The 72089-nt window shown below is 31.4% G+C and overlaps 2 protein-coding genes and 3 long non-coding RNA genes across 9 annotated transcripts in view; 1 reads left to right on the top strand and 4 right to left on the bottom strand.

The window, feature by feature from the left end:
* Positions 1-1276, bottom strand: part of LOC134681269 (uncharacterized) — a 2793-nt gene extending 1517 nt beyond the window's left edge. The window contains exons 1-2 of the long non-coding RNA XR_010100593.1: positions 1121-1276; positions 351-418 (exon numbers count right to left, since the gene is read on the bottom strand). This is a non-coding gene — a long non-coding RNA (uncharacterized LOC134681269). The remainder of the gene's footprint in view (positions 1-350; positions 419-1120) is intronic.
* Positions 1277-1334: 58 nt separating this feature from the next.
* On the bottom strand, positions 1335-3809 carry LOC134681270 (uncharacterized). The gene is made up of 3 exons (XR_010100594.1): positions 3737-3809; positions 3369-3430; positions 1335-2469 (listed from the first exon to the last, which is right to left on the bottom strand). It is a non-coding gene; the product is annotated as an uncharacterized LOC134681270 (long non-coding RNA).
* Positions 3810-17592: 13783 nt separating this feature from the next.
* On the bottom strand, positions 17593-24814 carry LOC134681268 (uncharacterized). 5 transcript variants are annotated; one of them, XR_010100588.1, is made up of 5 exons: positions 24592-24814; positions 22480-22770; positions 22137-22252; positions 18812-19249; positions 17593-18329 (listed from the first exon to the last, which is right to left on the bottom strand). It is a non-coding gene; the product is annotated as an uncharacterized LOC134681268 (long non-coding RNA). The 5 variants fall into 5 exon arrangements; XR_010100591.1 differs by having other exon boundaries at positions 17593-17923; XR_010100590.1 differs by having other exon boundaries at positions 17593-17923; positions 18812-18832; positions 24592-24793.
* A 7459-nt stretch (positions 24815-32273) lies between these two features.
* LOC134681276 (E3 ubiquitin-protein ligase RNF10-like) lies at positions 32274-51067 on the bottom strand. Its single transcript, XM_063540827.1, has 18 exons — positions 50662-51067; positions 46049-46209; positions 44803-45005; positions 43873-43963; positions 43329-43386; positions 42678-42804; positions 41470-41609; positions 40804-40919; positions 40117-40161; positions 39572-39694; positions 38681-39026; positions 38194-38327; positions 37686-37803; positions 36879-36992; positions 36226-36363; positions 35750-35811; positions 35021-35222; positions 32274-34310 (listed from the first exon to the last, which is right to left on the bottom strand). The coding sequence occupies exons 1-18, from the start codon at positions 50756-50758 to the stop codon at positions 34204-34206; spliced, it is 2382 nt and encodes a 793-aa protein (XP_063396897.1). The 5' UTR covers positions 50759-51067; the 3' UTR covers positions 32274-34203.
* On the top strand, positions 51066-68487 carry LOC134681277 (uncharacterized). Its single transcript, XM_063540829.1, has 8 exons — positions 51066-51187; positions 59119-59290; positions 62164-62268; positions 62834-62957; positions 64244-64467; positions 65198-65244; positions 66526-66636; positions 67108-68487. Exons 2-8 carry the CDS (start codon positions 59159-59161, stop codon positions 67298-67300), a joined length of 936 nt encoding a protein of 311 aa, XP_063396899.1. The 5' UTR covers positions 51066-51187; positions 59119-59158; the 3' UTR covers positions 67301-68487.
* The last annotated feature ends 3602 nt before the right edge of the window (positions 68488-72089 follow it).

Genomic DNA, 72089 nt, shown 5'->3' with positions numbered 1-72089 from the left:
AAATTATAGCATTTTGATAATATCTCCCAATATAGCTAATTATGGAGACTACAATGTATTATAAAGAAGCGATTTATTTTAAGTCACATTAAGTTTCTTGAAATATATCCATTTAAGATCCAAATTGGGGCCCCTTTGATATTCTATGATAAAAGTTGAAATTTAAAATCTATTATAAGGCCATACTTTGCCAAGAGACCATTGTCATATGCTACTGATAAAATAAAGAGTATATACTGTTGACCAAACTCTTATAAACCTTTAACCCTAAAAAAGTCAGTATTCATTTTAAAATAATCTTATTTATAGATTATTTTTTTTTAAACAGGATTAACAATACTGGTACCTACCTACATATTAGCTGTATTTGACCACCAAGTCTTATTCCCACACCATGAAAACATGCCACAGAAAGTACCTAAAAAGAAATTAACACATTTATTAATTTTACAAACCAATTTCTATGTCAACCTAAAGATTGATTTACACATTTTTCTGATTTCTTACTTCAAGTACCAATAGTATAAAATCCACATATTTTGTAAAGATTGAAAAACAAACAAAAGTAGTCAAGGTTTATGATTTGAATTCTGCACTCAACTAATTTGAATAATGAAAATGAGTTGTCTCCCATTGAATGAACAAATCTTGCTGTTAATTGTGCTAGTCTCCCCTTGAAAGTTAATTCCTATCTTAGAATTTACTCCTTCAATTGTAATAGAAATTCTTGTTAATGTACAATCAAGGGGTACAATCAAAATTACGTGATGGATATACACACACCGGAAGTTACAGTCGAACTCGCCGCTTGAAAGGTTAGTAGTTGCATTTTCTTGTTTATATCAATTAAATTTTGATTAATAAATTGGCACACCGAATGTCGGATAGTATGTAGTTTTAAAATACACAATTGTTTTTGCTAGAAAGCGTGCAGTTATTGAAAACACTTCGACACAGTTCCAAATTTTCAACGAATTTTTGTATCGAAGTGTTAGCATTAACTGCACGATTTCCAGCAATGATAATTGGTGTATTTCAAAACTAGATAGTATCCGACATTCCGTGCACTACCTTATTTATTAAATTTCATTGATATAAACAAGTAAATACGACTACTTACCTTTCAAGCGGTCTGCTCGACTGTTACTTCCGGTGTGTGTATATCCATCACGTGATTTTGATTGTACCCCTTGACAATGGTATCCTAAAATATTAAACTGGTAAATAAATTATTGAAAGATGTTTTTCATGCAGAAAATAAGGATGAATATGTACATTTAACAAATATTTCTAGAAAATGTATAGAAATTGTTTGACTTCAATAAACTTGCCTTCTCAATTTCATGGTAAAGCCTCAGACTTGGTTGAAAATTTTATTGACCATCTTCCTTAGAGCTGCTCTCCTGGCTGCCAGAGTGGCTGTCATCATTATCTTAATTGCAATCTTTTCGTTTTTGGTCCATTATTTATAGAAATAAATAAAAAAAATATCAGATGCACTCTCAATTAATCACGTATCTTGAAAATTTCACCAAATCAATTCTACCGATAGTGTCCCATAATTTCTCCCACCCTTAAATCTATTATCTGGAGCTCTGTTTACATTTTTTTTTATTTACAGAACTCTGAATAATAGTCATTGTTAGCTAGTATACATCTGATATTAAACAAAAAACTTATACATATGAATATTTAAGTAAAATAATCAATTTAAAAGAATGAAGAGTTAAACAGGGGAATAATTTATTACCTCCCTTTGCCAAAAATTTCACCTGTTTAGACTCCACATCATTGCTATATCTAACAAAAATACAAGATGGTATAGCTATAATAAATAATAAATAATTTGATATAAATTATTTAAATAATTAACAAAAATATTTAGTACATCATTGTTCACCTAGGTGGTTCACTTCCATTACTCCGATTTTCTCAACCAATTGAAAAAATGGACACCAAGATATATAACAAATCTTGCTTATTGTGGCATTTAACACTAAAAATCTGAATTAATCTTTTCTCACCAAGATGTGTTTTTTTCTATGCTTCTTGTGAAATAATCTTTTTTATAGCTAAAAACACTGCAAAAAATAACAAACTAATGAAGAAAAAAAGAGATACATCCAACAAATCAGAAAACCAAAATGTACATTTTAACAAAATAACATTATTTTTCTTTTTTTTTTAGATTCTCCATTTTTAACCTTCTGGAAATGTTTGATAACACATTGACCATAATTAAGATATCAAGAGTAGGTCTAAAAGTAAAATCGGAAAATTATGAAGTATCAATTTAGCCAACAACTTCCAGCTTTGTTGAAAATGGAGAATCTTTACAATTTTTAAATTTTTTTTTTGGTAAAAAAATATGAACATTTTTTAAAACATACACAAAAATAGTCTGAATTACATTCTTTTTGGTTTCAGTTGTATTGCACAATAATTTCCTGCAGCCACAGTTGAAGTCACCTGAAAAAGAAATATACATTCTAATATCTTTCAGAACAATATTCAATGCAAAGGAATAAGTAACTAGTTAATAAATGCACTTATGATGCATAGAACAATAGAACATTGCTTTTACTTTGCTTTGAAGTGATTCTGTAGACTGAATTTACAAACAACCAGTCTTCAGTAGCAAACAAGGGATGACAAGTAGTTGGTTGTTGTTCGACGTATTTATAGATTATCGTTGAGATGACCAATGATAATCTGTTTATCGCTATTTTACCTATGACGACCTTGTCAATTTCAATGTCAATTTTGTTAGCAACGCCACGTGGTCTCCTTAGTTTCTAGCGATAATTTTTCCATCTCAAGCGAGAAGCATGATATGAAAATTATCACAAAAAAGATCAAAGGAAAAATGCACAAAATAGCGATAATTGTTATTATTTCATGGTTTCATTATAAATCAAGCTGTTGGTTTTCTTGTTTGAATTGTTTCACATTTTGCCATGTTTCTATCTTTTAAAGTTAACTGTAAGGTATATGTTTGGCTCATTGTTGAAGGCCATAGTGACCATTTGTTGCTTACATATCATTTGGTCTCTGGGAGATAGTTGTTTCAGTGGCAATCATACCACATGATGGTCCACATCCCATTCATTATACAATGTATATACGGGAACAATTTTAGAAAACTTACAGATAGTAAGATTTTCTAAGTAACTGAATAATTTTTTTATTTCCTTTATTTATCTTGATACCTCCCTTTAGATTATATCACAGTTATAGTTCAAGAAAAATTAAAGTTTACTACGTCTCAAGATCTGCATAATTAAAATATAATACTTCTTTGCATAACATTCTAGGGTATTTACATGTTCTTGGCTAAATGACTCATTAATTTATGTATTGGTTCTTACCATATTAGTCAGCTCCAATGGCCATTCTCAGCCTCAATCCTTACAGACAAGCTGATGCTAATCTGAAATATAAAGTGTTAAGTCTTACCAGAATGGTTTCAAAAGATCACTGTTACCATATGAAATTATAAAGAAATAGGTTATATATGTGTAATAGAGGCTGAGAACATATATTAACTAGATAGCAATCCAACAAACTAAATAATTAGGTTCGATATTCAAAATTACGTTATGTTTGTACCGATAAAAAAAAAAATGCGTAAACTAGAAACCAAACTCTTACAAACTTTCAAGCCTGAACCACATAAAATTTAAAAAGAATATTTATAAAACATTTATTTTATTCGAAACTGTATACTGGCACCTACCTATATACTAGCTGTATTAGACCTCCAAGTCTTATTCCCACACCATGAAAAAATCTCACAAAAAAAACCTGAAATATATGAAAATTTACAATTTATATACTTTATATTTCAATTTCCCTGACATTTTCCAAACATTATTCCAATTTCTTACTATAACATAAATAACTGTAAAATCAATATAAAAGATTAAAATCAAAAACAGTAAGTCTTAAGTTTATTGATTGAATTTTCAACTCCACAAAAATAATAATTTAAATATATTCCATTGTTTATAAAGGTAAATTATGAGTTATCTCCCATTGAATGGCAAAAATAACATTTTACATTAGCAACATCAACTCTATCGTATGCCCTTAATATACAATTTTTATCAAATTACTGATTGTATAGAAAATGTTTGGCTTAATTAAACTTGCCTTCTTATTTTCTTGGTGAAGCCTCAGACTCGGTTGAAGATTTATGTAACCATCTTCCTTGGAGCTGCTGCCATGGCTACTTTTCATGCTTTTCAACATAATTCTTTGTGATAACCAGTTCACTGAATCCATTTTAATATTCCAATGTCCTTTCCGTTGTATATAATCCAATATACAATTGTCCAAAGAATGTTCCAAAGCATCTCACAATATTTTCTTTTTACATTCATGGCAGCATGGAAGTAATTCTCAATATAAAAAATAATTGTTTGAACTCATTCATAAAACAGTAAAAATATCAGATGTGCTTTTATACATGTAACTTGAATTTTGAAAATTGACCAAATGTTTTTTTTTAAATACCCACAATTTCTCTTTCCATTTTTATTTAGAACTATGTTTACATTTTTTTTATTTACATAGCTCAAATTATTGCTCTTATATTAGTTAGCAGACATCTGATATGTAAATACCTAAAAAAAGAGGTTATAAAAAAAGAACAGAATATTTATTGGCTAACACCTATAAATCACAAACATTTTTTTAATATTTTGGAGCATAGTTTAATAAAATTTCCCTTGTTTTAAGTTTCTCTTTACACACATCATAAGTATGAAAATAATTCTACAAAAATTGATCATAGCCTGAAGTAGCTCAGTTGTGCAAGTTCATATTTTCCATCAACAAAGGAGAATGGTCTTTACTGAAATTTAAATATATGGAAATATAAAAGGTCAAACATTTGTGATGACGATTAACCTTAATCAATTTGCATGCTCATCATGTGAGTTCTAAACAAAAATTGTTACATTCTTACAAAGGTTTAAATAAAAATCTCCTAATTCAAGAATAGAAAAAATTATAACTGCAGGAGTTGATTACACAAACGAGTACTGTCTGTAAATTTTAATAAAATTTCACAAATTTCGGGAAATGGGGGAAAATTTCTCAACCAGTTTCATACTAGGAATAACACAACTTCAACGCGAGTGCAATCTTCCTTTGAAGTTTCAATGGTAAAAGAAACGCTGATAATATAAAATACAAATATAATACAAAATAGTGGTATGTTGTAAGAAATCTTTACATTTAGGATAAAATTTAGGATGAAATATTGTAAACTCAAAAAATCCTGTTTCTTTAAATTAAAAAATAATTGTCCAAATTCAAATTCCATGTAATAAAATCATTAAACTAGAATAGTTGAAGGAAATAGTTTCAAAATTTACAATTCAAAAGTAACATTTTTGTTCCCAAATTAAGTTTGATACATGAACCATATTAATCGGTGATGTCAAAATTTGTTTTTCATAAGAATGCTTCCAAAAAACTTAAGAGAAGAGAAATCACTGATATCTTGACATTAATAGAGATGGACTGACACAAGGTAAACTTTGGGAATGACTGGTTCCTTAAATGGAGGATAACAGTCAGAACTAGCTCCTGTCAATACACAAGACAGGAAACACCTCTTTTCTGCCATTTGGAAACAAATCCCATGTAATAACGTAAATAGTTTTTTCCATCTTCAAATGATAAAAAACCAATTATTCTCCCCCAGGGGTGGTTCCAGCCATTTTTAAAGAGATGGGGCTCCCACCCAGGATAAAAGGCAGGGTTCAAACTAGGTTCTGTTCTCATTTAATTGCAACCAAAAAATTTGTACAGGTTCTGCAGATCCCAGTGTCTCGCTTACTTTTGCTGTTAATCCCAGGCTCAACAAAAATGAGAGGGGGGGGGGGGGGGGGATATCAATAGAAATATTCCTCTCAGACTATCATTTGATTGTAAGAAGCTTCTGTCCAAGTTTGGTAAAAATCCAGAATAGTTTATGAATCTAATAATTGTTTTAAAAACTTTAACTTCAGAATATAAGGTTAACTAAGTCCATTAATAAGCAAAATACGGAAAAACAGGAAACAAGTTTTAACTATTTTTTGTCTAGATACTAGCTTTTGATCATAAACAAGCTTCTGTCTAAGTTTGTTACAAATCCAGAATATTTGAAGAAAGTTATTAAAATTTTAAAAACTTTAGTGAATGTATTGTATCCTGGCATTTATAAGTAGAATATGGAAAAATTAATTTGTTTCATTTACAAAATTTACTTCTGGGTACTATCTTATGATCATATACAAGCTTCGGTGGAAGTTTTAGAAATCCAGAATAGTTTTAGAAAGTTATAAAAATTTCAAAAAACTTAAACTAAAGAGTGAGTTTTTGTGATCGCCAATGATGACGCTGCTGACCGAATGAAGGATGGCTAAGTCTCATGTTTTTTTCAATTAAAGTTGAAGGCTCGACAAAAAGTATTAATGGTTTAAAAAGAATGTTAAATAAAATTTGTTGAATAGTGTTTAATCAAATTTTGCAGAGGTACATGCTTCCAATTGGCTTCCCTCAGAGTTACATGCCTCTAATTGGGACCGCGCTGCCAGGGGTACTGCTTCTAATTAGCTTTAGCAGACAGAGGTATATATGTACTGCTTCAAATCAGCTTCGCAACAAGACAGAGGGTATGTGCTCCCAATTAGCTTCACTAAGAGGTACATGCTTCCAATTGGCTTCGCTCAGACAAACGTACTGTTTCCAGTGTCGAAATGGTACGGTATGCAAGTCTGTACTATATCCAGCCTAGTAAATGGTACATAATTGCAAGTCAAATGTCGTCCAAATATACAAAAACATATTTTATTTAACATTCTTGATCTAGTTTATTTTCACATCTACCTTCACTCTCCTATTTATAATTTATCCTGATGGTGACATTGTGAAATGCAAATTATCATTACAGGATTCTGCAGTTCCCTATAGTTTCAATCCTGATGAAGGTGCCATAGGATCCAAAATATGGCTATCTTATCAAATTCACTTTAGCAAACCCTTAATTTTTTTTATTATCTTTTGATTAAAAGAAGCATGTCCTAGTTCTGTCAAAGTTTGGTAAAAATCCAGAATAGTTTATGAATTTTATAAATATTTTAAAAACTTTAACAGCAGACTGAATGTTATGTTAACTTGAAGAAAAACTAAGTCAGTTATAAAGTGAAAAATACAGAAAAATGGAATTTTATTTTTACAAAATTTACTTCTGGGTACATGTACTATCTTATCATCATAAACAAGCTTTGGTCCAAGCTTGGTACAAATCCAGGAGAGTTTAAGAAAGTTATCAAAGTTTTTAAAACTTTAACCACAGAGTGAATGTAATATTTCCCAGGAGAAAAACTAAGTCCAGTTACAAGTAAAATACGAAGAAATGGAGTTTTATTTTTACAATATTTACTTCTGAATACTATCTTATGATCATTTACAAACTTCTGTCCAAGTTTGGTATAAATCCAGAATAGTTTAAGAAAGCTATTAAAATTTTAAAAACGTTAACCACAGAGTGAATACTTGTGGACGATGCCAATGACAGAATGTAGGATCGCTATGTGTCACTTTTTCAACTTAAGTCAAAGGCTCGACAAAAGGAGGATCCAACTTCTCCAGAACTCCCACCCTCTGAATCTACCACTGCCCCTAAAGTATGGAACATGATCTAAACCTGCTTAGTTATAAAAAAGAAGATGAGGTATGATTGCCAATGAGACAACTATCCACTATCCACTAAAGACCAAAATGACACAAACATTAACAATTATAATATGTTTAAAGTGAATATTGTATGCAATTTTTAAAAAAAATATAAGGGGAATTTCGAAAAGAAATGTCAAAATCTTGTCATGATGAGTAATTATAAATGTGACGAAAAAGTTAAAATTAAAAATAGTTGTTAATTATGTATTGATAATTATAAACCATATAGTTATACCAAACATTTTTAAGAATTACACTGATTTTAGAAAAATATGATGCCGAATGGACAAATGTCATTTTTAGAAATTTCATAATTAAATTAAATTTGAAACAAGTTATCTCCCTTGCTTAAAAGTAAAAGTTTTCAGCTGTGTAAAGACAAAGCAAAGAAACAAACAACTATTTCGCTTAAATACAACATTCGAGGCTAATTGATGAAACTTGATTACAAATATTTTTCAAGCAAAATGTGAATACTGTGGATTCCTTATTATTGACAGTTTTTTTTATTATTATTATTCATGTGAATGACAAATTTTAGGTTTTCAAAAAATTATTTTTTGGGGGATTTGTATGGAGAATTTGTAAAATGTCTGAATGAAAGCATATTATTGGGGGTTAGAGTTAAAAATGAACCCAAGAATGATATATTTGAAGCAAAATAATTAGATACTTCTGTTTAATACTAGGGATTTTTATCTAAATAACTCGGGGAAATGATGATAGTTTCAGATAAATAAGAATGAAGGTTTAAAGGGGGTATTTGAAATGATTTAAATACTTGTTCTTCCCACTTGGTCAAAGCATTAAGTGAATTTAATTTAAAAGGTAGATTATAATTTTGAAATGTTACTTTTACTTCACCATTATCTTGTAAGCAATCAGTGCTTTTAAGAAACAGATAGTGAAATAATTTTGATGACGCTTAAGTATATAACATTTTGGGTAATTTTTCACAATAAGGTATTTGAATTCAATCTAAGATACAAATATATTTTTAATATTTTGGTTTCCAATACATCATAATATGTCAAATATAATTTAGAATTTGATTAAAGACCTTTGTTTTTGACATTGTTTCGAAAATTATAAAACTTTTTTACAGATTTAAGCTCAAAATTATAATTATTTTAATACTTTTAGATATAGGAAGATGTGGTATGAGTGCCAATGAGACAACTCTCTATCCAAACAACAATTTATAAAAGTAAACCATTATAGGTCAAGGTACGGCCTTCAACACAGAGCCTTGACTCACAACAGCAAGCCATTAAGGGCCCACAAAATTAATAATTTAGAACCATTCAAACAGGAAAACCAACGGTCTAATCTATATAAAAACAAGAAACTAGAAACATGTCTTTTATCATGTTATAAAAAAACCTGTTAAATATTACAATGTTGCAAAATATTTATTTTTAAAAACCAAATAGGGTTTGTTCCTTAAATCACTCAATGTATTTTAATAAAGATTACCTGCATCAGAGGTCAGTGGCAAACAGTACATTTATCACATCCTTTACGATCATTTCAAAGAAATTAATTTTAGTGAAATTATTTTTCTCTAGGTGATAGTACCATGTTCAAAATTCTTTCTGAATGTGCTGCAACAGTGAGAAAATCCTTGGAAGGTCTTGACTATTACATTGCTGAAGGCGTTAGGGCTTTTCAGGACATACAGAAATTTTTAGAGGAACTGAGACGAACAGGGGATTTATCAGTAGAAGTATTCAAGCGTCATATGGATGTGCTTCTAGAGTGCAAGAGATACCTGAAAACTGATTACAAGGTAATTTCAGTGTTTTGATTAAAAAATCAAGATATGATAATTGAACACTTCTACTTTGAATGTTCTATAGGGTTCAATTTCTTTTCTAATTTAAGTATTTTATTCATATAAATATCAAACTGATTTTAAATTCAAGCCTTTTATAGAAATTAGAAATAACTTGATTTATGTAAGCCTATTTATATTTTCTGTCCAATTTAAATTTACTGCAAATTCATTATGATTTGTTGGATACCAATTTTCTTTGGCATGTGGGAAAAGGCAAACCACCACTTGTATAAAAAGAAATGTAAAGTACTTGTTAAGGGTATATATAGTTTGTTGTAACTTGAAACTAAAGTTTATTATACATGTTATGATGATTGCATGTTTTAGTATTTGATATTCAATTGTATTACTTAATTAGCATTATAGTAAAACAAGGGATATTTTATCCATCCATGATACAAAATCAGTACATGCACAGCAAAAAAGAACATACAAACAAGGGAACATGCTCACATTGTTTTTCTTTATCTCAGTCACATAGACACTGAGCAAAACAAATCTAGCCTCACTGCAAGTTTGAGCACATCTCATTTTCATTGAGATATTTAGCCATACCTTCAGTCATATATATAGTTTATTGACTTTTAATCTTAGCATAAATTACAAGTATTGCTATTAAAATAAATTCATCTTTTGCATATACTTATCTCTGTGTTTTTTTAGTTAAAAAGTGTTCTTTGATATTACAGGTTCATATATCTAGTCAGTCTACAGTACCAGATCACTGCAAAGTTTTTGCATTGTCAGATAATAAAGACCAGAGTTTCAAATCAAAATGTTTGCATGAACATGACAGTGTTTGCCAAAACTGTGAACAAGTCACTGAGTTTCTTAGTTCTGTCACACATTTGGTTGAAGAGGAAACTATAGAAGATCAAGATATATATAGATACAAAGTAAATCAGGCAGTTGCTAGCATCAACAGCTGGAAGCAGCACATTGTAAGATCTAGGAATCAAGATGGTGCTAAATCTAAACTACTAGAAAATATGTTAACTTCAGAGGTATTCCTAGTATTTGATTGGGCAATGAAATATCTACCCAGAAGGTACCGTGAGGATCAAAGCAACTGGTTTGCTAAGAGGGGTATTAATTGGCACATTAGTATAGTGTTTCACAAAACAGAAAATGATTTAGAAAGTCTTGGATTTGTCCACATATTTCAAAATCAAATATCACAGGATTCCCGTACTACCAGTGCTGTCATCTTAGACACAATCAGAAGTGTTAAAGAAAAATATCCACAGATGGATGGATTGCATTTATGGTCTGACAATGCAGGATGTTATAAAAGCACTGAAACAATCAGTGCACTGTTCCATAGCGGAGAAATTACATCATATAACTTTTGTGAAGCACAGGATGGTAAAGGTGCTTGTGATCGCACTGCTGCTACACTAAAGTCTGGAATAAGACGGTACCTTAATCAGGGTCATGATGTTGTGACTGCATCACAAATGAAGAAAGTAGGTTATATGCTTTATATGAAATTATTATAAGAAAATGTTGTATGATTGCCAATGGGAAAAATCTACACTAGAGATCCAAAGACAAATAAGTTAACAATTATAAAAAGGTCAGTCATAATATGATAAATTTTGAATCAGTCTAATAAGAAAATAAAAGGCCTGAATTATGTCCAAAAAAAAAGACCATTATATCACAGGCTCCTGACTAAATAACATTCTAATTTGTCAAACCACTGGAAAAAAATATATGTTTATTCAGTTAAAGAGGGGTGTATTTGTCAAATCTTTTTTGGTGATTAGCAACAAAGCAGCAAATAAAAATGAACTCTAGAAAACAAACATAAAAATGAAGTTGTGGACAGTATGATTGCCAATGAGGCAACTCTGCACAATAGACCAAATGACACAGCAAATTACAACTATGGGTTACTTTACAGCTCTCAACAATGAGTAAAGCCCATAACCACATAGTCAGCTATACAAGACTCTGCGAAAACTAACAGCCTTATTTATCATTATGTACAAGAAATTAACCAAAAAGAAATATGTAATGTTAATAAATTAACAACATCCACTGAATTACAGGCTTGTGACTTGGGACAGGCACATGAGAAACAATACTAACAATGTATTGATAAAAGTTGGTAAGGATTTGTCACTTATTTGGATGACTCATAAACATTTTCTAACTTGTTGTATAAATTGGTATTTGTTATTTTAGGCAATAGAAACAACTGCCAAGAATGTTAAATATGTGGTAAAAGTAGTCGACTTCAAAGATCTGGTTCCAGTTAGTGTTGCTGTGAAGATGAACATTCCATCTTTATCTACATATAATAACTTCCAGTTTGAGAAAGATTTCATACGAGTATGGAGGCATTTTAACATTGGCAATGGTAACTATATATACTTATTTCTTTTTGCCAGAATGTAGGCATATACTTTTAATAGTCATCATGTTTCATTATTAAACACTGTTCTATTAAAGCATGGGAGGCACTTTTTAATCCTAATTAATGCAATTTGTTTGTAACAATAACTTTTATCAAACACTGACAAATATTTTTGAGATTCCATGTTCTTCCAGTCTATATACACGGTATAAACATAAAAAGACACCATTTTAAATTTCTCAAAAAGATAAAGCAAAAAGTCACGTTTTGTCTAAGCCTCAAATCTTCTTTTTAACAATATTGAATCCATTCTGAATTTTACTGGAGGTTTACAGATGTCTAGTGTTTATGTTTGACATCAAGAGTATACATGTGACGTCCCATTGTTGGATGCAACAGTTTTCATGGACTTTCTAATTTATGTAATTTTCAGCAAAAATATGAATTAAATGGTATTTATTTTAAAACGCTGCATTAGAATTGAGATAACTATACTGTATTTTAAGCTCAGCCTTCATAAAACTGTCTTTCAATTCAATTACTATAGTCAAATAAACATTTTACAAAGGCCAAGCTTAAAATACAATAGAGTTATCTAATTGAATTTAATCATAATGTTGTAATGAATTAGTTTGAAAGTAATAATAACAAATATTTTTACAGGAAAAATAATCAAGAAGCCTGAAGGTTTTTCTGTGATGCTTCCCGCACTGCAAGTTGTTGAGGCATCAACACATGATGTCACCTTTCACAGTTTGACACCATCAACAAAAAAAAGTGGAAAGAGCGAAGATGTGTTTGTATGCTCAAATGATGGTTGCATGGCCTCATTTTCTACATATGAGGAATGTCAGGACCATGCAATAATTGATAATTGTGAACTACAGCCAGAGAAAAAAATCAAAGTTGAAGCTGTAAATCTTTACGTTGAAAAATTAAATAAATCCCATTTTAATTTGAATAACATCGAAATTGCCTCAACAACATCACAATCAGTTTCTCCAAATGTATTGCAGATGGGCTGGTCTTTGAAGGAAGGAAGAAAAAATGTGCGATTTAACGAAAAGCAAAAGCAATTCCTTATTGACAAATTTAACAATGGTTTAGTAAGTGGTCACAAAGAAGATCCTGAAAATGTTTCAGAAGCAATGAAATTTTCTACAAACCCAGATGAAAGTAAAATGTTTAGAATGGAGGAATTTCTAACCCCTCAACAGATAATGAGCTTTTTTTCACGTCATGCAAGAAAAAGTGATGCTGCTAGGGAGCTGGTTATTTCAGAACTACAGCAAAATTTACAATAACAATTTTAATTAACTTTTACTTACTTTACTACGGCTGTTTCATTATGTAAAATATGCAAAATATCTGGGGGGTTTTTCCTTGTAAAAAATAGATGAACCAAACCAGGGGTTATACAGTTATAATAATTTTTTGCAAATACTTTGAAAAAAAAAGTTATGCAATAGTTTTTCAATATGTTACAGAGAACAAACACTTCTTCTTAATGACAAAATATTCAAGGTTCACTTAACTTTATTTATTTTTTAATTCATATTCTGCATAATAATTTCAAATTCAAATGACAATTGTTAAACTTTTGGAATGAATAATTCAAAATAATTGATTTGAATGTAAATTTCAAAAAATAATCATTGATGTAGTTCTTTTTACTGCCATTATTTACCTTAATCAAATTTATTGCCTAGGGTATTTTTCTAATAAAAAAGAACATTTTTTTAATATGTTTTATATCTGTTCAAGTTTTTGATTTAATAATTTGCATGTATAGAATTTTATGATCTTTAAACAAAAAAGTTGTGAACCAAACCTTCAATTCTAATCTTGGGTTTTTTTGGTGGAAATGTTTGTTTCTTATTTCATAATAGATAAATAATATTAAAGAATTATATTTTCAAATCTAAACTATAAGTTCTTAATTTTACTATATTGAATTCATGTGAAGAATAGTCTGTTTGGTTGGTATACAATATTGGAGAAAGGTCATTGGCCAATAGCGTATCTTTAAAACAGTAGGATTCTCACTTATGAAAATGTAAAACAAAGATTTTCCAGATTGCCAGATTACAATTTGAGAATAAAATGCAATTCATTGAGAAAGCTTAATATAAAGTTCAATACTCACCATTCAATTTCCAACCACTTGCATTTACAAAGTATGTCTGTTTGATTATTTAGAAAATGTTCGGAAAAATTTGAAAGATTAAGGTCATTTTGAGGATAAAATCACCCTTTTTCATATTTGTATTTTATTATTATTGACTTATTGAAGCATTCTATGTGTGTTTATTATTTTATATTCATTTCTTGAACAAAGATGATCATTTAGTAACAAAAAAATACAAAATTGACCTGTATATGTTCGGATATGTACTGAAGGATTAAAAAAAAAAAATCAAAAAATTCAAAAATGACCTTTTTTCAATCAAAATTTCCAAAAAAACAAAAAATATACCCTCTGGGATATTTTTGTCAATAATGCATTAGATGCAATATTACCAAGTGTATATATCAGTTTATGCCACAAAATCCGGAATAAAAAAAATTTTAACCATAAAGATGTGATTTTTTGTGATTTTTTTATTATCATGATTTCTGTTAAAACCTCAGATTTTTAAATTGAAAATTTTTATATAAGTTGAAACAATTTTCCAGTTATTCAAATGTTATTTTGTAACATTTATATATGTTATTGAATAGAAAAAGAAACAATGGCAATATGTTTTCAGGTTTTGTTACAATAAAAGTGGTAAAAACATGAAAAAAATGACTTTTCATTGAGCGTATTTGAAGTTTTTCAAGCAAATTCCGAGTTTCTTGTTTCCATGGCAACCAACACTTCAACTTTCTGAATGAGAGTTATTTTTGTTGTTAGTGCACCATAACAAACCCCTGATGTAAAAATAAAGGAAATCCTGGAGTATGCATTTCTCATTTTCTTTGTAATTCTTTGATGCTTACAGAGAATGACTCTTAAATTACCAAACAAATATCAAATATTTTCATTTCAGAATTACATATAAAGATTCCCTCAAAAGCAGAACACCATATCCTGAACACTTGAAAACCATGACACCATTCAAAGAACCAATGAAAAAACAAAAGAAACAACCAGACCCTAGCAACTGCAAGCTACTCCAAAGAGAAACTATGTTAGTAATAGATGAGAAACGCAGCGCTCTGAGCTCAATGTATTTCTGAAATGGTCATTTGATATTTGCTTAGTCTTCAAAAAAAAATCAAGATGAACATTAATGTTCAGCTATGAAACTTTAAATGCAGATGACAAACTTTAATTTAGTTTCAAGTACAAATGTACTGTTATTCTCCAATTTGACAATCAAGATGTATTGAAAACAGTAAATATTTAGGGAAGTTGTTAAATTACAAAACTGAAATTTCAGTTTTATCATTTAAACGAGTGTATCACCAAAAACTGCATGAATTGTTTTGAAAATTTCAACCACTCGAAAGCACTAACAATGCAAACAAGACAATGTTTAAAAATGTTTTATAAATATCTGTTGATCATTTGATCCAAGGACCTTAAACTGTTTTACAACCTAATAAACCTCATCCTAAGTTATTTCAACTATCACCCTTTCTGCATTGATCAATTTGATAAAGAAATTAAATAAATGGGCGTTCCACTCTGGGTTAATCTCCAACCTCTTTTTTAGCTTCAAATGTTGTTGCATATATAAGTATGGAGATTTGTCACATTGGCACTCATACCACATCTTCCTATATATATCAATTTAACTATTGAAATTGATGGGCAAACCATATGCTGCATTTCAGAAGAAAATCTTGTTCAATGGTTAAATAGTGTTGTAATCAAATTAAATCAATCTTCTTCCACGGTTTTATCATTTAATATGCAGTTTTTAATGTATATTATAATTTGTATGCCTGAATCTTTTTTTGAGTTTTTTTCGGTCAAATTTCTAACTTGGTTGTTCACATGAAATGCTTAATAAAAATCTCTATCATTTATGTATTCAAGCTGAATATGTTCTCAAAAAAAAAACTTTTTGGTAATTTTTAAATATGAAATGAAAATTATTCCAGAATTCACCGACAAGAATCAAATAAGTACCACTTGTATTTATATCGGCACATTTATCTCAATATTTTTAAATTATGAGAAGGTGTCCATGGCTTTAATTAATCAAATTATTATTTGGCTACAGTTATAAATTATTGGATGAAAACTTTTACAACAAAAAAAAATTGCTCGACATAATCTTCCAGAATCGTTGATGGTGAATGTTTGGGATAATCATAAATATTTTTTTTTATTACAATATCAACTAATTTCAGAAATTCAAAATCTTATTCAATTAATCTGAACCAAACCATATTTTCCCCAATTACTAAATACTTTGCAGACATATCTTAATTTTCAAGCAGTTTTTTACCACTTCCCAAGGGTAAAATATACATGAATTTGATCTTGGCATAGTGTACCTGAATTTTACTTCACAAATTTAGAGCAAAATTGCATCATTTGTTGAAATACCATATCGTATTGATACCCTTATTTTATACAACTTGCCTCCCCTTCTAATTTAGTGAATTTTTATTTCGCTACTCAGTGGCAGAATCCAGAACTTTTCATGAGGGGGCCCCCTCTAGTCATACTACAGCGATTCCTTATATAATCAACCATTTACCCACAAAAGGGGGGGGGGGCAAGGCTCCCTGGATCCACCTATGCTACTGTCATTCAAGATATCAGTGTTTTCATGTAAACCCGAATCATAATTTGTCATTTTACCTTATATTTTCTGTAAAAAACAATACATTATTATATTCTGGAACAGTTCAATTGTAAAAACTCTTAGAAGCATATCTTAATTTTCTAAAAAAAAAATATAGAAATTTTTTATTTGTAATCTTTTATTTAACACATTTATTAATTTGGTTATGCATGAAAAAGGTTTGAAAATTTATTTTCATATTCGTTGATTAAAGTAAATTAACATTTCCAATAAAAAAAAAAAATATTCAAGAAATTATTTACTAATTATTTTTGATAGTCCAATGGAATTTTCAAAAAATTTCAATATGTAAAACATTTTGAAGAAAGAGATGAAAAACACATAAAAATTTCATGTTGCATTTTGACAATTTTTGATAGAATAAATGCAGCACAGAATGAAAAAAAAACATTTTACTTACACAAGTAGTAGATAAGTTAACATATCAAGTACTTGCTAACATTCTGTGGTGTCTGAGATCACCCTTTTTTTTGTTTTGGTTGGTGTTTGGTGTCAGATCATTCCTGGTCTTTGGTAAGGTTGTTGTGCCTGAAAGCATCCCTGATCTTTGGAAAGGTTGGTGCATGGTGTCTGAGATCATCCCTGGCTATTTAGTTTAGTTGGTTGCATGGTGCCTGAAAACCTCTTAGGTCTTTGGTTGGGTTGGTGCTTTTTGCCCTAGTTCATGTCTGTTCTTTGTTTTGGTTGGTGCTCAGTGCTGGAGTTCATCCCTGGTCTTTGGTTGAATTGGTGCTTGAGAATCTCTCAGGTCTTTGAATGGGTTGTTGCTGTATAATATTTTGTTGTCAGTGTAGACAATTTTCCGTCACTTTTTTTGGTTATGTGTTGTCTTTTTTCACCACATGGTTTGAGATTGTACCTCTTGTTGATCAAAATATCTGACTGTTTTGTTTGAATTTTGAGGATAGTAGTAAAAATACTATTAGAGATATGCTATTCCCAGATGTTCCAGGACATGGATACCTTCATGATTACACTGTGTGTGCTGCTTCCTTGAAAAAAGGTGAAAACAAGATGTCTCATGTTAAATTTTGTGAGGTAGGATATTTCTCGTGTTCCAGGGTGGTCTCAAATTACACCAGTTAATACTTCTGATTGATTTGTTCTGTGGTTTTACCTCATTGACAAAAATACACAGAGACAAAAATAATAAATACTGCATACCTATACATCTTCGTAAGAACTCTGAAATAGATATGAAGAAGAAAGATTAGTTATTTGCACTTCCATAAAAGAAATCTACATGCCACTCTTCTTCTGTCACAACATAGCCAAACTCTAGGTTGTATGACTGAGGTTGCATCTACAACAAAAACAAATTTGTAAATTATTAGTGTTTGAGAATGTTGGTGTCACTTCCATCAAATGAGTCCATGACTGAAACATCCTCTCGGCTGCATCTGCAAAAACAAATCTGTAGTGTTGTGGAGAACGTTGGTGTCACTTTCATCAAACGGGCCCTTTAACAAGCTCATGGTAGAGTGATCTTGTTACTATTGTATAGTGCTGCGGAAACTCTGTGCTACCCTCCCTGGCCTAGTACAACGGAGTCTATCCAACGTCTATGACTGTAACATCCCACTGCTGCAATCTGCGAAAAACAAAATAATAGAATTAATAATCTGTTGTTGAACTCTGAAATGAAATAAAAATACATATACAACATTACACATATAAGAAAAAAATCAATTAAACTTTATTTTATTTTCTTTGAGGTAAATTTCAAAAATTAAATACATATTTTTTTAATTTAACTTTGGTATCTTCCTTTTTTTTTATGTAGCTCTTGTTGACCATTATAACAGACTGTTTTAACTATTAGAGGTATTGTATTTCTAGAAGTTCAAGGACATGCATACATTCTTGACTACACTGTGTGCTGCTTCAATGAAAAAAGGTGAAAATAAAATGTCGTGTTAAATTTTTATGAGGTAGGATATTTTTTGTGTTCCAGAGTGTTCTCTCTCAAATTACACTAGTCAAACTTATTACTTCTGATCGATGTACTGTTCTTTGGGTTTTACTCATTGACAAAAATACACCAAAAGACAAAAAATAATAAATATTTTATACCTATGCATCTTTGTAAGAACTCTGAAATGGATATAAGAAGAAAGATTAGTAATTTGTCACTTCCATAAAAATGGACATACAGAAGTCTATATGCCACTCTTCTTCTGTCACAACATAGCCAAACTCTAGGGTGTATGACTGAGGTTGCATCTACAACAAAAACAAAATTGTAAATTATTAGTGTTTGAGAATGTTGGTGCCACTTCCATCAAATGAGTCCATGACTGAAACATCCTCTCGGCTGCATCTGCAAAAACAAATCTGTAGTGTTGTGGAGAACGTTGGTGTCACTTTCATCAAACGGGCCCTTTAACAAGCTCATGGTAGAGTGATCTTGCTACTATTGTATAGTGCTGCGGAAACTCTGCGCTACCCTCCCTGGCCTAGTACAACGGAGTCTATCCAACGTCTATGACTGTAACATCCCACTGCTGCAATCTGCAAAAATCAAAATTATAGAATTAATAATCTGTTGTTGAACTCTGAAATGAAATATAAATACATATACAACATTACACATATAAGAATAAAATCAATTAAACTTTATTTTCTTTCCTTTGAAGTAAATTTCAAAATTAAATATTTCTTTTTTAATTTAACTTTTACTTTATTTTCCCACAAAATTTAGCTTTGTAAATGTTGTAAAAATACACAAATTATTAGTCTGTTTCTTTTGTTACCTTTTCTGAAGTTGGACACAGACTTCTTTTTAATGAGTTAATGAGTTTTACGGTGCAAATTGCTGTGTTTGTTTTTTCTACATTGGCTCATAGAGGTATAAGTGTGGGTTGAGATCTCTCAAAACATGTTTAACCCACTGCATTTTTGCACCTGTCCCTTGTTAGAAGCCTCTGGACCTTGTTAGTCTCATAGGTTTTTTAATTTCAGTTCATTTTAATATATGTTTGAGTTTAGTATGACATCCACTTTCACTGACCTAGTGAACATTTTTGTGTAGGGGTCAGCTGAAGCCCGCCTCCAGATGCTGGATTTTCTTGCTCAGTTGAAGAGTCATTAGTTGATTCGGCTGTTTTTTGCTCTTTGGTTGGGTTGTTGTCTCAGACATAATTCTTTTGTATAAGATTTGTACTTTGCAAAAAATTGCACTCAAGTGAGTAAAAAATTGAAGCAAAAACATTTGAGTTTTACCACTGAAATAATATTTTTTGTTGGCAAAACTGTTTTATTTTGACATTCTGTTCTTTTTATTATCTGACCAAGCTGAGCAACCATCTACTACAATGGTTCTTATTAAATATTGTATGCATACAGACCAAAATGAGGTTGAATTGTGGTTTTGGAAAAAAATATGAAATCAGCAATGCTTTTCAGATCATTTTTACCAATTTAACTATAAAAATGACTGTTAATAATTACAAGTCATTTCTTCATTATTCCACTTTTATTAATATTTATAAAAAAAAAACAAAGTGCTGTTATTGTTTATCTAAATCATTGCAAATGCCTCTTTAAGTGATAAATTATCTAAATGTATTTTTTTTTAAGCAGAAGGTGGCTAAAATACACAAGATAATGATAATTAAGTAATTTTTATAACAATTTGAAGCTCCTACCTAAGCTTAGGAATTTGATGGTTTCTTTAATGTTTTTTGAGTGAAAGTGACAAGCTCCAGGGGAGGATCCAGCCATTTTAAAAAGGGGGGTTCCCAACCCAGAGTAAGGGGGGGGGGGGGGGGGGGGGGGAGTCGAACTATATGCTCCCATTCAAATGCATTGATAGGCCCCAAAAAAGGGGGGTTCCCAACCCAGATTAAAAGGGGGGGTCCAACTATATGCTCCCATTCAAATGCATTGATGGGCCAAAAAAAAGGGGGGTTCCAAATTCCAGACCCCCCCCCTGGATTCACCACTGAGCTCATTGTGTAAAAGGCATATTCTATTGTGCAAACCATAAGCCTTGCTATCAACAATAAATTTGGTGAAAACTTTATCAAAAATGAAAGTCAAATCTTCTTATCACTAAAAAAAGGTTATATTGCCTTTTGTTCAAACTCATTTACACTCTGATGAAACTAAAAAAAAAATCAGTCAAAGTCAATCAAATGTTTAGCATTGACAATGCATATAACATTTCAATGGAACTAACGTAAGGTTCTTTGTGACTCAAGAGATGAAAGCCCATAAAACTACTAACAATGACGAAATGCTTTCCATGTCTCCAACAAAGTTGTCACTAGTACCATTCAACTTCAATCAACATTGTGTTTGTCTTAGTCAAAGTCAAAGTGCAGTGCTAGTGAAATTGTCTCAACAGAGTAGAAATGAGTAAAAAATGTTTTTGAAGATACTTGAACATTTATAAAATTATATTTATTTCAAGATGTAGGACACACGTTTGGACATTTTAGTGTGCTGATTAGGGTCTCCATGCTGTGGTATTTTGTTAGAAGAATGGCATCCTACATCTTAGTCTTGGAATTTATTTTGAAAAATGAAGAAAAAAATCTTTTGTTGATTGTAAGCATGGCAAAAGGCAAAACAATTTCTGTATTTCTTTTATCCTAGTTATCAATTATATATGTGAGGGGGATAGGACCTATATTGGGACTCAGGAATCTGGTATTTTAAAGCACAGGATTTAGGGATTGACCCCTTCAGGATAAAGTTTGTTTTTTTTTAATTTCTTGATGTCAGGATCTAAATTTATTTAAATTTCGGGAGCTCAGGATTTTGTGTTTTTAAGCCCGGGATTTCGGGATCAGGACCCCTCTTTAAGTTTTCAGAATTATTCCATGTGGTCAGAGTTATCTCCCATTGATCAAACAACTCCATATTTACTTACATTGTTAAATTTTGAAAAATGACCAGAGCAACTGAATTAATTCTAAAGACCATTCAGGTAGTGGCCATTTTCCTCAATGATAAGAGTGACATTTTTCTCTTGTTGGGGAGTCAAGATTTCCATTATTTTTTTAAACCATAAATTGGCTTATTTAAAATTTGAAACCCCTCAATTTGAAAAGTTTTCTGTATGAAATTTTGTCGTTAAATGGTTAGGCATTGCACAAAACAGGCTCAAGCTTTATTTAAAAAAAAAATTTCACCCTGCAACATGCTCATGTGCTTAGGTCAGATATTTGTGTGTATGTAAGTTATTTGTCAGTCTGTTCATTTTATTCACAAATATTTTAGACTTTGGATGATTTACAAGTTCACGTATTGATTAAACATCAGACTATAGTTGAAACCTCTAGATGGTTTTGGTTATTTATTTTCCTTTGGTCACTGTCTTGTTCGTGTATACCCTTGATCCCCCATTTTACATAATGATGCTTAATATTTAACCAACAATAAGAATACTCACCAAGTATAATTTAAGATGAGGTTCTTACCATACTCTTTGGTAACCCCAAATATACTTAATACATTGCTTACTCTTCAAGGTCATACGGTTCTTCTTTCTGCTCAGTTGTTTGGTCCCTACAAAATATCATTTTATTTTAATATATGAAAGGATTGAAACTCAAAACTGTATTGTTCATCCTTTTTTAATAAAATGTTTATTCAGTCACATGTTTTCCTTGGTACATCTCCTTTAATCAATGCCATATTTCACCTCATTTCTAATATATTTATTTCAAGAAAGATAAAATTAAACACCACTATTATCCTATAAAACAAACCTCAAAATTTTAACCAATACATACCTGAGTAATCATTTCCAATGCTGTAAAGCTTCATCATAAACTGATTGATGAAATGCAGCTGGCTGATTTTCTAATCATTGTAATGTTGACTATAGTCTGATTCTCTAATCATTGTAATGTTGACTCTAGTCTGATTTTCTAATCATTGTAATGTTCACTGTAGTCTGATTCTCTAATCATTGTTATGTTGACTATACAGTCTAGGTGTCTGTAAGTCTTCACATTTCTCTGGTTCAACAATTCATCAAAATAAGACTGTTGCATTTTGTGGATAATAGTCTTGTAAATTCTCTGAAAAACCAAATGTAATTAACTTTTATATAAAAAATGTATTCAGAAGGTATTGCCAACAAATTCAGTTGGTACACTGTCAGTCTCCTAGACATATACATGAATGTGTCCCCTATTCCTGTTGTTGTAGGTAGATACTATTTGGAAGCAATACCTGGTCAAGTTACATGGATCTTTCAACTTGAAATGCATGATATATTTGCCACAGGGGGTTATGCACCCACAATCAATCATGAATTTTACCATGGTTACAGAACTTATAGTTACAGTTCGATGATGTTTATACAAGAGTAAAAGCTTGAAAACATAACAACTCTAATAAATCAATAAACTTAAAGAAATGGGGTAAAGTCATCATATTGTAATTTCACATGCAACATGAAAAATTAGTGAAATCATTCAATTCTCCAAAAGTAATTTTCTGGAACTTTTAAAATCTAAAATCCAACACAGATCACATTGAATCAATTAATTGCCTTAAAATTCTTTCAAACATATTTCATGTCCCCTAATATTCTAATGAAACAAGAATGTGTCCATAGTACACGGATGCCCCACTCACACTATAATTTTCCATGTTCAGTGGACTGTGTAATTGGGGTCAAAACTTTAATTTGAAATTAAAATTAATAAGATCATATCATAGGGAACATGTGTACTAAGTTTCAAGTAGATGTGACTTTAACTTCATCAAAAACTACCTTGACCAAAAACTTTAACCTGAACTTTGTACTTTCATTTTCTATGTTCAGTGGACCATGAAATTGGGATCAACTATAATTTGGCATTAAAATTAGAAAGATCATATCATAGGGAACATGTGTACTAAGTTTCAAGTAGATGTGACTCAGTTTTACTTCATCAAAAACTACCTTGACCAAAAACTTTAACCTGAACTTTGCACTTTCATTTTCTATGTTCAGTGGACCATCATAGGTGGGGCATAAAAATACCTAGGTCTTTGTCCAAGTAAAAATCAATTTAAACTGATTTGGCTTCTAATTTTAACCTATTGATCACACGACCATATATGGTTCAAATTCTAACCTTTTGATCACATCACCATATAGGTGTTACACAACAATCTACTCATTTCACACTTTAGTAACTGGCTGTGCAGAAAAATATCTACTGACAAAGGACATACTGCAAATAAATTATGTAACTGAACTTTACTCAGATCAATAACAAAAACGTGAAAAAAGTGTTAAAACAATTGAGATTAAACCATGTACATAATATTTATTACCACCAAAACGGCTGTAAGTAAATCGAGGATCAAGGACAATATAATGGAGAATCAAGTCTTCTACTTTTTGAATTATGGCTTTATCATCTTTATAAAATACAAATAGACTGCATCTACTATAAACTTGAAAACTGTAAACTTGAAATATAATTCCATGTATCAGTAAAATACGAAAAAGTAAAATAAATATTTTCAAATCTTTGCTATCGATAGTTGAGCAAAATATGCCATCTGCATTTTCAGTTAGTGCAACCTTTTCAAATATCACGATACTTGCTACAGCATCGACTCAGGCACTTGTTTTGTAGTAACCAGTGCATGCTCTAGTTTTTTTTTTTTTATTTATTCCGATGTCAATGAACACGATTGATTGTTGGTTACTTGGTGTCCAGTGGCAAATATTTCATGCATATTCAGGACGATCAATGAACACGAGCCAACTTATTAAATTTCATCAGATAGTCTTCTATATCATATCTTAATTTTTCGAAAAAGATTTCAAAAGTCGTGTTTTGATCCATATTTTTAATAATGAAAATAATCTGGGAATATACCAAGGGGTTAATATCTACCTGGAGTATGTGTGGTTTCACGAACAGTTCAAATCAAATCTTTTGCTTCTGTAAACTGCATGTGTCCATCTTGTTCGTTTGAAGACAAAGTGCTATTTGAAACACTTCGGCGGGAAGTTTTCCACTGGTCAACAATGAAGGGTCTAAAAACTCCAAACCAATGAAAACTCACAAAATAAGACACACCCTCGGTATTAAAACTGCTCACAAAATTTATTTGACAACAGCTAGCCTTTTTTAACAATAAAATTTAGATCTCAAATCGAGCATAAAAAGGTGTGATAATACATTTGATATAAAAATGACTTGTAAAGATCTTTTTTATCCTAAAGACTTATGAAATTAAGAGACCGTGGCATTTTATACATAAACAGTTACAAATAATAAATAAGAAAAAACACGAACTCCATTAAAAAAGTTACAATTAAATATGTATCATAATCTAGTTGTTCTTTATCACTTAGATCACATTTTTTTTCCAGATCCATCAATAGAACAAACACTACCAGCTTCAATTGGCAACTTGTGACTTCCACATCTAAATTTATTAATAGTATACATCATTTCAGGTGGAGAAACAGAGAGAAATTTCTCAAAACCAAATTCAGTCTTACAATTCTATAATTAATACACTTATAGGCCGGTGATCAAAGTCGGAATTGTGAAATTTTAATCGTCAAAAATGGTACACGGCTATATTATATATCATTGGATTCGGATATATGTGTACTTTGAGATTCTTCTGGTCGTCAAAAGAAAATATGGTGCAGTTTTTTCAGAAATCTTGATCAAAGGTCACAGGTCGTTTTCAAGGAAAAACAAAATTGAATATCTAACTCTAATTTAAATACCATTTTTACAGTAGAATGATTGAAAACTTAAATCTATTATCTTCCTTATTCAATTTTTCATCCAAAAAGTGGAAACCCATCATTATATGAGATTTTCGAACACACGTATGCGACTTTACAAAAAGGGGGGTAGTTTTCAGTTTTAAATGATGTATTTTTTTCAAATAATAGAACAACGTCTGTCAAAACTTAACAAAACTTATAGAAAATTATGAACAAATATGTATTTATTAATATAACCATCTAGTGTACATCAATTAAAGTGAAAACGTTTGTTTTAGCCATACAACACGAATACGTTGAATTCGCTACATGCAAATTAGACAACAAAAATTATTTCAAAACACACTTATATTTGAGTTTTTACAATTTCATGACGATTTCTATGAAATAAATTTGTATTAATAGGAAAATAAATCAACTTTAAAAACATAGCTTTTATGATAGAACATCCTTTTATTCGTTTGAAAATGGAGAAAGTTTCGGTTATTCAATCCCAAAGTAAGTGACGCAAGATCATATTTTTTATATGCAGGATATATTGACATAGTTCTAAATTAACGAAACTTTAATCAGTAATATGACCTCAAATGACTTCGCAATTCTGTAATGTGGTAACGTTATTCCGACGTTCTGACCAGTGGCTGGAATACACATTTTCGCAAGTGCATGAAGGTTTGGCAAATCTCGAATGTCAGTATTGGTCCATAGTGTTTAAAGAACACGACAAAATTCTTAAGCACGAATCTTATAACAATATTGCGAATATCATTGTTAAACATCGGACATTGAACGTGTTGTACATTGCAATATAGTGGTGGTCAAATGTTTGTGTACCACATATAGCGAGCTTTTATCCATCACCATTGGACATCATCGTCATTACAAAATACAATTTGGCCATGTCAATTTATTTTATGGGGGACATAAAACAACTGAAATATCAGTGCACCTCTGGGGCAAATGTCAAAAGAATCCTGTATTGAAAGAAACGTCTTGTCCTGCTGCTTGAAACTCAAAATATATCTAAACAAACGTCAAGAAAAAACAACATATATGTGATCCGCATCGACAGTATACACTAGCCATGATCACATGACTGTCATCTGTGGAATGTTTCCCTTTGTCGTGGTCGTTATACCATACAGTCTGGTCTGTATAAGTGATTTGATATCTGAACTAGAGATAGCACTTATATCACACTGCTGATGATAAAAAACTTTCTTCTGTGAATGTTCTTGTAATTCAGAATAAAACAGTTTGACTCCCAGTAAAGGTATGACAAATAAGCATTAAACAGCCTTTACTTAAATGTTCTGTTTTAGAGAATGAAATTTCTCGTCTTGGTTGTAGTTTTCTTTACAATAGATGCAAGCATATGAAAGTAAACTCATCATAGATACCAGGACCAAATTCAGTATATACACCAGACACGCGTTTCGTCAACTAAAGACTCATCAGTAACGCTCGAATCCAAAAAAGTTTAAGATGCCAAATAAAGAGAGACGAAATATACCAAAGGGACATAAAAAGTCATAAGTCGAACATAAACTGACAATTCCATGGCCAAAAAATGGAAAACACCCACAAACAATAGTACACATAGCACAACCTTTGATAGCCGTGACTTCGATTTCTTGACTTTAGCCGGCTGCCATTTTGTCTGTACGCCTCAAAGAAACATTACAGCCAACAGTACGTAAGTTACCGATGGTTATGTTTTAAACAAAACTAGGGGAATTCCAGGGGAAAAAAACAAAAGTAGTTCAGTTTGGTTGTGTCAACAACATGTTACCCGTATCATGCGAATCAAAAGTATCAATATGTTACAAACAGGAATCGAAAACAAATTAATTGCAATTTTTTCAGATCTGATCTGATACTTAGTATCTCTAAATTGTAAACCTCAAAAAGATGTTGCTAATGAGATGGGCAAACGACAGAGCTTAAAGGTACCAATACTCGTGATACGGTGTCCTTCTGTGGTTGTCTGTTTTATTTTAGTCGCCAGTTCTTCATAATTAAGTACATGTTCCCAAAATAAAATTTCCACATCCTGTGGCCTGTTTTAAATAGTCAGAGGTACACCCCTGTTCATAAAGTATTTATTGATTCAACAAGCACCAACGTAAGGAATCATATGAGATATGTGCACATTATACGATGACGCAGAGGAGTGTAGTACATTGAGACCTGGGGAATTGACATTGGAAATCACCCTCCAAAGTTTGTCATAGATTTTTGTTTGTAGTCGTCAATCCGTCTCAAAATAAAAAAAAAAAAGGCAAGATATGAAACGAACATTCTAATTTCTGTAGTATCCTTTATCACAAGCTAACTGGGAAGTGTAAGTACCGACTGACTGATGTGTAGGTAAAAAAAGAGACAGCCTGATATCTTCAATATATCTGAATTTTTAAATCAAAGAACTAAGCAAAATCGTTTCTTTATGTCTTTAAAAGGTTCTGCATTTCAAATTGCAGTGCGACCTGTATATATATCACTATGTCATGTAGACTTATGCATCATTCGTTTCCATTTGTATTATCAAAAATTTCAAACGAATAGAATAAACCCGATGATAGATGTACATCTATCAATTAAAGTTACAATTATCCACGCAATTTCGGCCATAATAAATTCACTGTTTACAAATTTTTGATATTTTTGAAAAACTAAGGCTTTTCTACCTCAGGCATAGATTACCTTAGCTGTATTTGGCAAAACTTTTAGGAATTTTGGTCCTCAATGCTCTTCAACTTCGTACTTTATTTGGCCTTTTTAACTTTTTTGGATTCGAGCGTCACTGATGAGTCTTTTGCAGACGAAACGCGCGTCTGACGTATAAACAAAATTTAGTCCTGGTATCTATGATGAGTTTAATTATGACATGTGGAAAGATTAAGCACTCCTAGCTAATGTTTTTCGTCGCTTTTTATCTACATGATCAATATGTACTTTTGTAAAGTTCCAATTAAATAAAATAAGAGTTAAATGGGCACTGGCTGGCAAATTCATGTTCACCGATTTGACTCAAATTCTAATATTCGACTTTAAACATACTTAAGGACTTAAGGTGGTATGGGTGTCTTCCTCCATCTTGGATTGTAAAAAACAGAGAACCAAAGGTCCTGACTTTCTATCAAGTCAGCAAAATTTGATGCAGGAATGCAATTATTTAATGTGAATTTTCATTTAAAAGAACCAATTAATATGTAAGAATATAACTTATAAATTTTAATATTTTTGCAAATATTGATTAGTTTAGATTGTTTTAAAAAGATATTTAAATTGGCATTTTAAAGGGAGGTAACTCTAAAACAGTGCATTTTCTGAAGGAATCTACATGGAATTTTCCTATTTTGTATTTTAGCCGGGAAAAACGTACGGTGACCCTATATTTTCTTTTGATATTCTCAAACCATTGTCTGAAAGCTATCTTTTCCTTATATATTTTAACAATTCTATCATTTTGTTTAGTTTTAAATTCCAAAATGGTGTTTTTTTCCTGTAAATAATCCATACAAAATGTGTCATTTTGTCACGTCCTATAGCTTGAGAAAATGCGCGGTGACTTTTCATTTTTATTATATTTTTCAACATATATCAATATATACTACGTTTTGGCAAAGTATGAACAAGTTCTATCATTTTAATGTAGTCTCCCATACCACCTTAAATGAATTTTCAAATTAAAAAAATCTAAAATAAACAATGTATGATACATGCACTTTATACTTTGTATCAGCATTTCATCATCTAATTAACCATCGATGTGACCTTCAGTATATTGCTGACGGTTATATCAGTCCCGTGTTAAACATAAACATAGATAAGATTTACATAGAAAGCGAACTCGTGCAATTGGATTTTTGTCGGTCTGTTTGATTTCATATCATAGGTTAAAACAATATGTTAATATTCAATTTAATCTGTATAGGAATAAGGTTTTGTATATCGAATCAATCAGACTTTTAAATTCGCGACAATTACGAGATTTAGGCATTGAGATCGAGTTTCCAAAAAAAAAAATCTTCTTCAGAAGTTCAAAAGAGCAAGTTTTGAATATATCTCCTCTTGAAAAGCAACAACTGTCATGTTACATACATTTTTTGCTTATTTTCAAACCAATGCAGAAACATTTTTCTGCAAGCATACTAAATAAATTCAAGAATAGGTTTTGGATTTTACATAAGAAGAGGTCCTGTGTGTATGCTATGTCGGGACAGGTGACATGACTATAACTATCAAATATTAAATCAGTTTGTTTTTCTGATTTGTTACTTTTTTTCTTTTTTTGCCTTAAATAGGAGGCAGCTGCCTACATGGCTCTACGGTTCTTACAGGGGCGGTTTGTTGGCTTTAAACAGGAGACAACTGCCTGCATGACTCTACACAATTTACGGTCCCGACAGGGGCGAAGGCAACCATTTATAAAAAGGGGATCCCAACCCAGGATAAAGAGAGGGTTTCAACTAAATGTCCCTTTTCAAATGCATTTATTGTCAAAAAGGAGGGGGTTACAACCCCTGTACACTCCTTTTGTATCGGCCACTACTCGAGTCACTGCCTGACTTTAATGTCTCTGGACCAGGACCTATGAGGGGACAGGATCTCGACAAAGTTGTCAAATTGATATGCAAGTTTGATAGTAATGAAACTTTATAGAAATTATCGAAAGGAGTTCTTATCAATGAAACTCGGCCATAACAATTGTTTGACGCTATCGCCAGCGGAAAAGCAATAACTATGTCTAGTCTTTCACGACTTTTGTCGCAGGCAAGACAATGACATTGCTAGAAAGGATACAATGGCGAGACACAATGATTTTAATCTGATCGAGACGAACACCAAACTACTCATTTTGGCTCTATTTTGATGATTAAAATAATTATATTAAACTCGGGATCAAATGCAAGTGACGTGGATAACCTCCCACAATACAGCAAACTTACTAAAAACGTGAATGTGTTCTGCATAGTACACGGATGTTCCAATCGCACCAGAGGCGTAGCTAGAAAGCAACATTGTGGAAGCAACTATTTTTCTATTATGCAAAAAAAATGATTTTTTTTTCGGTTTTCGGTCATAGGACGGTTAAAAGAGGAGCTATATATATATATATATATGTAGATAAAATTTATGAATGTAAAACTACTAATAAATCTACTGAATATAGTAATACATAAACAACACATATTTGTGATACAAAATTTGCTCAAAATTGTCCAAAATCTGCTCTTCGGGACTGGGCAGAAACTCTCTATTACTTTGTCAACATTCACACTGAAATCGAGATGAATATGCAATAATGCTATGTACTTTTCGTTGTTCATTGTTGATCGTACATTTGTTTTCAATTACATACGTAGTACCGTGACTGAACGGCACTATCACTTTCTATGTTGAGTGGACCGTGAAATTATGATAGAAACTCTAATTTGGCATTAAAATTAGAAAAATCATGTCATAAGAAACATGTGAACAAAGTTTCAAGTTAATAGGACTTCAACATCATAAAAAAATAGTATAATTCTGACGGTATGTCAACATTTGTTCATATCAGTGTAAGCTCATAGGTGTTAGAAAAGTAGAAATTTGAAATAATTATAAATTTATTTATAATTCTCAAGAACACATTAAAACAGATCTAGTAATAAAAACCAGCTCTACAACATATGGGAGAAGCATTTGACCCCCAGAATAGCGAATTCCAATTTGTATCTACTATACCAACCTCCTCGTCCCTTTTCTATAAAACCATCACACATTTTAGCATTTGTATTGAGTTGAAATATCTTCCAAATAACATGTTGTAGGTCTATATGCATGGAGGAAGATAGGACATTTAAAGAAACGTCTGTACGATCATGTTAACCTTTCCGTTTAAAAAGTATTAGAATGTATGAACTAGATGGCATGTTTTCCTACAGAGTATTAGAACTTGTGTCAGAGCTACAGGTTATCAATTTAAAATATAACAACTTTGATAAGTGTTTGGTATGGCTGTAAATTTTCACTCCTGTTCTCAAACTATGAACAAACAAAAATTTTGAAAAAATATTTCCTTACTCCACAACTGTATACCTTGCAACAGAATTATTTTAATTTACCCGTGTGAATATTTTTTTCCCAAGGTTGTGGTTGTCTTTCTGATATTGTTTTACACCAAAGCCTTTATTTTATTGATTTTGTATTCTCATTGTGTAATAGATCAAATGAATTTATTCAATGTATGTTCACTGTTTATAAGTCTCTTGATTGATAAATCCATTTCAATTGATAATTTTATAGTGTCTCTCTCTATGTTGTGATGTACATTTTTGTTTCAGGTAAAAGTCAAGGTTTGTACATATTTTAAACCTGCTGCAATTGTTTGCACCTTTCCTAGTCAAGAACCTGATGTTCAGTGGTTGTTATTGTTGATGTGATTCATAGGTGTTTCTCATCTTTTATATAGATCGTGGATTTTCCTGTTTGGCTGGTTGAACACTCCATTTTTGGCACCCTTTATAGCTTGCTGTTCAGAGTGAGCCAAAGGCTTCATGTTAAAGACCTACTTTGACCTACAATGGTTTACTTTTACAAATAGTGACTTGGATTGAGAGTTGTCTCATTGGCACTCATACCACATCTTCTTATATATATTTATAGGTTTACCATAGTACAACCAGTCTAAGACAAACATCTAAAAATGAAAGTAACAGACAACCTGTTTGCCAGGATCTTCACAGAAATAATGCCTTAATCCAATGGGATAAAGTATTGCCCTAAATTATCAATGGTATAATTTCTGTGTCTAAAATATCAAATGAGGAGAACAACACATGATAAGCTCAAACTTTTAATATTCAGGGATGCCTATACAGAACAATTGGAATAACAAAACAAATATTAAAGGCAATACCATGCCAATAAATAACCAAACAATGCTTACAAATATACAAAATAACATTGCTTCACAGATATGAATTATTGCTACTCAAGATATTCATTACAAATATCTTTTAAAACAATCAATGAAAGAATTTCAATGCCATTCTATATTTGATTTGTAATTTCTTAAGGTGTTTAAATTAATAATAGTATTTGGAATTGATAGATCAGTCCAATTTCATGGTTTCAAACTGCGATACTTTTCTTTCATTTTTTCCAGCAAACATTTTGTGTTTATTATCGTGTCACCAACAAATTTCCCAAATTACTAGTAAAATAATGTATTATCTGATCTCTTTCTTGTTTACTTTATACATGTTATTATAAAAATAAATCATTTTATATTTGCCAAAAATACTTCTCATGAATGCAAGACATACTTAACGTGCTTCCAAAAAATAAAATATAGTTTTCTTAAAGGTAATAAAATACTATTTTAGATAAAAATGATTTACTGCTGCACCCAACTTGGCAGCAAATTCATGATAAAACTCAACATTTCTAAATATACAAACTGCACCCAATTTGGCAGTCGTATAATTTCATCTTCGTTATTGAAAATGCTAGTATTTATCATGCAGTTTCACAAAAAATTTCAAAGCACTTTTCAATCCTTTTTTTTGCATCCAATTTTGATATATAGTTTTGAGATGACAAACTATTCCTGGACTATTATCAAATTAGTTACAATTTATTTGTTTTAATTACTTTACATACATAAAAAGTAAAAAATAAACAAACACTATGCATAGCATGACCATATATCCATTTCATATTTATCACATGTCAACAATTCACAATGTATAATGCAATAATGGATTCAATTCAATTCGATCACAATGTAAAAATATTTAGCCTAATTATGCACCAATCACAAATTCTACATAACAATAACTACAGATGTAGCAATAGGATATGATAACGGTCACTTCAGCACAATGTTCAGAAACACTTAAGATGATTAAAATATAAATCCTTCAATTATATGTATATATTTTTTTTAATCATTTCAATTATTTCCATTATCAAATATAGCTATTGCCATTTAACACAAAAATAAGACCAGAATAAATTTTTGAAATACTGAAGAAACTATGGATGTAAAAATCTATTTTTTTTTTTAAAAGGTGATGCACTACCTTTTCAACATGCCAGTATCATTTGATTTCTTCATTTAATACTGTCATGAAAAACATTAAGTACTGGGTTTGTGAGAGGACCATTTTTTTTATGTATTGATGGAATAAATAGGAACATACATAATGACAACAATATAAATTGCATTATATAACTTGATTTCTCCACATAAATATTTGATGTTTTGACAAATAACAAATCTTCCTGATGGAAACTATTTTTCACACAATTACTATAGCATTTCAAAACAAGAATGTATTTTAAAATTCTTCCAATCTCCAATTTTGTTTACTTTTCTTATTAATTCCTTTATTTTTGCACACCAACTCAAATGAAAAAGTTTGCAATTATGTTACAGAAATCATATCCCCCTTCCCCCTATATGATCAGGTAATTACATAACTTTATGAACAGAATGGGTTTTATACCATTACAAAACAATAATGAGAAACTGAAAATTCTTTATCAGAAAGTAGAATAAAAGGTCTTCAATGTCCAAGCTGGTCAGTCGTATCGCCACAAACATGCAGAAAAAAACTTGTTTAGTCAGTATAAAAATATCATGTGACATTAAGCTGCAAAATAACTTTTGTAAGCAATTAATCTTTTGATGACCATTCTAAAGAATACTGATTATTTTTTCTTCAGCAAGGTTGAACTATAGAGTATCCTGAATGATCAAAAGTGACTATTTCCCTCCACGAGCCATAGATGTTGTAAACAAAAGTAGTTTCTGTTGTTTCTTTTTCTTCTTTCCACCTGACTTTTCTGTTGTTTCTACTGGTAAGACATCATCTGGCAAAAAAAGAAATGATTGCATTAATATTAATCAACAATAAACAATACCAGTGTACTACACTGTTGTCTGTAAATAGTTTCAACTTGAAGCTGGTCCAAAATTAAGCAAGTGTGCAATAGAATGAATAAAATTGAGAATGGAAATGGGGAATGTGTCAAAGAGACAACAAACTGACCATAGAAAAGACAACAGCAGAAGGTCAACAACAGGTCTTCAATGCGGGGAGAAATTCCTGCACCCTTGTTAAAGAACTGAATGTCCTATGATATAACATTTTTATTTATTTACAAAATCAAAAGAAAATGCAACCAGTCATACTTTAATAATCAGTTTGAGAATGTTTCTCATTATATCTGAACAGTCCATATGAATACATATCATGTATATACATAATAACAAAATTTCTACATAGTGTATTGAATTAAGCATTCTTTTAAATAAATCACATTATCACTTCAGATTTCTATGATTCAGAAGAAAAAAAATGTAAAAAAACAAATTACACACAAGATAACCTAAAAGATTGAGGTTTAAAAAATTACCATGTCTCTACAATATGCTAAGCTATGAAATGTTGGTCGGTTGATTTATTCCCTGTTCAAGCATAAAATTATTACGAAGTCTGTGTTGTATCTAAAAATAAATAACCTTCATTGCCAAGAATAAAGTACATGTAAGATTTATTACTAATTCAAAATAAATTTACCTTTAGACTTGGCCATGTGTGAATCTAATGCTGTCTGTATGGCATCACCAAATGATTCCCTAAACATAGGTATGGGCACCTTGTCTTCATTATCACTCTCATCACTGTCCTTAGATCTAGACACACTACTAGGCATAGGAGCCTCAGATTTAGTTTTAGCCTTTGGCCAAGTGGGAGTCTTAGACTGGCCAGCTTTAAGCATCTACAAATAGTTGAATATGAATGAAATCTTAGCAGATAAATTTTCTTGAAGTAATGTTAGAGAAATATCTGTTGTTAATAAGTGTACCTTCAGTTTTATCTTATTTTTGTGTGCATTGAGTTTGTACTTTGTGTCTGTCTTTTATTATATAATTGTTGAGTTTTGTGTTGATCTTATAGTTAAGCCCTTTCCAACTGATTTGTAGTTTGTTTTTAAGTTGTGCTAGTGCTGTTATACCACTGTTTACAGAATTGTTTTTGCGCCTTGTTATAATCAATTTATATGGTCTCTGGACGGTAGTTGTTTCATTAGCAATCATACCACATCTTCTTATTTTTATATTGATTTGATCATCATGTTTTATATCAATACAATTTTCTCAGAAAACCCTTATTTCGATGTCTGATGTCTGTTTATTTGGATTTTGTACTTCCAGTCCTTCAAGCAACTCTGAAGATGAAGAACCCCTTTGATTATTTTGATTTATTGATACTTTCAAAAATATAATTTGTCAATAAAAGATTTACCTGAGCAAATGAGAAATTTGATGTTTGAAGTCCATCAATATCCTCTTCGCCAGCAGGATCAGCTGAAATAAAAAGGAAAATTCTTATGAATACAAACATATGTGACATTTAAGATAACTTCCTGTTTTTAACAGTTTACTAGAAAATACCAAACATGACAGATGAAGGAACAAGTTAGAGGCTCTATATGGTAACTTATCTGAAAAGCCACTCTCTAACAGTGTTTCAACTTTAATTCTGGACTAAAATCTTAATTTTGTTGATCTTGTATTGCTAAACAATTTCTCTGTATATATCTCTATCTAGACTACTATAGTTTTACTCCCCCCCCCCCCAAAAAAAATGGGAATACCTGTCAATTTAGGGCAAAGTTGTTGATCTTTTCGTTGATCTTGGCTGATAATTTCACTGTTTTAACATTAAAGTTAACCATGCTAATTCTACATCACAATTTAAACAAAACATTAGTTACTCACCTAGTGGTGATCCTACTGGGGTGTTTATGGATGACATGCTGTATGAACTATCATCACTCTTGCCAGCCGGTGAGCTTGGTCTGTTTATTGACATTGCTGTTGGCATGAACTGGCTCTGTACAATTAAGGAATCAGTTCCTGAAATTAATTACCATTTCATTATTCATACAATATAATCAAATAAATTTCATGAATAAATATACTGGAAAGTGCTTACTCACTGATCTTGTTTTCACCAACTATTAGCTGTGATGAATTCACTTCCTGACATGATTTATTTATCAGTGCATCCAATGCTCTGTCTTAAATTCATTTGATTCCTTATAGTTTTTTTTTCTCAAGGTTAATGTATTCAAAAAATATTATTTTTAAGTTTTGGACAGTTTATTTATTCTACAAGCCATTATGCTCACAAATGGCAGTCATCTTTATTTAAGGATTATAGCATATATGTTTTTTTTTATATTGAAAGTAAGCTTATTTTGCTAATCAAAGTAAAAGCAATCAATACTCTGATACATGAAAAGTTTATCTTACTGTTTTCGAAATAGATAATTGTACCTTGTCTGCTTGATCCAACAATTCCTATGAATATGATAAATAATTTGATCTACTTAAATTAAAGTTTAAATTAAATACTATAATTAAATTACCATAGATATTGTATTTAGCCATCTTTTTGTTTTCTTCATCTTGTACTTTCCTGGTCCATCTTTTCTCATCCCTGCTCTTCTTCTGACGTAATCTTCTTCTCTTCTCAATCTCATCTGTAAGTAACCAAATAAAAAGTTATACTTTCATGACTTTTTTTGTTTTACTATAGAAACTACAAGACATTAGCTTCTGCTTTCAGTAAAGACAAATGTTAACAAATCAAATTGAAAATATTTTTCTTCACAACTATAGATTTGTAATAAACAAGAATGTGTCCATAATACACAAATGCCCCATTCCCACTATCATTTTCTATGTTCAGTGGACCATGAAAATGGGGTAAAATCTCTTACTCGGCAATAAAATTAGATAGAAAGATCATATCAAAGGGAACATGTTTACTAAGTTACAAGTTGATTGGACATCCAACTTCATCAAACACTACCTTGACCAAAAACTTTAACCTGAAATGGGACGAACGAACTAACCTACAGACCAGAAAACATAATGCCCCTCTATCATAGGTGGGGTATAAAAATTACCCACCTTGTAAATGTTGAAAATATTTGGACAAAAAATTCTATTTCGTGTCAACTTATTTGTTTTTGAGATTACTGATTTTTGTGGATTGAGGAAAATTTTGATCTTGTGGATATGAGATTTAGTGATTTTTAACCAAGTCTTATTACAATCCTATAGAAAATTCCAATTTGGTTTAAAGTATTTTGCTGTGTTCATTCAGCTGCCTGTTTCAATCTAATGGAGAACCCTGGAAATTGCTGCTGAGGACTTAACACAGTACTTACCAGTGAAATATTTAAGTGTTTCTTTTGACAACACAGGTGGCTTCAAAGTTAGTTCAGCTACTTCAAATTCACATGTCAATGGTAAATGTCCAAGGTAACGTAACCTCTTCCTCAATTCCTGAAAAAAAATATTAAAATTTTTATAATTTGAGTTACATAAAGAGATTTCTTTTTTATATGTAAGATTTGGGTATATTTCTAATGATGAATTGTAAACTCCATATCAACCTTAAAGTTTGTTGCAATTAGTTACATAGTATAAATTAAAATGAAAACATCTGTCCAATCATAGTTTCTGTACAGTAATTTGGTGCAGTTGTTATTAAAAAGAGTCATTCTAGAAACAAATGTCATATGAGAATAGGTAGGCATATGCTTCAAAGACTTGGTAAAACATCAGATGATTTTAACTGAATGTTCCATAATCTTCTTCTAAATGTCAAACCAAACTGTCCAGAATACTTATCATATTAAAGCTCCAATCTCAATGCATCCCACTAGTACTTACCTCAGACATAAATATGTTTTCCATCTGTACTATTTGAGCAGTGATAGTCTCTGGGCAGTTAGACAGGGAACCATACTCCTTCACTAGACACCTGGCATTCAGGGCATGTAGGTAGATATGTTGTCCATCTGAAGCTGAAAGTTAATAAACATATATTTCAGTTTATAAATTCTAGTCATGAACTCTTATTTCAATATTCTACAGCTTTACACCATCGAAACCACCCTGGTAAACGACCATCAGCAGCAAAGGAAGATATGTATAACGTACCTCTCCTTTATAAGGCAGGTCATAATAGAAATATTCTAGGGCCACCTTTCTTGATTAAGTCAATTGTATTTATAATGCACCAGGTTGTCTGATTGACACATTTATTATGAAATCTTGAATCTTTTAATAAACAGAACTCTTTTTGAAAGCTTACAACTTTTATCTGTGTTAACTCAATTTTCGAATCACGCTCAATGTCTAAACAGATAAAACTAACCTTGATAAAAGTAGAAAGCATTGTCATTGAACTGTCTCTTTTTACTCTGCTGGTCTTCAGTAACGACTGGCATCTCTAGATATTCAGCTGCTTCCTCAACTGGTAAGGAATCAGGTAGAACATCAACAGGTGGTGACTGTCTTGGGTCCTGGGGGGAACCACAGACGGCTGACAAGTCCTCAGGTTCAGGTTTACTGGCAATAGCCACTGCTTCTGAAGGAGGGCTAGGAGTCCTTGCTTTAACTGGTACACTAACTTCAGTCTCAGCAGGGCTTAAACTTCTGTCCAGTGATACATCCATACTTTCTTCTTCATCATCAGAGAAGGCAGATGCATAGTTTTTTGCCTGAAAAGTTAACATATACATATGAATTGAATATTCCTGGTAAATAATTTGTAAATTCTGTTTAGTACTTGAAATACATACAGAACATTCTATCTTTTTTCAATGAATTAATAAATGTAATATGTAAACGCACTCTTTCTAGTAAATTTGGGTATCCGGAACCCAAAGAGCATAACAGAAGGCAGTACAGTGGCCATTACTGCCTTAATCCACTCCTTTAGAACTCTGGTAGATAATTGTCTCATTGGCAATCATACCACATCTCCTTATTTTTACATATAAATAACCAGCATCTTCTATGCAAACAGATCTCATGACACAGTAATATTAGATTACATACAACATCTTTGGAATTATTTAAACATATTTCTATATTAGTTTTTGCTACTAGAAGAATTGAAGAAAATACGAGTAAAATAATAAAATGAGAATGCTGTGATTAAGAAAATAAAACTTAAACATTGTAAAAATTGCCCTTCCATTTTTTGAAGTCTCTACAAAAGTTTTAACTATTGGAGCAATGGTAGATATAATGAAGTATTTACCTTAGTAGATGGTAGCATTTTAGGTACAGACACAGCAGACTCTGGTATTTCTTCAGTTGAAGATTCTGATTCTGATCTACTGCTGCTGGTGTTACCTGGACCATCTGTCGTCTGCTGTCTTGTCTGGAATAAATTATCAAATAAATTAGCTACAATTGGGATAGGGCAAATTCTATTGAAATTTAATGCCAAATAGGTGGTGATTATTCAAGGAAATTATCATTAACATGTAAAATATATCAGAATTAAAACTTATTCATTGGAAGGTAAAATAAAAGTGACCCCCACCAAACAAATGTTATATTTGGAAAAGCCATAATCAGATTTGTTACTTTAAATTAAGTGAAACATGAGGGGCAAATTGCTTTTTCAGCTTTAGTGTAGAAATGCCCCTTTTTACATAGTTTTCCTTTTTCTTGGAAATAATCATAGCAAAGCTGATTCAATAAAAAACATTTCTTCAATTCTCATGATCTTTTTTTTTTGTTACTGTTATCATACATTTATGCAACCATTGTTATCTATCGGATAAAAAAAAACCTTACCTTCAATAAATGTAGTGCAGAATCTATAAAAGCAACTTCTGATGCCTGAAAAATCAACACAAGATTACATAAATTACAATAATGCACAAGTCTATCCCAAATATTTTTCAATGAAATCTGCTCAAATCGTGCTATGGGGTATCTTAAACTTGCAGTAAGGTGACACATTTTTGGCTTCATGTTGGAGATTCACTGTGACTGAGATGAAGATTTTCTTTTGTTGTGAATGTGCTGATTTTGAGTCAAAGATAGTTTTCTATTTAACTATAAATTACACATTCAACAAGATGTATATATTGCATAGATGTTAAACAAAATGTAATGTAGAGGAAATATTTTTCTTTTTAGGAAATGACTGATTGAAAATAAAATTATCTGGAACTCAATTGAAAACACCTCCACTCTCTCAATGATTGCATTGAGTAATAAGTTACTTATAAATATTGTCTTTTATATATATTCTTTTTCAGTATTTTTTACATTAAATTCAATGAATATTTGTTGAGCTACTCCCCCTTCTGGTCAAATGGCATAAATTCCGAGTTGAAACAACTTCCATATTCATTATCAAAACCATTACCCCAAAAAACCATGCAATGGGATCCATATATATTTTTTTAGACCTTCAAGTTAGCCAATCATTTGACAGAGTTAATTTAATATTTCCAATATTATAGCTTTCTTTACCTCAGCATCTTTTAGTTTATTCTGTAATGTCAATCTTTCTGGCTCTACAACAAACTTCTGAATATCTTCCTCTGACATGGATAACAACTTCAGGAAGTTTGTTTTGTTGACATCATCTAAAATTAAAATAAGAATTAAATCAAAATAAAATACCAATTCAATAACTAAAAATTTGTATCTTCTAGTTCAATTCTCTGACAAATTACAATTTTTTTTTTCTGTAAGTTATTATAGAAACATTTTATTGTTAACATAGATATGCAAATTTTTTAGCCATTGCTAAAAGTCATAGTTGTCTTAAAATATTTTATCACAAAACAAACATTTTATGTCATAATTATTTGGAATTAGATTTATTTTAAGCAAATCCAGTTAAATATATCACTATTTTCAGAAACAAAAAGCATATGACCAAAATTATCTGTGTACAATTAAAACTCAGTTTAATAATAATTATATCTTGTGCATATACTACACAACAGAGTGGTCATTTAACAATAACTTCACCATACATGTGAAAAATGCCCTTTGAAAAACCGAAACCCAAGAGACCAATACCAATATCGAGGCCAATGTTCTCGATCATGATTTGATCCTTGCTTCCATTCATGTATACTGTATTAGGTTGTATCATGAACAACATGTACTATGATGATGAATTACTACCTGTGTAACTATGTATTTTTCCTTCCTTCTTCTCCCACACAGCTTTGGGCAAGGCATAAGTCATTCCTTTCTCTCTTCTCATCAGTGTCATTGTAACAGTCTCCCCTGTATTGTATTTATGAACCTCTTGTGTCACAACACTGTAAAAGAAGTTGATGTATACTCTATATGTTCAAAACCTATGTCGTGTCACAACATTGTAAAAGAAGTTGAAGTATACTCTATATGTTCAAAACCTATGTCCAAACAATTAAAATGTTACATCTGTTAGATTCTTGTACAAGACAATAGCTTGATCTATATTTTATCTAATATATATTCAACAAGAATATGTCCAAAGTACACAAATGCCCCATTCACACTTTCATTGACCATGTTCAGTGGACAATGAAATTGGGGTAAAAAATAATCTAATTTGGCATTAAAATTAGAAAGATCATATCATAGGGAACACGTGTATTAAGTTTCAAGTTCATTGAACTTAAACTTCTTAAAAAAAATACCTTGACCAAAAACTTTAACCTAAAACTCTCACTATCAATTTCTATATTCAATAGACCGTGAAATTATGCTCAAAAATCTACTTTGGCATTAAAATTAGAAAGATAAGATTTTTATTTTTTATAGTAAGTTTGGCGAAGGTCAAGTGATCTTTAACTTATATATATCTCAATGATGCTCTTGTTAAGTATATTGAGATAAAGTGAGTAGTGATGTCATGCTAGGTCCTGACTTCAAATAGTAGGCCCGAGAACACAGTTATTTCGTAGTGCATTTCTTTTAGACAATAAATTCAAATTAAAAAAATCGCACCCGCTCTTTCTCAAAAATATTTTTACAGTGTAGGGTACTACCAGTGAGATAAATAATATCAAAATTATAGAAACTTCTACCAGCTCTAACTCAAAATATTCACAATCCTGTATTAAGGGGGTGTAAAATTCAGTTTGACAGCTTAAGACGTGATAAAATTTGACCTTTTAGAACTGGACCAATTCACTACTTAACATAAAGTTTCAGCACCAAAATTTTTTTGACATGTAATTACATCCCCCTACTTAATATTTCATGCATTTAATATAAAGAAATAAATTGGGAAAGTGTATTAAATAAAACATGTTAGTTATACACTGTTTACACTAGGGTCTATATTCGTAGACAACGAAAACCAAAGGACGATAACTGTGTCCTTGGACCAGTAAACCCACCTTTTCAAATCCTTATCATGGATAGCTTCATAACATATAGGACATTTTCTCCAAGTTTTCTCTCCTAATGCTAGATAATGGAGAATACATGGCCAACAGTAAATATGGCCACATCTGGTCATTTTAGCTGAAATAATATAAATCAATTTATAGAATACATGAATGAATAGTAATTTCATATTTTTACAACTGAAAAATCTTAATATGATAAAATACATGTTTTACTCAATGGTAATAGTGAAAACTAAACTACTTTAGTAAGAAAGATCAATTATATAACTTTTTGATCTTGCTCATATCTTTTCTTTAAGAATTTTAAGTAAACTGAAATTAAGTTTTTTATGAGTGCTCACAATCTTCGTAAATTTCCTACCAGACACCCAATACATTTAATATTTGAACAGACATAACCTTCAGCAGTTACGCTGGAGACTGAGTCAGTGGTCTATGCCAAAAATATAAAATGTTTTAATGCATTTAATGTATGCAACCAAAATTGACAGTACAAATCCATTTAAAATATCTATTTTCCATACTAATTTTGTCAGAACTAGAACAATCCATTACTGATCAGAAATACCTCTAATCAGACTAATCTAGAACATCAGAAATAGGCACATTTATTGAACAGCAGTGTTTAATTTGACTTACCTGCTAATGGTTTGTCCAAACATATAGGACAAGATGATATTTCATGACTGTTTACTTTCTGGAAAAGAACAAATATTTAAATAAAAGCGGTTTTTAATGGAAGCATGACATGTCTATTTGTAACTTTAAATATTTAGAACAATTTATTATTTTAAATAATGTACTTTACTCTAGCCATATATAATATCTTGCAATCTCAAGATGAATTATATGGAAATTAAAAAAGGAAATATTCAACAGCCAGTTTTGAGACAAATAAATGTTATCAAGCCTTACTTTTTTGTAGTTTTGATTGTTTGTGTTATTTATCTGTAATTGTCAGTTAGTGATGGTCTTGACAATTAACCACAAGTCCTATACTAAAAAGACTAATGTTTGCAGTTGTCAGTCCAAAAGTTTTTCCTAAAGACTGTCAGTCTTCTATTGAGTTCTCAATTTTGCAGTATAAATATATATTTCTTCGTCAATCTTCCAAATAACACAGAGTTTTCAGTCAACTCAAAATGGAAAGTATATATAGAAGGGTTGTGTCAGAAGTACTTACAATGAGTTCCACATTATCCCAATCCACTAATTTATCAGGATCAATGTTATGTATGGCATAATCTCCAGCTTCTTTTACAATAAACTGATAGCTGTTAAATAAAAATATTTATTGAAAATTATTCGACATTTATAAAATTCTGAATAAAATATGTTGAAATTTATTTTTCTTGCTTAAAGTTGCACTTTGTAAATACAGCGGTTTCTGAGGACACGCCTCTTTTGGAAAGAAATTGAATATTCATAGAAAATTAATTTTTGTTTACATACTGGTTCCCAGTTATGCACTCTGGGTTCCATATCACAGAGACAGAACTTGGGAATGTTACCAGTAAATAATCATGTGCATATTGTTTACATTGAAATCTGTGGTAACCTTTCATTTAAGGTAGGGGTAGTTAAGAAAATTAGTGCAAGTTTAAACTCTGAGAAGTTCAGGTCATATAAACGTTGAAAATATGCCGCACAGCCCTATATTTTGACCTTTGAAGAAAATTGTGGTGCAAATAAACTTTCAATTCTAGGATAACAGTTTTAGCTGTAAAAGGAGTTCCTATGGAAAAATTGCATTGTCAATATTTACAGAAATGCAACCTTAACTTAATTTAATTTTTTTTTAATTTTCATATATGTACACAGTACCCAACATGCCTCTGACTGCTTTATGTGAACTGTCCTGATGCTTTTAAAATTTCCTGTGCTGTTTATGAGTTTTATCATTTCCAGTTGATAATTTTAAGTCTGAATATTGGAGGCACACAAATGAAATAATTGTAGGTGGTTGCATTTGTTAATTTATAAGTTAATCATGAAAATGGGTTGTTGGGATCTAAAATAAGTGCTTCCCTTGCATTTAATTCTGGAACAGTATTAATTTAACCGATTCCTTTATATGGATATAATTATCTACATTGGAAAGCTATATATTTACTTTGCTTGTAGAAACTGTTCCTTGTTATAGCTAATTCTTCCACCAGTCCTTCTCCTGACATTGCCCCTTCCCCCTGCACTCCAGTGAGGGGGTTCTTCATAAGAATCATTCCGAGCATAGGAGAAATTCAGTAAATGGTTTAAATTAACCTTTTTTCCTTTTAATAGAGGTGAACCATAATCAACAGGGTACTCCTCGTTCACCTTGATAAAATACAAATATATAAAATAGTCACAATAAGTGCAATCAGTTTCAAATTTATTTTTTCATTGTTATGTATCTCAGGGGCGGATCCAGCCTTTTTAAAAGGAGGGTCCCACCCCACGATAAAGGGGGTTTCCAACCACATGTTCATATTCAAATGCCTTGATCATCCAAAAATAAGGGGCTCCCAACCCTCGGAACCCCCTCCCTGGAACCGCCAATGTATCTATTGAAGTGTTTAAGCCACAGTGGTCGTGTCAATATTGAAATTCCAAATATATCTGTTCTATTCATAATAAGCCTAAATGAAAATGTTTAAAATTTTAAGAATTGACATACTGTCAAATTATGTCTACTTTGTCTAATACAGCAAAGTTCATTTCATATAAATTGTTGTTCAGACTAATTTAAATAAAAATCTTAAGTCAAATTACTTTTCTTAAGTAGGCTGTGAATAATTCTTAAACTATTTGTACCAACATTCGCAACAGTGAAGTATTCTGACAATAAAAATTATAAATTAACCCAATAAAAGTTTATGTTCAAGTACTTGAAAAAATATTATTCTTACCCAATAATAGTTCATATACTAAGAAGCCACCACAAGAAATAATACTGTTATAATAATAGTTTGCAAAATTTAGAATTTTCAACCAAAAAGTCATCCCTGTTCCTTCTAATCCTCTTTCTTTCGAACTAAACTTTGAAAAATTTCAAAGGAAGTTGCAATATGTTGTGCAATATATAACTGTTTAAATACATTAATAACATAGAGTTACTTCCCTTTTCCTATTCAAATTTTAAAGGTCAATATATGTGTTCAGATTATTTTTGAAGTATTTTAAACTATTGATTGAATGTCTTAACAACTGAAGATTAATTTTGATACTGTGAAATTCTAAAAGAAAGAAAAAAGAATGGACAATCTCTTTACTGTTTCAAAAAACATGTTTCTTATACAAACAAGGTGAAATTAACAAGAAATTTAAAACAAAATATAATCATGTAAAAGTTTTTAAAATAATGGATTAAATTAAATTACGTCTTCTCTTGGATATCCTCCTCCTCCCCTGGGTCGAGGTCTCTTATCCACAGCATATTTATTTTTCTGTGGTGTCGGACGTCGTGGACTTGATTCTTGATAATATGATTTACTGCTGTTAGTTTCTCTCCTTTTTGCATATTTATTTTGATTTCCATTATCTGTAAAATATATATTTGATATCTATTAGTAACTTTATAGCGGAAATTAGTTGTTCTTCATTCTATTTTTAGTTTTGGTGTTTTAGCTACTTTTAAGCACTGCATTTAGGCTATTTCATGTTAGACAGTTTTTATTGGTGGAGGAAGCTGGAGTGTCCGGTATATGCATCAGGTCCAGGATTTAAACAAGTATTCTGTAAGTATTGCAGTGGACGAGTCTATTACGTTTCTGACACATGTGTTGATAATAGTCATTTTTTTTGGACGACGTTTTTGCATTTTTTAATATCAGTTTTCGTGCTTGAAGATCATAATTCACCAAGTTTCCTGAAATTGATTAAGAGCTATGGCAGATTTTACAATAAGAAGGAATTGTTGTTTTTTTGTATCCATCAAAAAAGCAATTGCTGAAACTGTGAAACAGACTGTGTAATGGAGTAATGCATTATGTTATTGAATAAAATGTGTCTTTCTGAGTAAATAAAAATAAAAATTACTCTGTGTTTGTGTTTTTTGTTAGAATTAGAGGGTTTTTAATTTCAAAATATTGGACATGGAATAGACATCATGACCTACTTTACTGACATCCAGCTTATTTGGAGTGGAATTTTGAAGTATTATTTATAAGTGGAGCCTAATAACATGGACTTATATTTTAATAAAAAGTCTTCTTTAGTGTTTCAATCATAACTGTAAGGCAGATTTTTATTGGTAAAGGCTAAAAAAGGTAATTAAATAATATTGTTGCTAACGTCACGTCTTTTCCGTCCATTGTGGTATGTCACGATCGCAATTTTCTTGTTGGTTCTCAGACAGCCCATTGAAGTTATTTTTATCCCGGGTTTTATAAATAATTGAAAATAGCAATCGTATTAAATTTGGATGACGTAAGGGGGTGAAAGGACTTGAGGAATCAATATCATTGGCTGTTTTATTTTTTGCGAACGTTACTGCTCGAGGTTTCCGTCCAAATCAGTGTCACGTGAGCAACATATATTTAGATCTGTAACTCTCCTGTATAGGAGTTACGATATCGCCCTTTGCAGAAATAGATTCAGAGTCAGTTCCTTCATATGATGGGGAAGCAAAGAAGGTAAGTTGTATGTAATATCGTTACAAGAGGACCTTAAATGTATTCCGTCCATCAAAAAGACGTTCGCAACAAAACGTAATGTCATGATAGTAGATGTTGCTAATGTTACTATTACGAATTGGTTTCTTGTGTATTCATTTGATATAAAGTACACCTGCAAATGACATTCTGTATATTTAGAAATTCTAAACCAGACTGTACAATTTTATTACTCCAGGCATATATTAAACATCACTGTGTGCATACATTTTAACTTTTAAAGATGTTGTTGCTCATGTGACATGTCCCAATGTCGCTAACGTTACTAATTTATGTCTCCGTCACGTTAGCAACATGAAAGTAGGAGACAGAACACAATACTGTAAAATCTGCCCTATGCAGATCTGATTTTTTTTCTTACTTGTTTGTGAAATGACGATTTAGTTTTAGTTTGGACACAACCTCTCTTTTCCACTGGAAATTATAAGACGATGTCATGGGATGTTTAGGTTTATTTCATCGAACTAAATTTTAAGAAATGATGACAAAATAGCATATCAAACATATTATTAGAAAGGGAAACATATTTTTTCTTTCTTAAAGGATATTTTTTTATTTTTTTCCCCTACCGACCCAACTTTTTCATTGGCAAAATCTGTTAACCAACAAATTAAAAAAAACGTGGCCTTATGTTGATTTATCATAAAATGTATACAAATTGGTATATGAGTTTCAGTTAATTTCATGCATCTGACTAAGTAAATTAATTGCGAAGGTACAACACAGAAATTTGACAAATATGCCATTGAAACATATTTATGTGACAAAACAACAATAGCCTGAACTGCATTACATGTAACAGAATTGTCCAAACCAATTTTCAAAAATTTAAGTCGTCTAAGGCCTCAAGAATTTTATGAAAACTAAGTGTTCACCCCAAGAACCAGTTTGGCCACAACATAACAATTTCAGAGCTCCAGATAAGAGTTCACAAATTGGGGTTTTTACCCACCATTTTCTTATGTAATTGGGTATTAAAGATTTTTAATTGCATTATCAATTCTAATTCACCCCTCAAGATAATATCAAATTGGGTTTTTCACCACCAGTGCACACTATTGAATATTTAGGCAATATCAACCCCGGATGTTTTTCCATCTTAAATATGTTTCTTTCTTTGAATAATATGTGCTATAGCTGTTTTATTTTCTTAATTCACTGACGAGCAATTGTAGGTTTAATTTGTGTCCCATTTCAAACCTTCTGCCAGTTTTGTATTTTCTCACAACTTATGTAAACTGTAAAGAACAGATATTTGTAATCCCAGGCACTCGCCTCAGATCTTTTTTTCTCTTATATACATGTAGGCCCCCTACCTTTATTTAAAAATTCTGAGAGGAGTGACTGTGTGTGTATTCACTCATTAACCTTAATAATACATAAATCTGGGTTAAGTTATCCCTTATTAGAACTTTTGGTTTCCAATTACATATCATATCATTATAACATAATTGATTTGGCCTTTCACATTTTCTAACTGCAACTGATTCAGTTTTTGACGAAGTCCCGTGTTTATTAGCAATGTTTTCGCTAAGGTACGCAAACACGCCCATGCGTTCGACGGACGCTTCCTAAAAATACTGGCTGAGTGTATCATCATATCTTTCCCTCAGCTATTCAAAAGAAGCTGAAAACATGCTTATATTCAATATTTTTATCGGACATTCACTTTCGTTTTAATTCAATGTATGTTATGATAAATCTCAAGCAATTCGAAAAATATGACAACATGACACACGCTAATTGGATAAACGCCGAGAAGATCAAAAGGATTTCAAAAACATGTGTACCTTTTGAGCAAGGGAAAATTCCAACAGGGACCTATTTCAGCTACTTGATGCAGGGATCTATTTTCAGAACGAAAGGACATTTCCTATTATAAATATAATAAAAATAGATTTACGCAACAAGTGAAAACTGATAAGGGTAAATAATGCAAACGGTAGCCAACAAAGGGTTGAGAACTCATGGTTTTGGCATATAATTGGGTTTTCCTTTGAATTAATTGGGTTATTGAACCCTGCAATGGGCAATTGCATTGGGTTTTCTATTATTTGTATTGCATGATCAAGCAAATACACAGCTTTTCCGGAGCTCTGCAATTTCATGTTTATTTACAATTTACAGTGTGTATATGTTAAGTATGTTCCCATAGTTTAGGACTTAATTCATTATAGAGGGTCATAATGGGGGTACCATGCTAATAACGGTAAAATTTCTTGCCCAATTACGTTAACAGTAATTTTTGGTGAATGACAGCAAGATGTATACTTTCTTTTAAAATAAAAAAAATCAGTCGATTTTTACAAATCATGTTTATATTTTCCAAAAATGACTGTAGAGTGGGGTGCTCATTTTCGCCACATCTTTCCATGTTTTCTACCGTTTACGTACAGGTCTATATGTTTTTGAAGTTTACTGATATTTCTATATGGAGATAACTTCAAATGCAAAACATTCCAAAGCTTGGAAACATGTTTGTTTCAAAATAATCATCTGTAAAATTAGATTAAAGGGTGTTTGAAAATTCCTGATATTTTGTCGATCGGGGACACATATTCGCCGTTCTTACACATCTTTTTAAGACCAAATAACTGCAGCTTTATATAATATTTATCAAATAAATTTCGTTATAGATGAACAGCAGACATTTCAGAGGTGTAAAAAAACAGAAATTTAGGCCAATCAGTCAAAAAATTACTAAGAAAAAATCTTAGAAAAATCTGTTTTCTTTCAGGAAATTGACCGAAAATCGTTGTACGTTTTTCGGCCCTTTGGCAGTAAGTGCCGTACTTTTATTTAAGTTTAAAAAATAGTCATATTTGTTATAAAATCATAATTTATTGGCATATTTCTTCCATTTCAGCTACCTTTGAAGTTTTAACACCTCAAAATCATTAAACGGCGAAATTGTGTCCCTGGCGAATATGAGCCCCCAACTCTAGCAATAATTATTTCAGACCTCTGACGAATCAAGAAAAAGGATATTTTGATAAATCATGGTATCATTTTAACCTATTTGACGCTAACGGTATTAAACCTAAAATGTCTTTTTGACGCCACACATTAAAGGGAATTACTTCACACATTAAAGCCTACAGGTTGAAAAATACGGCTAAAATTTAGATGTTATTGAAGTGTCCTATATTTTGACTTAGTGGAATGTTCAGATTTAAAGTATGTTTCTGGCCATAGCTTTCTCTACAACTAAGGCAATATCGGTTTAATTTAATTTAAAGAGAAGCAACATCAGATGATCGAGTTCACCCCCATAGCTACCTCTTTGACTTCGAGTTCAAAATTATAGCCCAGATTCTCACCAGCTTTTTTAGATTCTGGACCATTTTGTTTTTGTGGAGCAGAAGAAGGACGATTGTTTGATTTCTTTTCCATTGTTATAGCACTCTCCTCTAACATCAATCTCTGTTATACCGAGGTTTGACCCACAGGCCTTTCCTTTTGGAATTTGACAGAAATAGATTTTCACAGACACCATTTTTACAGCTCCATGATTGCACAATTCAAGAGAAAAAAACAAAATTCTTATAGAATTTTGATCTATTAAATGTAAATATTTTGAAAGTTAGTGAAATTTAAATAAACAACTTGGGGAACACGAGCCCCCAAAAGCTTTGATGCGCTTGGAATTCCGCAGTTCAGCGATCTTTGATCGCTTAGAAATCTTACAAATGGCGACCATCAATCGCCAAGTAACCCGGATGAGACAGTTACCTCGCGAGTTTTCTCAGGTGCGAGAACCGGAAATGGCGGAAATTTTGAACACAGATTTTTAGCATTTCATTGTTATGTTGATTTTATGTTGTTTATTTAGTTGGAGACAAATATGTAAGCTTTGACACCAGCCAATTTTCTAAAAAAAACCAAAAAACAAGACATGATAGCTATAGTCAGTACACAAGAAAAGTTTTGAATATAAACCATTTTTTTCTGAAATAAATACATACAAATGATGGTCAAATCATGCTAATATTATGTTATACAAATGTATGGTAGGGGGTCCCATTGGTGGGGGTGGGGGACGGGGAGGTTCTGATCCCGTATCCTGCTTACTGTTTTGTCAGATTACTGTATCCCACTTACACTATGTACGTTAAAAACAATTCTCATTATTTTTGGTAATTTCCTGTGTCGCACTAGATTTTATGAATCCGGGTCCGTTCGCGCCCATTCACGTTCGCACCCACTCATGTTCGCCCCCTTTCACTTTGATACCCTACATGTTCACACCAAAAGTTCGTTCCCACACTACATGTTCGCACCCAACGTTTTATTTCTTCTTCTGACTATGTTTTTTTTCTTATGTGTTAAATAAATTTTATCATGTTTTGATTATATTTTATTGTTTAATTGTTTCAGATCAAAGGGACCAAGCTGTTAAAAACAATTATCTTTTGTGTTTTTCATTTAAAATCTTAAATTTTTTACTTATACCATGCTAAATAAATACATTCAGTAGTCATGGTAGTTAAACCTAAGCAATTTAAAACAACAGTCATGGAATTTGAACTAAAATTGGGGGCGAACGTGTATAGTGCGAACAGACCTTGGGTGCGAACGTGTAGGATGCGAAAGTGTTTACAGCACAATGTCAATAATTTGACTTTCACTTGTCACGCTTACCAAAAATTGTCAATCCCACGTCACACTTTGACCCCAATGAGACCCAAGTGATACTTAAGAAATAATTCATGGGGTCTGGAATATATTGTGATTTTACCATGAGTTTGCCTTTTATGACAAATATCTTACCCTGAGTGTTAGCGAGGGGTAAAATATCGGCATAAGGGACAACGGTGACCTGTGGTAAAATCATGATATATTCAAGCTTACATGAATTATTTTGATTCTTATAGGAAAAATACAGCAATTCTTTTGGATCGAAGCGCTTTAGGTGATGACAATTTTTGCTGTTCCTGTAATTTAACGCAGTATTAAATTGATGTAAAAAAACAGAGTAAAATGAATAAATGATTGATGCTTAAACTATTTACAATAATATATTTAGATAAGTTTGGATAAGTTTGGATGAACCTACATCATTGTACATGATTATTGTCACAAATTGGTATTTTGTAGTTTTTTCAAAATTTTAAACACATATAGGTTTAAATAACATCTTTTAATTAGTAAAATAAAAAAATATGAACTTTTTGCTTCTTTTAAGTTGCAAGGTTTAGGCCTTTGATGCTATCATGTACCTGAAAAATCTATTTTAGTTGAAAAAATGCTATAATAATGGCTTTACCATAAATTAATGGCAATTTTGCAGCAACATAAAAACTTTTGATTTTTCTACGCTATATATACTACTATTCCCCATGCTCAGTTGAAAGATCCACTTCACCATCTCATAAAACAGAGCTTTTTCTATAAAAATGGGAATCGTAGATACAAATTTCTTGTTTTGGGATACAATAATTCATATTTTGTAAAGAATCACACTGAATCTTCCAGATATACTGAAGATGATATTATTAAAATGCTGGACTTTTTGATCGACAATATATTTGTTGAGTTTGGAGGATTTATATTTCAACAGACAGTCGATATTCCAATGGGTACTAATTGTGCACCCCTGCTGGCTGATTTGTTTTTGTATTCGTATGAAGCAGAATTTATTCAGAACCTTCTAAAAGAGAAAAAGAAAAAGCACCTTGCGAAATTCTTTAATTTTACTTTCTGATATATTGATGATGTTTTATCATTGAACAACCCATACTTCAGCCAATACTTACATCTCATATCCTAGTGAACTTGAAATTAAGGACACTACTGATATTAGAAGGACTGCTTCATACCTTGATCTTTTCCTCAATATTGAGGTAGATGGACGACTTCACACGAAAATCTATGATAAACGGGACGATTTCAACTTCCCAATTATCAATTTCCCATGTCTTAGCAGTAACATACCCTCTGCCCCTTCGTATGGTGTTTACATATCACACTTGATACGTTATTCACGTGCTTGTTCACACTATACGGACTTCATATATATACAGGAGTGTGCTCCTTATGCAGAAACTGCTCCAACAAAGTTATGAGGAGGACAGATTAAAATTGACACTCCGTAAATTTTATGGACACCATCACGAATTGGTGGATCCATATGATGTCTCTTTAACCAAACTAACTAAGAACATTTTTACCACATGGTAGATTGTGGTTTGTCATTATGTCGTCTAATCTTTTAATTACCAAACGTGACTTATTCCCGATTGTGACTGTTTTGCTGAATGTGAATTCGTATTACTATAAGACGTGTTTCAGTGCTTGTTTATCCCAAATTCATGTATATAGTTTACATGTTTAATGTTATATTTGTAATTCTCATCGGATTTTGTCAAATGTGTTGACGTCTTTTTATTATATTTAGGTGTTACGGATAGAAAAATTAATCACCGCCTTCATTAATTATATATAATTTTGTACGATTAACTACGTTTGAAGTTGGATTCATAACAAACAGGACATATGTATATTACAGTTAATTGCTATTAATAAGTATTGCAATATATGCATTTTGTTTTAATGAATTATCAGTTTTTACTTCTAATATAATCTTAAAGCAATCCTAATTCTATCTCACTTAAGTTGAATTATAGTTTTTCATGTGTGACGTCATGCTGTTTCTAAATTTCATAAATTCAAATGTGGCATCACGTTTGCCTTTTCGCCATCTTATGTGACGTAATTTTTAGCTCACCTGGCCTTAAAGGCCAAGTGAGCTTTTCCCATCACTTTGCGTCCGGCTTCGTCGTCCGGCTTCCGTCGTCCTGCGTCCGTCGTCGTCCTGCGTCGTTAACTTTTACAAAAATCTTCTCCTCTGAAACTACTGGGCCAAATTAAACCAAACTTGGCTACAATCATCATTGGTGTATCTAGTTTAAAAAATGTGTGGCGTGACCCAGCCAACCAACCAAGATGGCCGCCATGGCTAAAAATAGAACATAGGGGTAAAATACAGTTTTTGGCTTATAACTCAAAAACCAAAGCATTTGGAGCAAATCTGACACGAGGTAAAATTGTTAATCAGGTCAATATCTACATATGTATCTGCCCTGAAATTTTCAGGCGAATCCTACAACCCGTTGTTGGGTTGCTTCCCGTGAATTGGTAATTTTTTGGGAAATTTTGCTGTTTTTGGTATTATCTTAAATATTATTATAGATAGAGTTAAACTGTAAACAGCAATAAAGTTAAGCAAAATAAGACCTAAAAATAAGTCAGCATGACCAAAATGGTCAACTGACCCCCTAAGGAGTTATTGTCCTTTGTAGTCAATTTTTAACAATTTTCATTAAAATTTTAACTTTTTTAATACTAATAAAATTGAGAATGGAAATGGGGAATGTGTCAAAGAGACAACAACCCGACCAAAATAAAAAAAAACAACAGCAGAAGGTCACCAACAGGTCTTCAATGTAGCGAGAAATTCCCGCACCCGGAGGCGTCCTTCAGCTGGCCCCTAAACAAATATATACTAGTTCAGTGATAATGAACGCCATACTAATTTCCAAATTGTACACAAGAAACTAAAATTTAAATAATACAAGACTAACAAAGGCCAGAGGCTCCTGACTTGGGACAGGCGCAAAAATGCGGCGGGGTTAAACATGTTTGTGAGATCTCAACCCTCCCCCTATACCTCTAACCAGTGTAGAAAAGTAAAAGCATAACAATACGCACATTAAAATTCAGTTCAAGAGAAGTCCGAGTCTGATGTCAGAAGATGTAACCAAAGAAAATAAACAAAATGACAATAATACATAAATAACAACAGACTTCTAGCAGTTAACTGACATGCCAGCTCCAGACTTCAATTAAACTGACTGAAAGATTATGATTTCATCATATGAACATCAGGCACAATCCTTCCCGTAAGGGGTTTAGTATCATACCATCATAACATATATGAGAAGAACATAACCCGTGTCATGCCAACAACTGTTTTTAGAATAAATGTGTTTAGTTCCGACGCAAAGACCTTATCAGTGACTCAATATTAACGCCAAAATATGCAATCTTTAATGACTTGACAACAGTATCGTAATTATATCCCTTCTTAATAAGTCTATTCAAAGGTTTTGTAAGTTTATGAGGTGAATACTGACACCTTTGTGCTTTATAAAGAATATTTCCATAAAAAATTGGATGTGAAATACCTGAACGTATAAAAAGTCTGCATGTTGAGCTATATTTACGAATGATGTCTTTATACCGATGATAAAATTTAGTAAATGTTTTGACTAGTTTGTGATATCGTTTGTAATAATTTTTCAGTAATACATAAATTTCTCTCGTTAAAATCTAAAACATTGTTACATACACGAGCGAATCGTACAAGTTGAGATATATAAACACCGTAAGATGGTGACAAGGGAACGTCACCATCTAAAAACGGATAATTAACGATAGGAAATGAAAAATCATCCCTTTTATCATAAATTTTAGTATTCAGCTTTCCGTTAGTGATATAGATATCAAGATCGAGGAAAGGGCAGTGGTCATTGTTAGTATTAGCTTTATTTAAAGTGAGTTCACCAGGATAAATTTCATTAATATACATACTGAAGTCGTCATTATTGAGAGCCAAAATATCATCCAAATATCTAAAAGTATTATTAAATTTGTTTAACATTTTCTACTGAAATTTCTAGACCAAGTTCATTATAGATAGAATGATTGTAAGCAGCAAGAATGTTCAGTAAAGTAAGATGTACAAACACATCACCATCACCAAAACATAATTTTTTCATGAATCCATCTGCTTCCTTTGTTTAATATTCACATAGACCAAGGTGAGCGACACAGGCTCTTTAGAGCCTCTAGTTTTTAATTGCGTTGACGCCTGGACTGATTCGGGTGTGTCTATGCTGTATTATCATGTATTCAGGTTTAGTTTTCTGTAATTAGTTAATACTTCAGTTTCATTATGTATATCTCTTTCATATTCATTTGATAAAATTTACCGTTTGCAAAAGCATGAATTGTTCTATAAAATAAGAATGTTCTTATCCCGGGCATACAAACAATGCCATATTTGGCAAAACCTTTTCAACTTTTGATCTTCAGTGCTGTACAACTTTGTACTTTTTTCACTTTTGATCTTTTATATCTGGGCGTCACTGGTGAGTCTTGTGTGGACAAGACGCATTTTTGGCGTATTGAATTTTAAACCTGATGCTTTTTGTTATCTATTAATCATGCTTTTCTTTGTCTAATATGTTCTCCTTTTTATTATTTGTATTGTAGTCCTGTAATATTATGTTGTCATTTCAATGTTATATTTAACTTTGCCATTAAAGTGCGAGGTTTGGCATGCCATAAAACCAGGTTTAACCCACCACTTTTATTCCCCTTTAAAAGTGTCCTGTACCAAGTCAGGAAGATGGCCATTGTTATAATATTGTTCGTTTCTGTGTGTGTTGCATTTTAACGTTCAGTCGTTTGTGTTTTCTCTTATTTTTGAGATATTGAGATAAGACGTGGCACGGTACTTGTCTATCCCAAATTCATGTATTTGGTTTTGATGTTATATTTGTTATTCTCGTGGTGTTTTGTCTGTTGCTTGGTCCGTTTCTGTGTGTGTTGCGTTTCGGTATTGTGTCGTTGTTCTCCTCTTATATTTAATGCGTTTCCCTCGGTTTTAGTTTGTTACCCCCTTTTTTTTTGTCCATGGATTTATGAGTTTTGAACAGCGTTATACTACTGTTGCCTTTATTTACATAATGAACTGATACTTTCTTCAAAGATTTTTCACAGCAGTTGGAGTATTTTTCCTGTGAAGTTCAAGGTTTCATCTTTCAGATTATGTAATAAAATTCTACTGTTTGCGATAAAAATTTCACTGTTTGGGGGTGTTGAAATTAGTGGGGGTTATTAAAAGAATGATACTTAAAGAAGTGATTTTTGGGAAGGAAATTGAGGTCTGATACTTAAACAAGTGATTTTTATGTCATTATCCTAGATTCAGAATGGAAATAATGTTACTTGAATCAGTGATTTAGAAAATCACTTATTTAAGTAAGTCCCCTGACTGTTGATAGGAGACCGGTTCTATCTGAAGTCCAAATAGTTATCATGGTTATGATTTCTTGACAGGCTATTTAAAATATTAAAAATAATTTATGATGGTGTCACATCAACAATGATCTAAGTATTAAAAAAAAAGACAAATGATTGAATGATTGAAGAAGATTTATACTAAGTTATAGAAAGGAGAACATAGAAAAGCTAGACAACTCAGAAAACTGGCTCCACTATTAATTGCCCTAGTTTTCCACCAACTTGCCTAGTAAAAGAAAGTTGCCCACTTCACCATGTTCATGCACTTGTGAGCAGGGTTTCCCCTGGGTCAATTATTTTTTTCGCCACCTCTTTCGCCAAAACAATATATTTTTCGCCACTTTATTATTTTTTTCGCCAAGTAACACAAATATATATTTCTTATAAAATTTTCCTTTTTTCCAGCACCCCCACCCTCCCTCCCTCGCCGCCTAAATAAGAATTGTTTTTTACAACAAAACGAAGCATCTTATCACTTGGAATTGATTCCTCGTGTAAGGTGTAGTCATTACATTGAAGGGTTACTCTCATGCCAACCTTTTGGATAGATTTCATAACGACAGTTTTCTTTTCTAGACCATCGTAAATAAGTAAAACTTTATGCTTGAAACATGTGTGTAACTGAAACGACTTTAAAGTACCCACTCAAATCAATGATCTATATGAAAGTTAAATGATAAAGTTTGAAATCAGAGACCTTTCTTGCTTTGAATATTTTTCGTCGTAACAACAATTTCCTTTTCTGGACTATAATTAAAAGAAGGAGAAGAAGCGTAAAAATTTTGCTTCAAACACGTGCGTTGCAAAGTTGTTAATAAATCCCTTTTGTGACATGTGACAGAAGCCATTTAACCATAATTTCATTTTGTAATATCATACAATCAACACCTTTATTAATTAGTCCTTTGATGTCGATAGCTTTGAATGCAATCAGCTGATTATTGATTTTCTGTCAAAATCTTAACGAGTTCAAGGTGAATTCCAAGTCTGATCGGTAAAGTCAGAGAAACCCATAAAAAGTAAATAAACAAGATGGCTGAAAATAAATCGTTTTATATATTTCTTTCGCCAAATTCTTTCCCCAATGGTGAATTTTAATCGCCCCAATTATTATTTTTTCGCAAATTGCGAAAATGGCGACCGCCAGCGGAAACCCTGCTTGTGAGTAAGTAGTTCAAATAATTATGACGTTGAGCAGGGCTAAAAAACATGGAAGGCATCCCAGAAAAAATTTAAAATATTGCTTGTTTTCGAGATTTGAGCCATTGACATTTTGGCGGGGAAATATTCTCTCTTGACTTTTCATAGCTTTATTATTGACAAGTTGAAGTTCTCAAAAACTGTAAAAAAGTAATTAAAATGTTATAAGACTTTTACAGATGGCTTATCATTATACATGTAAAAGATTTACAAAAAGAAAAATGGGGGTCACAGAGCAATTTTTATCAAGGCATTCAAATGGATAAAACCAGAAGATTATGAAAATCTGACAAAAAAATCTAAAACATGACAAGCCAGCTTCATTAATGGTATGACTCCAGTTAACCCTCCTATTTATTCTTTCTTTAGGAGCATACAATGTATATGTCAGATAGAACATACATTGTTGTATGGTTGATTACAGTATATTATTTGTAATTTCTATGACCTATTTATATTTTGTTTTCACTTTTCCTTCCTTTCACAGAAAAAAAACATCAGTACTGAATCATTGGTCAATCTCTCATTATGGAAGATAGCAGATTAGAAAACTGTGATGAGTTTGATGAAGCCTTTCCTATGAAGACTGGATTCTGTCAACTGATAACAGAAGAACAGTTTGAAGATCAAGCACAGACAGAAACAGAAAAGGCTTTACAGGTTTGTTGTTGGTAACAAAATATAAAAAAGAAGATGTGGTATGATTGCCAATGAGACAACTATCCACAAAAGACCAAAATGACACAAACATTAACAACTATAGGTAACAATACGGCCTTCAACAATGAGCGAAGCCCATACCCCATAGTCAGCTATAAAAGGCCCCAATAAGACAATGTAAAACAATTCAAACGAGAAAACTAACAGCCTTATTTATGTAAAAAAAATGAACGAAAAACAAATATGTAACACATATAAAACAAACGACAACCACTGAATTACAGGCTCCTGACTTGGGACAGACACATAGTCTTGATTAGTTATGATATAAACAGTCAAGGGACGTACTGACATAAGTGATTTTTAATTCACTTATTTGAGTAGCAAATTTGAAGTTTTGTCTAACGTGCATGAATTGTAATTTTTTTTAGTTTTACCAAAGTTTTAAACACATATATATGTTTATAATATCTTTTAATTAATAAAATTGAAAAAAATGAACTTTTTGCTTCTTTTATGTAGCAAAGTTTATGCCATTGATGCTATCATAAATTTATCTGCAAATTCTATTTTAGTTGAAAAAATGCTATAATAATGGCTTTACATTATAATGAACTGATACTTTCTTAACAGATTTTCCACAGCTGTGAAAGTATTTTTCCTGTGAAGTTCAAGGTTTCATCTTTCAAATTATGAAATAAAATTCTACTGTTTGTGATAAAAAAAATCACTGCGTAGGGGTGTTGAAATTAGTGGGGGTTATTAAAATAAATATATACTTAACATGCTTAAATACATGATTTTTGGGAAGGAAATTGAGGCATGATACTTAAACAAGTGATTTTAATGTCATTATCCTAGATTCAGTACAAGGTCATCACCTGAAATGACCTGGTCATCATAGACAACACAGATGTTGGTTCTGATAATTTTAGAAACATAATAAGTCCCTGGATCATAAGTTTTCTAAAGAAAGACAACTCTTTCTTCCAATCTTTATGGAAATAATGTTACTTAAATCAGTGATTTAGAAAATCACTCATTTAAGTAAGTCCCCTGACTGATTAATATAAAATTTGTAAGGGTTCCGCGGAACCCAGTGTCTCGCCTATTTTTGCTGTAAATCGCAGGCTCAACAACAATGAGGAAAAAAATCAATAAAAATATTCCTCTTGTTACTATTTTATGATTGTAAGAAAATCTAAGTCCAATTAAAAGTAAGTTATAGAAAAAATGGAGAAATCTTTTTACAAACTTTACTTCTGGAAACAATCTTATGATCATAAATAAGCTTCTGTCCAAGTTTGGTACAAACCCAGGATAGTTTAAGAAAGTCATTAAAATTTAAAAAAACTTTAACCACAGAGTGAATGTAATGGTTCCCCGCAGAAAAACTAAGTCCATTTAAAAGTAAAATATGGAAAAAATGGATTTATTAATTTACAAAATTTACTTCTGGATACTCTCTTATGATCATAAACAAGCTTCTGTCCAAGTTTGGTACAAACCCAGGATAGTTTAAGTTATTAAAATTCGAAAAACTTTAACCACAGAGTGAATGTAATGTTTCCCCGCAGAAAAAACTATGTCCATTTATTAGTAAAATACAGATAAAATTGGAATTTTATTTTTACAAAATTTACTCCTGGATATTATCTTATGATCATAAACAAGCTTCTGTCCAAGTTTGGTACAAACCCAGGATAGTTTGAGAAAGTTATTCAAATTCTAAAAACTTTAACCACAGAGTGAATGTTTTGTTTCCCCGCAGAAAAAACTAAGTCCATTTATAGTAAAATACGGAAAAAATGGAAATTTATTTTTACAAAATTTACCTCTGGATACTTTCTCATGATCATAAACAAGCTTCTGTCCAAATTTGGTTTAAAGTCAGGATAGTTTAAGAAAGTTATTTAAATTTTAAAAACTTTAACCACAGAGTGAATGTAATGTTTCCCGGCAGAAAAACTAAGTCCATTTATAAGTAAAATACTGAAAAAATGGAAATTTATTTTTACGAAATTTACTTCTGGATACTATCTTATAATCATAAACAAGCTTCTGTCCAAGTTTGGAAGAAATCCAGTACAGTTTAAGAAAGTTATTTAAATTTTAAAAACTTTAACCACAGAGTGAATATTTGTTGATGCCGCCGACGACGCTGACGCCGACGGAATGTAGGATCGCTATGTCTCGCTTTTTCGACTAAAGTCGAAGGCTCGACAAAAATGGCAATAGGTATCACTCATTTAAGTAAGTCCCCTGACTGATTAATATAAAATGGCACTAGGTATTCATTATTTTAAGGATTCAATCATATGACCCAATGTTCATAATTTTAAATGCTTCATTAGCATGATAACAAAAGAAAATGAAAAAAAAATCATTTTGATGATTATGTTCTTTCGTCTTAGGACATGGATGAGCTTGTCTTTATTGGCAGTAACAAGTGTATAATAGTTCTTGCAATGGAATCTTGGTTCATTTGCCCTGACTCTCATTCGCCCTAGTACCTGTTCGCCCTGACAGGTAACAGAATGTCAACTTAAACCTACAATAATGTGATTTTCTCTCGCCCCCATAGGTTTACAGCCTTAATTTTGTCTGATTTTAGTTCTAATTTCTGTTTGAAATTTGACTTAATTATAAAAAATTAATCAGGTTAAATCTGAATAAACAAGGAACAAATAACATACACAAATCATACAAGACTGAAGTTTCAAAAAAAAAATAGTCACAGTCCTACATTTAATATTCATGAACTGAAAATGAGAAGGATTTTTGTTATGGCTCAAGAATAGATTTTAAGATTTATTAGATCATTAGAATTTAACCTGCTCTTCTATTGTAACACACAATAACTGTCTTTGCAGCAATTGATGGAACATTTGGACACCAATCCTGAACTGATACAAGAAATGATGAAGAAAAGAAAGAGAGAAGAGGAAGAAGAAGGTGGATTTATGTCCTATATGAAAGTAAGTACAATACTTACTATACTTGTTCAGTAAGTGCCTTCCCAGAATTTATAGTATGGTGATCAGTGCTTTATCTACAAGAAATTCATAGGTGCCAGGTTCAGAAAACTGGGTGTCCTGATCAAACACTTTTGATAGTTGCCGTCACTTAGTTTGGAGTGCAGTAGTGGTCTAGCGACTCACTTCACAAAAAACTTACTATTAAAATTGATAGTAAGTTTTACTAAAATGTGTATGACTTACAAACTTTTATTTTTTTTTCTAAATTTTTTTGTGAAAAGAGCCATTGATGTCCTGCTAAGTGTTTGTGAAAGTTCCTAATTATACAAAAAGTAAAATTACAAATTTATGTATACCAATATTTGATATGGAACTATATGACTATTGTGAAATCGGCCTAATCTTATTTATACCTTCATATAAAAAAATATTTGATAGCAATGATTTCTGAAAATTCAGGCCAATCAAATTTTCAATTTATACATTGAACCACAAGAAATAACCTTTAAACAACCAGCAAGAGTAAAAAAATCACTATATGCATGATATGTGTTTTTATTTTTAGCTAAAGATGTTAAGTATGATGGGTAGAGATATAGATGCTAGATATGCAGTAACAGAGAATGAATGTGAAGAGAAAATAAATCAGCTAAAGGATGGAATGTCCAAAGCATTCATGTATTCATTAGGTATATATATTGTGGTAGATATAAAACAGTCAAACATGTATTATTGTTGCCACTGGAAAGGAAAAAAACTGTCTTGTATCCATGTATCCTTGTATTGTGCGGCTGTAGTAATATTACTGTATATGTTTTGAACAACTTCAACCTATATGGTTTTAAAATGTAATAGACAACTTTCGAGGTCCATGCATTTCCGTCAAAAACTCCAGTTTTTGTGAACGTCATTTGTGCGTTATGGGGCTTTGTCACATCCATTCCAATGTTGAGCGAGTGGTTGGAAAACTATAATTCTGTATTGTACAACTTGTTCGGCAAATGGAATTCTTAAAATTGAAAATCATCACTGCTGTCATTAGGAATTGTCATTGAGTACCTAAAGAACAATCATTATTTCTAGTTTATCCTGCCACAAAGACAATCACTAAGACGCTTGATGAACATAAATAGAGCAGGGATACAGGCGACCCCCTCTTTCTGGTAAATGAGGTCATAAAGGCGTGTATAATTGACGAGTTTTTTCGGGTGACGGATGAACTCGAAAGTGGTCTATTGTTGTTACTAATGTTTGTGATCCATGAATGCCTTATTTAACAATGACACTAATAAGTGTAGCAAATACCAATTTTTTCTTCAGGAAAATACAGGATATTGCAATTAATTATGTTTACCCTCTGCACCATCAAGTATTATACTATACAATATAGGCTATGTAATAAATATAATGTAAACACCTCAAATTGAGCTACCGGTAACCTTAACGGGACAATATTATAATGAAACAATATTATGGTAGTTTATAATGTGAGTACTTTTCCATGTTGTTTAATGATATAAGTAAAATAAAAAAAGTCATAGCAAGTCTTTAAAATTAAGGGACCAAATTTACTTTAGTTTTTTATTTTCTATGAGAGTGCCATTTGTGTCACCAATACCAAAACATTGATTCTCCATTTCTGCATACTGTTGATTCAGAAGTTATTGGGAGATTTTTATTTATATATAAATGCAAAAATTGCGACAGAGTTGAAATTGCAATAATTTAAACTTGCATTTTGAAATATTTAATATCAATTAAACAGCATTTTTCTCAAAATCGTAAAAACTTGAATCATATTTGAGGATAAGGTGACAAATCACAATAATATATGCACACACTAATTTCTGAATTTACAGTATAAAATTTAAAGCCTGCAGGCAACACATGTCTTCTTTTGACAAATAACACATTTTATATTACTTGAGCTAGTGGCAATTACCAATTGTTTTACCTCAAGTGAAATTTCTTACAGAATCCAAAGGAAGACGCTATTCAGAAAGGTTGGCTGCTAAAAAACAGAAGAAATCTTCATCTTCATCAAACGATGAAAATGTGGCTCCGTCCATTCCAGTGGCTCCCCCTCTACCTCCCCCACCAGGGTCAAAGGTTGAAAAGGTCACCAGAAAGTCAAGTCAATCAGATAAAGAAAAATTCACTCCCACAAAATTGAGAACTCCATTAAAAGATAGAAATCAGGTATAAAGTAGTGGATAAGCTATCAAGTAAAAATTTAAAAAAAATAAGTAAAAATTGTAAAATTATGCAAGAATAGACAAGATATGTACTATTTAGACTTGCTAGGACTATCTTGAATACTCCATGTAGTTATTTGGAAATCTGCACCAGATGAAATATTCACGTCATACAACAATTACTTTTCCATTGTGGCATCAGATATTTTCTATGAGGACATCAAAATTTTGCAGGAACCTTGGTGATATCCAGTAATGGAGGACAAATAGCAATAAAGCACTAAGGTGCGCAAGCACAATGAAGAGAATTTAAAAAAAAAAAAGATATTTTAAATCGGTCAAACTGCAATATATAGTTGGTGTAATACCTCTTAAGTTTTCAAAATTTAAACTTTAACTTTTTAGCATCCAATCCACAACCATTTATCATGTATAACCAAGGTTACTTAAAACTTGGTCTCTGAAATGAGGGATTTTTTATGTTTTGTAAAAGTCTCATCTTATTATTGATGTTGTATTTTATTTTCTAAACATGTTATAGAATTAATTCATTTTGATAGACTTGATTTAAATATATTCATGATATTGAAATACATTTATATTTTTATAAAAAAGACTGAAATTTTGAAAATAAAATATTGAATTGTTAATCAAGAAAAAAGTTATTTTAAGATTTATTTTGCACATTTGCATATTGATCATGTTGATAATGTATTTTAATAATTATTTTGTAGATAGACACACCCCAAAGCTTGAGAGTAAGAAAAGAAGACAAAAGAGGGTAAAATTGCATATTAATATGTTTGTGAAAAAGAAAAAAAGTTGCCTGATTCTGATTTCCACATGTATATCAGTTATTTAAGGTGGTACCTAACACTACAGGGAGATAACTCTGTAAAATCAACTGAAATTAGTGTTTGACAAACTGCTATATAACTAGTGTATTTTTTCTGATAAAATGGTTGGTTCAAATTTTTTGAAATTTTATATTATTTTACTAAAGGGTCAAATTGAATACTTCGTCAAAGTTTTAAGAAAATTAAACGAGCCAAATGAATTTTAGTACAGGTGTTAGGTACCACCTTAAACTGCCTTGTAAATTGACTATTTGGACTGAAATACGATTCTGACTGAAGATTCATTCTATTGCAATGAAATATTTTCAATTTTCATAGAAAATAGTTTTAGACATGGTTGCATTTCTTTCCTGCATAATGGCAATGCTACAAAACATAATAAAATTTGGCATTACTGTACTGTGGTAATTAAATAACAACTGATTAAAAGCACAGAAAAAGCAAAAAAATGGGATGTAAGAAATAACTCTATGGTATCTTTTTACCATGCATGTGGAATTTATCACTGGTTGACGATCATAGGTGTTAGTTTTTTCTTTGTGTTTATAGTTACTGTCTAATTGATGTATTCCAGATATCTAAAATAAAGTATTCTATAATCATGATAATTGCTTATCTAACTTTTTTTATAGATTAATGTTATTGCTAAGGGCTGTTACAGAAAATACTATATCCCTCAAGGGACAGCACTTTTTATGCCCCACCTACAATAGTAGAGGGGCATTATGTTTTCTGGTCTGTGCATCCGTTTGTCCGTCTGTTCGTTCGTCAGTTCGTTCGTTCGTCCGTCTGTCCCGCTTCAGGTTAAAGATTTTGGTCAAGGTAGTTTTTGATGAAGTTGAAGTCCAATCAACTTGAAACTTAGTATGCATGTTCCCTTTGATAAGATCATTCTAATTTTAATGCCAAATTAGAGAATTTATTCCAATTTCACAGTCCACTAAACATAGAAAATGATAGTGCGAGTGGGGCATCCGTGTAGTGTGGACACATTCTTGTTCTAAACCTCTACCACCCAAGAAAGAAAAAAAATAGAACAAATCACCCTTTGCATTTTGGTATATCAAATACAACCAATCGCATAAGATTAAAAAAATGACTTCCCTGGTTGGAGTAGGGGGAGACATAGTATTTTCTTGAACAGCCCTCAGTGTTAAGAAAGACATGAAAGATTGAACACTTAAATTTAAACTTTATCACTACAGGTCTATAGCTTCCATGGGTACATGGAAGTCCATTGGATCATTAAGTAGTCTTCACGAGGAACTGCTGTCCATCAACCCTAACAAATTGTTGAGACCTAGTATACATCCAAGGTAGGATTAATAAGTTTGCTTCAAAGAAATTAAAAATGTTTATGCCGGAAATTCTATAGTGACAGCATTTATTAAAAAAACAGTAGAACAAACCACACAAAATAAGTCTACTTGATGTTATTAATTGGTACAAAGAACTACTGCAGGGAATATTTTTCATGTTTTGCTTTATTTTTCTAAATATGCAGAAAAAGCCTAAACCTGTAAAATTTTACATATATACAGAATTATTATATGCTAAACTTCTACAGATAGGTGTACAAAAAATTCAAAATATGGAAAATAATGACACAGTACACATTTCTATATATAGGTCTAGCTAATTATAATTTTACAATTTTGTCAACTTGATTACCTGTAACTAAAAATGCTCTTGCTTAAATGCACAACTACATCACTACCTCAAAAAATTAAAACCTTTTAGTGTTATTTGTTCAGGAAACAGAATTTATATTATGGGCTATTTTGTAGGTCACCAGGTGGAACTCCAAAAAAGAATCGAAGATCACGAGGGAGTCCCTCTAGTACATGTAATGGTTACAGTACAGCAACCCCTCTATACAAAGCATTAATCAATGGTATGCATCAGAAGTTCAGGAATGTGCGGTCTCCAAGTCCGGCTGTGTATGATAGCGATGTATCTGGAGGGGGGTTTACTCCATGATGTGTTTTATAGATAGGAATTATTTGGTTGAATTGAATCTCACTAATGTTAGTCAAATAGTAATCTGGTCCGGATGTCTTTTTGCTATTGATGAGTCTTGTTCCTGATGTAAACACTACTTTATTATTAATAGACCATTTTGTTATATTATGGTGAAAATCTGTAAACAGAATCTATTGGTTTATTTATGAGTGCAGAAAAATATTGAGATGATGGTTTTAAAACTTACGTATATACTTTCCAAATTTTACTCCTAAAAAATGTCATAAGTCATTCATTTATTTTTATTGTTGATTAATACAAAAACAAATACATTTAGGGTGTTTTGTGACCATTGTAACTTAAATTTGAAAAACCAATTTTGTAATGGTCAAACTATCTGCATCCATAGCAGACTTGCTTAAAAATGCCAATTGAAGCAATGGTAACAGACAGATTTGCATACTCTATATGAAGATATAGAATAAAATTTCACATCAGTTTGTAAAATGACAGTAAAACACAAAGAATTCTGAAATGTATATTTTTACCAGCTAATACATCCATGCAAGCTCAAGATTGCCTTTCTATGCTTTTGTGAGAATGCGGCGTAATGCAACCAACAATCAATCAATCATTGCTTTTTTTAATGTATTTTTCTTCATTTGGAAGTTAAACTGTCAAGAAAGTGAATTTAAGAGTTATGTCCCTTTTTGTGCCTACCTCAATAAAGTGTTAGCCATTAATAATAATATTTGTAAAGAAAATTAATTATTTTTCTTTTTTTGCAATTAGAAGGCAGATATGTGTTTCTGTATGGATTTATAAGTGAAGGGAATAAACTGGTTGTGAGATTTTTACAAACATGAAATGTTGACATAAATATTATTTTTTAGTTTTGTTTTATGCTAGAGAATTGTATATTTGTAATCAGTAATATTTTTATTTGTATATATAATTAATATTAATTTCATTTTCTTGTAAATATAATTCATAAGCAATATTTTTATAAATTAATAAATGTTTTTCATTTCATTTCATTTCATCTATATGTAAAAGCATTTATTACATCAGGGTATGTGCATACTGATATTATGTTTTTATCTTTTGTAATATTCTTAAATAATTGAATACTTATTTAACACATACATAGCTTTATATTTTGTGTAGACTGTATTTAATAAAGTACAAATAAAAGATTAAAATTTTCTTGCTTAAGAATGTCAGCCTTTTCCTGCCATATTTTAAATATCAAATATTTCAAAAAGGAGCTCCATGACCTATCAATATTTTGAGCTTATTTTGATCCTTAACCAATGCTCTATCGTCTTAAAGTATTAATTTTAGATTCTTGATTTATTTAATTTCCCCTTAGTAGATCCTTAACTCTTTTGTGCCTTTCAAAATAAAAACAGAAGAAAATACATGTTTTTTTTTATTTCATTTTTTGAATTTCCCCATCACCAAAGGCCTCATCTTCTAGATGACTTTGCTCGAATCATTTTATTGGGGGTGTACCTAAAATTTGATGCTAAAATTCGCCCTTACTGGACCTACTCCTTTGAAACGAAGTTGATATAAGCAATTATAGGAAACTGTACGGACTTCACCAATGAGAACACCACGTAGCTTATAGTGGACAATAAAAGGCCTTACTTGAAAATAGGAAACAATTCAGTTGTGAACACTAACATCCTAATTTATACCAAAACAAATATTACAGTTTGACTGACATGAACCAACAAAAACCAAGCTCGCGAGTTGTGGCAGGCACATATAGAATGTGGCGGGGTTAAAAGTATTTGAACCTTGGACTGGTGTAACAATACACATAAAAATAAACTATAAAAATATAAGATGAAAAGGGCTGAACTCATTTGATCAATACGAAGCAGAAAAAAAATCTAAGAAAAACACAGACCAAATGTGGCAAGGTATTTATACATCCCTAAAAGCACAAGAGACACTCATTACACAACTGAGAGTACTCACAGTTACTAACAGCTAGTTCAAAGCTAATAACAACTTATAAAACCATCATGTATAGATCTAAGAATACTTATAGATATAGGAAGATGTGGTGTGAGTGCCAATGAGACAACTCTCCATCCAAATAACAATTTAAAAATTAAACCATTATAGGTTAAAGTACGGCCTTCAACATGGAGCCTTGGCTCACACCAAACAACAAGCTTTAAAGGGCCCCAAAATTACTAGTGTAAAACCATTCAAACGGGAAAACCAACGGTCTAATCTATATAAACAAAACGAGAAACGAGAAACACGTATATATTACATAAACAAACGACAACTACTGTACTTCAGATTCCTGACTTAGGACAGGTGCAAACATTTGCAGCGGGATTAAACGTTTTAATGGGCCCAAAACCTTCTCCCTTTTTCTGAAACAATAGCATAACATCACAACATAGAAAAACATACGATAAAATATCAATTGGCAGACTTAACTCAATCAAAAAACGTATGATTACATGTTTGTTCTCAATGCTCATTGGATGAGTTGGTGGTGTAACATCTTAAGAATGTTGGCTACCCTGTTTTAAAAGCCTGTTATGAGTTGATATTACATAAATACCAGAACTTAAAAGAACAGGTCTGTATCCTTGTTTTTGAAATATAATCAATTGAAAAAAATAATTTTTAATACATTTAGTGTAATACGAAAACTTTGATGAAAAATAAAAAGATTTTCAAAACTGGCTTTTAAACTACTGTAAATTCAGAAATTATTGCGAGGTTTTTATTATTGCGAATAATGCAACTGAGTTGTAAACGCAATAATTAAAACTCGCAATTTGTATTATTTTAACTGAATTGAGCATGACTTTTCTCCAAATCGTAAAAATTAAAATCGCATTCAGGCGTAAAATGACAAGATCGCAATAATTTCTGAATTTACAGTATATATGTGATTAAGTAATGACACGAACAGCAATGTTTAGCATGACAAAATTTGGATTGGCACTTTAAAACTAGAGGATTCTGAGTCAAAAACAAGAGTAGTAGACATTCTTAAGATTTGAAAAAGCTGTTTATTTTTTGTCCTGTATGCCTTGGTTTTAGCTTCTCTTAACCTTTAGCTATTGCATTGTCATGTTATTTTCAATCAATGCGTTTGACTCTAGATCTGTTATCTTTTGGTCCCTCTTTTTTGGACCAGGTGTGCTACTGCTAGGCTGAGACTTCTATAACACAGTGTTATAGTAGTCTCAGTGCTAGGCAACGTCTGTTGTCCATTTTCTATCGTAAACTTGTACTACAATCTTCTCTTCGTCATCTGGACCAATTTCAACCAAATTATCTATGATCTTAAGGATATCTAGAATAAAGGTTGTGCTTTTTGTTCCTGTTAATCAACCATAAGGGTATGCATAGTCTTATTAAAGCATAAAGCTATGCTTTTCTCCATTTTATGTTGAAAAACTTTTATAATAGATAAGTTGAAACTTTAACAGCAAAAAAGATCATCAATAAAAATTCGTCAAAAATTGCGTTATGAACAAAATCATTAAATGTTGTACCTAGGTGTGCACTTCAGAGGTCAGTCGTAGACTTCAGTCGGGTCGAGAAGTAGTTGGAGATCCTCTGTTGTATGAGCACATGCTGCAGTGGTACTGTCACATCTACAGCTTCTTATGGGGAGCATATAAAGGATCAAATATCAGAAAAGTGGTGAAACTTTTTCAGTGAATGTTTTTTAAAATCTGTTTTATAAGATTTCAATAAGTGCTGTTAGGTTTGTTCAGAGTATGAATTCCAGGGAATATCAAATAATCACCCCTCCCATTCCCCTCTCGCAAATCAAACAGTTGTCCGGGGCCTAATAATATAAGCTTTGCTTGATGACTCGAACATTTGACAGGTCTATCGATAGTTTTTTGAAAGGTGTATTGAACGATAATCTAGCTATTCTTCAGTCATCGTGTACTGAACATGCAGTCCAGTCAATCTAGCATAAATTTGACCCTAACCCGAAAGTAATTGCAACAGAAGATTTTTAAGTTTTAATCTTTAGCATTATACCCCAAATATACAAAGCAGTGGCGGATCCAGAACTTTTCCTAAGGGGGTCCCTCTGACTGACCTAAGAGGGGGCCCGCTTCAGTCATGCTTCAATGATTCCCTATATAATCAACCAAATTTTTCCCACAAAAGGGGGGGGGGCGGCCCCCCTGGATCCGCCTATGCAAAGAAAAAAGTCCCATAAAATCTAACGTGAGGAAGACTAAAAAAATCACCATTTAAAATTCCTATGGAGATTTGCATTGAAAAGGGAGATAACTCTTGCAAAAAAGGCAGAAATATCAATAAAAATTGATACAAAATTATAACTTTACCGCCCTCCATTCATCAGAATGTATTGATTCTTGATTTTTGAGCGGTCGTTAGAGTATAACAAACAACTTTGAAGGTGTTTTCATATCTTTTATCAAACTATAATCTAGATTTCGTAAATTCATTTGTTGACCATTATTGAATTTTTCAACATGTCAAGGTAAAGAATCTCAAATTTAATAAAAAATAATTAAGCATGTATTCTTCTTTTTGCGGTTTCAAGTTTCTTTAGATAAGTAATTTCTTGAAAAACTATATAATATATAGATATAAAAACAATACCAAATGTTCACATTATTTTTTCAAAATGGTCACAAAGCTTCAAATTTGCAATTTCTTTAATGAAAAATGCATGAAAAAAAGACTCATAAAGAAATATTATTAAGAGTTATCTCCACTTCCAATGTTAAGGAGGCTCCTGGGTACAAAAATTTTAGCAAAAAATTAAACCTTT

Source organism: Mytilus trossulus, chromosome 8, assembly GCF_036588685.1.
Source record: "Mytilus trossulus isolate FHL-02 chromosome 8, PNRI_Mtr1.1.1.hap1, whole genome shotgun sequence".
Taxonomy (NCBI): domain Eukaryota; kingdom Metazoa; phylum Mollusca; class Bivalvia; order Mytilida; family Mytilidae; genus Mytilus; species Mytilus trossulus.
Note: the sequence above shows the minus strand (reverse complement) of the source record. Positions and strands in the feature narration are given on the sequence as shown.

What these genes read in the sequence shown, in the direction of transcription:
- LOC134681276 (XM_063540827.1), bottom strand. Translation starts at nt 50,758, where the DNA reads ATGTTAGAGGAGAGTGCTATAACAATGGAAAAGAAATCAAACAATCGT. An exon ending in GGGATAATGTGGAACTCATT is followed by an intron (nt 43,387 to 43,872) that starts GTAAGTACTTCT and finishes GTTCTTTTCCAG; the next exon opens with AAAGTAAACAGTCATGAAAT. An exon ending in ACACATGGCCAAGTCTAAAG is followed by an intron (nt 34,311 to 35,020) that starts GTAAATTTATTT and finishes TTTTTTTGCCAG; the next exon opens with ATGATGTCTTACCAGTAGAA.
- LOC134681277 (XM_063540829.1), top strand. Translation starts at nt 59,159, where the DNA reads ATGGAAGATAGCAGATTAGAAAACTGTGATGAGTTTGATGAAGCCTTT. An exon ending in GATTTATGTCCTATATGAAA is followed by an intron (nt 62,269 to 62,833) that starts GTAAGTACAATA and finishes TTTTATTTTTAG; the next exon opens with CTAAAGATGTTAAGTATGAT. An exon ending in AGCATTCATGTATTCATTAG is followed by an intron (nt 62,958 to 64,243) that starts GTATATATATTG and finishes AATTTCTTACAG; the next exon opens with AATCCAAAGGAAGACGCTAT.